Source organism: Triturus cristatus, chromosome 1_1 (genome assembly GCF_964204655.1).
Source record: "Triturus cristatus chromosome 1_1, aTriCri1.1, whole genome shotgun sequence".
Taxonomy (NCBI): domain Eukaryota; kingdom Metazoa; phylum Chordata; class Amphibia; order Caudata; family Salamandridae; genus Triturus; species Triturus cristatus.
This window is the reverse complement of record NC_140579.1, coordinates 739,633,101-739,698,940: the sequence shown is the minus strand read 5'-3', so window position 1 is coordinate 739,698,940 and position 65,840 is coordinate 739,633,101.

Genomic DNA, 65,840 nt, shown 5'->3' with positions numbered 1-65,840 from the left:
GGGGTAGTGTTTTAGGGTTTAGGGTAGTGCAGTGGTGGTTGTGTTGTTTAGGGAGATGTGCTGGGGGTACATTTAGGGTTTAGGGTAGTGCAGTGGCGTTTTGTTAATGTAGGGGGTTGTGCTGGGGTAGCTTTTAAGTGTTTAGGGAAGTGCAGTGGTGTTTGTGTAGCATAGGGGGTCATGCTGGGGGTAGTGTTTTAGGGTTTAGGGTAGTGCAGTAGTGTTTGTGTAATGTAGGGGGTAGTGTTTTAGGGTTTAGGGTAGTGCAGTGGTGTTTTTGTAGAGTATGTTGTCGTGCTGTGGGTAGTGTTTTAGGGTTTAGGGTAGTGCAGTGGTGTTTGGGTAGTGTAGGGGGTCATGCTGGAGGTAGTGTTTTTGGATTTAGGGTAGTGCAGTTGTGTTTTAGTTGTGAAGGGGGTCATGCTGGGGGTAGTGTTTTAGGGATTAGGGTAGTGCAGTGGTGTTTGGGTAGTGTGGGGGTCTTGCTTGGGATAAAGTTTTAAGGTAGCGCAGTGGTGTTTGTGTAGTGTAGGGGGTCATGCTGGGGGTTGATGTAGGGTTTAGGGTAGTGCAGTGCTGTTTGTAGTGTATGGGGTCGTGCTGGGGTAGTGTTTTAGGGTTTAAGGCAGTGCAGTGGTGTTTGTGTAGTGAAGGGGGTTGTGCTGGGGGTAGTGTTTTAGGGTTTAGGGTAGTGCAGTGGTGTTTGTGTAGTGTAAGGGGTTGTGCTGTTGGTAGATTTATGGTTTAGGGTAGTGCAGTGGTGTTTGGGTAGTGTAGGGAGTTTTGCTGGTGGTAGTGTTTTACAGTTTAGGGTAGTGATGTTATGTTTGGGTAGTGTAGGATGTCGTGCTGGGGTTAGTGTTTTAGGGTTTAGGGTAGTGCAGTGGTGTTTGTGTAGTATAGGGGGTAGTGCTGGAGATAGTGTTTTAGGGTTTAGGGTAGTGCAGTGGTGTTTGGGTAGTGTTGGGCGTAGTGCTGGGGGTAGTGTTTTAGGGTTTAGGGTAGTGCAGTGGTGGTTGTGTAGTGTAGGGGTTGTATTGGGGTAGTGTTTGAGGGTTTAGGGTAGTGCAGTGGTGTTTGTGAAGTGTAGGGGGTCATGCCGGGGGGTAGTGTTTTAGGGTTTAGGGTAGTGCAGTGGTGTTTGTGTAGTGTAGGGGTTGTATTGGGGTAGTGTTTGAGGGTTTAGGGTAGTGCAGTGGTGTTTGTGAAGTGTAGGGGGTCATGCCAGGGGTAGTGTTTTAGGGTTTAGTGTAGTGCAGTGGTGTTTGAGTAGTGTAGGGGGTAGTATTTTAGAGTTTAGGGTAGTACTGTGTTGTTTATGTAATGTAAGGGGTTGTGCTGGAGGTAGTGTTTTAGGATTTAGGGTAGTGCAGTGGTGTTTGTGTAGTGTAGGGGGTCGTGTTTTAGGGTTTATGGTAGTGAAGTGGTATTTGGGTAGTGTAGGGGGTCGTGCTGGGGGTAGTGTTTTGGGGTTTAGGGCCGTGCAGTTGTGTTTGGGTAGTGAAGGGGTTGTGCTGGTAGTGGATTTAGGGTTTAGGGTAGTGCAGTGGTGTTTGTGTAGTGTAGGGGGTTGTGCTGGGGATAGTGTTTTGGGTTTTAAGGCAGTGTAGTGGTGTTTGTGTAGTGAAGGTGTCGGGCTAGAGGTAGTGTTTTAGGGATTAGGGTAGTGCAGTGGTGTTTGTGTAGCATAGGGGGTCATGCTGGGGGTAGTGTTTTAGGGTTTAGGGTAGTGCAGTAGTGTTTGTGTAATGTAGGGGGTAGTGTTTTAGGGTTTAGGGTAGTGCAGTGGTGTTTTTGTAGAGTATGTTGTCGTGCTGTGGGTAGTGTTTTAGGGTTTAGGGTAGTGCAGTGGTGTTTGGGTAGTGTAGGGGGTCATGCTGGAGGTAGTGTTTTTGGATTTAGGGTAGTGCAGTTGTGTTTTAGTTGTGAAGGGGGTCATGCTGGGGGTAGTGTTTTAGGGATTAGGGTAGTGCAGTGGTGTTTGGGTAGTGTGGGGGTCTTGCTTGGGATAAAGTTTTAAGGTAGCGCAGTGGTGTTTGTGTAGTGTAGGGGGTCATGCTGGGGGTTGATGTAGGGTTTAGGGTAGTGCAGTGCTGTTTGTAGTGTATGGGGTCGTGCTGGGGTAGTGTTTTAGGGTTTAAGGCAGTGCAGTGGTGTTTGTGTAGTGAAGGGGGTTGTGCTGGGGGTAGTGTTTTAGGGTTTAGGGTAGTGCAGTGGTGTTTGTGTAGTGTAAGGGGTTGTGCTGTTGGTAGATTTATGGTTTAGGGTAGTGCAGTGGTGTTTGGGTAGTGTAGGGAGTTTTGCTGGTGGTAGTGTTTTACAGTTTAGGGTAGTGATGTTATGTTTGGGTAGTGTAGGATGTCGTGCTGGGGTTAGTGTTTTAGGGTTTAGGGTAGTGCAGTGGTGTTTGTGTAGTATAGGGGGTAGTGCTGGAGATAGTGTTTTAGGGTTTAGGGTAGTGCAGTGGTGTTTGGGTAGTGTTGGGCGTAGTGCTGGGGGTAGTGTTTTAGGGTTTAGGGTAGTGCAGTGGTGGTTGTGTAGTGTAGGGGTTGTATTGGGGTAGTGTTTGAGGGTTTAGGGTAGTGCAGTGGTGTTTGTGAAGTGTAGGGGGTCATGCCGGGGGGTAGTGTTTTAGGGTTTAGGGTAGTGCAGTGGTGTTTGTGTAGTGTAGGGGTTGTATTGGGGTAGTGTTTGAGGGTTTAGGGTAGTGCAGTGGTGTTTGTGAAGTGTAGGGGGTCATGCCAGGGGTAGTGTTTTAGGGTTTAGTGTAGTGCAGTGGTGTTTGAGTAGTGTAGGGGGTAGTATTTTAGAGTTTAGGGTAGTACTGTGTTGTTTATGTAATGTAAGGGGTTGTGCTGGAGGTAGTGTTTTAGGATTTAGGGTAGTGCAGTGGTGTTTGTGTAGTGTAGGGGGTCGTGTTTTAGGGTTTATGGTAGTGAAGTGGTATTTGGGTAGTGTAGGGGGTCGTGCTGGGGGTAGTGTTTTGGGGTTTAGGGCCGTGCAGTTGTGTTTGGGTAGTGAAGGGGTTGTGCTGGTAGTGGATTTAGGGTTTAGGGTAGTGCAGTGGTGTTTGTGTAGTGTAGGGGGTTGTGCTGGGGATAGTGTTTTGGGTTTTAAGGCAGTGTAGTGGTGTTTGTGTAGTGAAGGTGTCGGGCTAGAGGTAGTGTTTTAGGGATTAGGGTAGTGCAGTGGTGTTTGGGTAGTGTAGGGAGTCGTGCTGCTCGTAGTGTTTTAGGGTTTAGGATAGTGCAGTTATGTTTGGGTAGTATAGGATGTCGTGCTGGGGGTAGTGTTTTAGGGTTTAGGGTAGTTCAGTGGTGCTTGTGTAGTGTAGGGGGTCGTGCTGGGATTAGTGTTTTCAGGTTTAGGGTAGTGCAGTGGTGTTTGTGTAGTGTAGGGGGTTGTGCTGGGGATAGTGTTTTGGGGTTTAAGGCAGTGTAGTGGTGTTTGTGTAGTGAAGGTGTCGTGCTAGAGGTAGTGTTTTAGGGTTTAGGGTAGTGCAGTGGTGTTTGGGTAGTGAAGGGGTCATGCTGGTAGTGGATTTAGGGTTTAGGGTAGTGCAGTGGTGTTTGTGTGGTGTAGGGGGTTGTGCTGGGGATAGTGTTTTGGGGTTTAAGGCAGTGTAGTGGTGTTTGTGTAGTGAAGGTGTCGTGATAGAGGTAGTGTTTTAGGGTTTAGGGTAGTGCAGTGGTGTTTGTGTAGTGTAGGGAGTCGTGCTGCTGGTAGTGTTTTAGGGTTTAGGATAGTGCAGTTATGTTTGGGTAGTATAGGGTGTCGTGCTGGGGGTAGTGTTTTAGGGTTTAGGATAGTTCAGTGGTGCTTGTGTAGTGTAGGGGGTCGTGCTTGGGGTAGTGTTTTAGGGTTTAGGGTAGTGCAGTGTTGTTTGTGTAGTGTAGGGGGTCGTGCTGGGATTAGTGTTTTCGGGTTTAGGGTAGTGCAGTGGTGTTTGTGTAGTGTAGTGGGTAGGGTTTAGGGTAGTGCAGTGGTTTTTGTGTAGTGTAGGGGTCATGCTGGGGTTAGTGTTTTAGGGTAGTGCAGTGGTGTTTGGGTAGAGTAGGGGGTTTTGCTGGGAGAAGTGTTTGAGGGTTTAGGGTAGTGCAGTGGTGTTTGTGTAGTGTAGGGAGTCGCGCTTGGGGTAGAGTTATAGGGTGTAGGGTAGTGCAGTGGATTTTGTATAGTTTAGGGTGTCATGTTGGGGGTAGATTTAGGGTTTAGGGTAGTGCAGTTTTGTTTTGTAGTGTAGGGGGTCGTTCTGGTGGTTGTTTTTTCGGGTTTAGGGTAGTGCAGTGGTGTTTGATTAGTGTAGGGGTCTTACTTGGGGTAGTTTTTAAGTGTTTAGGGTAGTGCAGTGGTGTGTGTGTTGTGTAGGGGGTCATGCTGGTAGACCAGGTTTAGGGTTTAGGGTAGTGCAGTGGTGTTTGTGTAGTGATGGAGGGTTGTGCTGGGGATAGTGTTTTGGGGTTTATGGCAGTGTAGTGATGTTTGTGTAGTGAAGGGTACGTGCTGGGTGTAGTGTTTTAGGGTTTTGGGTAGTGCAGTGGTGTTCTTCTAGTGTAGGGTGTTGTGCCGGGGGCAGTTTGAGGGTTTAGGGTAGTGGAGTGGTGCTTGTGTAGTGTAGGGGGTCATGTTTTAGGGTTTAGGGTAGTGCAGTGGTGTTTGGGTAGTGTAGGGCGTAGTGCTGGGGGTAGTGTTTTAGTGTTGAGGGTAGTGCAGTGGTGTTTGTGTAGTGTAGGGGGTCGTGTTTTAGTAATTAGTGTAGTGCAGTGGTGTTTGGGTAGTGTAGGGGGTTGTGCTGGGGTTAGTGTTTTTGGGACTAGGGTAGTGCAGTTGTATTTGGGTAGTGAAGGGGGTTGTGCTGGGGGTAGTGTTTTAGGGTTTAGGGTAGTACAGTGGTGTTTGTGTAGTGTAGGGTGTCGTGCTTGGGGTAGAGTTTTAGTGTTTAGGGTAGTGCAGTGGAGTTTGTATAGTTTAGGGTGTCATATTGGGGGTAGATTTAGGGTTTAGGGTAGTGCAGTATTGTTTTGTAGTGTAGGGGGTCATGCTGGGGGTAGTGTTTTAGGGTTTAGGGTAGTGCAGTGGTGGTTGTGTTGTTTAGGGAGATGTGCTGGGGGTACATTTAGGGTTTAGGGTAGTGCAGTGGTGTTTGGTTAATGTAGGGGGTCGTGATGGGGTAGATTTTAAGTGTCAGAGAAGTGCAGTGGAGTTTGTGTAGTATAGGGGGTCATGCTGGGGGTGGTGTTTTAGGGTTTAGGGTAGTGCAGTAGTGTTTGTGTAATGTAGGGGGTAGTGTTTTAGGGTTTTGGGGTAGTGCAGTGGTGTTTGGGTAGTGTAGGGGGTCATGCTGGAGGTAGTGTTTTTGGGTTTAGGGTAGTGCAGTTGTGTTTGGGTTGTGAAGGGGGTCATGCTGGGGGTAGTGTATTAGGGTTTAGGGTAGTGCAGTGGTGTTTGGGTAGTGTGGGGGTAGTGTTTTAGCGTTTAGGGTAGTGCAGGGGTGTTTTGGGAGAGTAGGGGGTATACTGGGGGTAGTGTGTGAGGGTTTAGGGTAGTGCAGTGGTGTTTGTGTAGTATAGGGGGTAGTGCTGGGGATAGTGTTTTAGGGTTTAGGGTAGTGCCGTTGTGTTTGGGTAGTGTAGGGCGTAGTGCTGGGGGTAGTGGTTTAGGGAAGTACAGTGGTGGTTGTGTAGTGTAAAGGGTCATGCTGGGGTTGTGTTTTAGGGTTTAGGGTAGTGCAATGGTGTTTGGGTAGTGTAGGGGGTTGTGCTGGGGGTAGTGTTTGAGGGTTTAGGGTAGTGCAATGGTGTTTGTGAAGTGTAGGGGGTCATGCTGGGGGTAGTGTTTTAGGGTTTAGTGTAGTGCAGTGGTGTTTGAGTAGTGTAGGGGGCCGTGCTGGGGTTTGGTTTTAGGGTTTAGGGTAGTGCAGTGGTGTTTGTGTAGTGTAGGGGTAGTGTTTTAGGGTTTAGGGTAGTGAAGTGGTATTTGGGTAGTATAGGGAGTCGTGCTTCGGGTAGTGTTTTGGGGTTTAGGGTATTGCAGTTGTGTTTGGGTAGTGAATGGTGTCATGCTGGTAGTAGATTTAGGGTTTAGAGTAGTGCAGTGGTGTTTGTGTAGTGTAGGGGGTTGTGCTGTGGATAGTGTTGTGGGGTTTAAGGCAGTGTAGGGTTTTTTGTGTAGTGAAGGTGTCGTGCTTGATGTAGTGTTTTAGTGTTTATGGTAGTGCTGAGGTGTTTGGGTAGTGTAGGGAGTCGTGCTGGTGGTAGTGTTTTAGGGTTTAGGATAGTGCAGTTATGTTTGGGTAGTATAGGGTGTCGTGCTGGGGTAGTGTTTTAGGGTTTAGGGTAGTTCAGTGGCTCTTGTGTAGTGTAGGGAGCCGTGCTGGGGGTAGTGTTTTAGGGTTTAGGGAAGTGCAGTGTTGTTTGTGTAGTGTAGGGGGTCGTGCTGGGATTAGTGTTTTCGGGTTTAGGGTAGTGCAGTGGTGTTTGTGTAGTGTAGGGGTACTGTTTTAGGGTTTAGGGTAGTGCAGTGGTGTTTGGGTAGTGTAGGAGGTTATGCTGGGGGTAGTGTTTGAGTGTTTAGGGTAATACAGTGGTGTTTGGGTACTATAGTGCGTACTGCTGGGGGTAGTGTTTTAGGGTTTAGAGTAGTGCATTCGTTTTTGTGTAGTGTAGAGGTAGTGCTGGGGATAGTGTTTTAGGGTTTAAGGTACTGCAGTGGTGTTTGGGTAGTGTAGGGTGTAGTGCTGGGGGTAGTGTTTTAGGGTTGAGGGTAGTACAGTGGTGTTTGTGTAGTGTAGTGGGTAGTGTTTTAGGGTTTAGGGTAGTGCAGTGGTTTTTGTGTAGTGTAGGGGTGATGCTGGGGTTAGTGTTTAAGGGTTTAGGGTAGTGCAGTGGTGTTTGGGTAGTGTAGGGTTTTTGCTGGGAGAAGTGTTTGAGGGTTTAGGGTAGTGCAGTGGTGTTTGTGTAGTGTAGGGGGTTGTGCTGGGGATAGTGTTTTGGGGTTTAAGGCAGTGTAGTGGTGTTTGTGTAGTGAAGGTGTCGTGCTAGAGGTAGTGTTTTAGGGTTTAGGGTAGTGCAGTGGTGTTTGGGTAGTGAAGGGGTCATGCTGGTAGTGGATTTAGGGTTTAGGGTAGTGCAGTGGTGTTTGTGTAGTGTAGGGGGTTGTGTTGGGGATAGTGTTTTGGGGTTTAAGGCAGTGTAGTGGTGTTTGTGTAGTGAAGGTGTCGTGCTAGAGGTAGTGTTTTAGGGTTTAGGGTAGTGCAGTGGTGTTTGGGTAGTGTAGGGAGTCGTGCTGGTGATAGTGTTTTAGGGTTTAGGATAGTGCAGTTATGTTTGGGTAGTATAGGGTGTCGTGCTGGGGGTAGTGGTTTAGGGTACTTCAGTGATGCTTGTGTAGTGTATGGGGTCGTGCTGGGGATAGTGTTTTAGGGTTTAGGGTAGTGCAGTGTTGTTTGTGTAGTGTAGGGGGTCGTGCTGGGATTAGTGTTTTCGGGTTTAGGGTAGTGCAGTGGTGTTTGTGTAGTGTAGAGGTAGTGTTTTAGGGTTTAGGGTAGTGCAGTGGTGTTTGGGTAGTGTAGGAGGTCATGCTGGGGGTAGTGTTTGAGTGTTTAGGGTAGTGCAGTGCTGTTTGTGTATTGTAGGGGTCATGCTGGGGTTAGTGTTTTAGGGTAGTGCAGTGGTGTTTGGGTAGTGTAGGGGGTTTTGCTGGGAGAAGTGTTTGAGGGTTTAGGGTAGTGCAGTGGTGTTTGTGTAGTGTAGGGAGTCGCGCTTGGGGTAGAGTTTTAGGGTGTAGGGTAGTGCAGTGGAGTTTGTATAGTTTAGGGTGTCATGTTGGGTGTAGATTTAGGGTTTAGGGTAGTGCAGTTTTGTTTTGTAGTGTAGGGGGTCGTTCTGGGTGTAGTGTTTTAGGGTTTTGGGTAGTGCAGTGGTGGTTGTGTTGGTTAGGGGGTTGTGCTGGTGGTACATTTAGGGTTTAGGGTAGTGCAGTGGTGTTTGTGTAGTGTAGGGGGTCGTGTTTTAGTAATTAGTGTAGTGCAGTGGTGTTTGGGTAGTGTAGGGGCTTGTGCTGGGGTTAGTGTTTTTGGGACTAGGGTAGTGCAGTTGTATTTGGGTAGTGAAGGGGGTTGTGCTGGGGGTAGTGTTTTAGGGTTTAGGGTAGTACAGTGGTGTTTGTGTAGTGTAGGGTGTCGTGCTTGGGGTAGAGTTTTAGGGTTTAGGGTAGTGCAGTGGAGTTTGTATAGTTTAGGGTGTCATATTGGGGGTAGGTTTAGGGTTTAGGGTAGTGCAGTATTGTTTTGTAGTGTAGGGGGTCATGCTGGGGGTAGTGTTTTAGGGTTTAGGGTAGTGCAGTGGTGGTTGTGTTGTTTAGGGAGATGTGCTGGGGGTACATTTAGGGTTTAGGGTAGTGCAGTGGTGTTTGGTTAATGTAGGGGGTCGTGATGGGGTAGCTTTTAAGTTTCAGGGAAGTGCAGTGGTGTTTGTGTAGTATAGGGGGTCATGCTGGGGGTAGTGTTTTAGGGTTTAGGGTAGTGCAGTAGTGTTTGTGTAATGTAGGGGGTAGTGTTTTAGGGTTTTGGGGTAGTGCAGTGGTGTTTGGGTAGTGTAGGGGGTCATGCTGGAGGTAGTGTTTTTGGGTTTAGGGTAGTGCAGTTATGTTTGGGTTGTGAAGGGGGTCGTGCTGGGGGTAGTGTATTAGGGTTTAGGGTAGTGCAGTGGTGTTTGGGTAGTGTGGGGGTAGTGTTTTAGCGTTTAGGGTAGTGAAGGGGTGTTTTGGGAGAGTAGGGGGTATACTGGGGGTAGTGTGTGAGGGTTTAGGGTAGTGCAGTGGTGTTTGTGTAGTATAGGGGGTAGTGCTGGGGATAGTGTTTTAGGGTTTAGGGTAGTGCCGTTGTGTTTGGGTAGTGTAGGGCGTAGTGCTGGGGGTAGTGGTTTAGGGTAGTGCAGTGGTGGTTGTGTAGTGTAAAGGGTCATGCTGGGGTTGTGTTTTAGGGTTTAGGGTAGTGCAGTGGTGTTTGGGTAGTGTAGGGGGTTGTGCTGGGGGTAGTGTTTGAGGGTTAAGGGTAGTGCAATGGTGTTTGTGAAGTGTAGGGGGTCATGCTGGGGGTAGTGTTTTAGGGTTTAGTGTAGTGCAGTGGTGTTTGAGTAGTGTAGGGGGCCGTGCTGGGGTTTGGTTTTAGGGTTTAGGGTAGTGCAGTGGTGTTTGTGTAGTGTAGGGGTAGTGTTTTAGGGTTTAGGGTAGTGAAGTGGTATTTGGGTAGTATAGGGAGTCGTGCTTCGGGTAGTGTTTTGGGGTTTGGGGTATTGCAGTTGTGTTTGGGTAGTGAATGGTGTCATGCTGGTAGTAGATTTAGGGTTTAGAGTAGTGCAGTGGTGTTTGTGTAGTGTAGGGGGTTGTGCTGGGGATAGTGTTGTGGGGTTTAAGGCAGTGTAGGGGTTTTTGTGTATTGAAGGTGTCGTGCTTGAGGTAGTGTTTTAGTGTTTATGGTAGTGCTCTGGTGTTTGGGTAGTGTAGGGAGTCGTGCTGGTGGTAGTGTTTTAGGGTTTAGGATAGTGCAGTTATGTTTGGGTAGTATAGGGTGTCGTGCTGTGGTAGTGTTTTAGGGTTTAGGGTAGTTCAGTGGTGCTTGTGTAGTGTAGGGAGCCGTGCTGGGGGTAGTGTTTTAGGGTTTAGGGAAGTGCAGTGTTGTTTGTGTAGTGTAGGGGGTCGTGCTGGGATTAGTGTTTTCGGGTTTAGGGTAGTGCAGTGGTGTTTGTGTAGTGTAGGGATAGTGTTTTAGGGTTTAGTGTAGTGCAGTGGTGTTTGGGTAGTGTAGGAGGTTATGCTGGGGGTAGTGTTTGAGTGTTTAGGGTAGTACAGTGGTGTTTGCGTACTATAGTGCGTACTGCTGGGGGTAGTGTTTTAGGGTTTAGAGTAGTGCATTCGTTTTTGTGTAGTGTAGAGGTAGTGCTGGGGATAGTGTTTTAGGGTTTAAGGTACTGCAGTGGTGTTTGGGTAGTGTAGGGTATAGTGTTGGGAGTAGTGTTTTAGGGTTGAGGGTAGTACAGTGGTGTTTGTGAAGTGTAGTGGGTAGTGTTTTAGGGTTTAGGGTAGTGCAGTGGTTTTTGTGTAGTGTAGGGGTGATGCTGGGGTTAGTGTTTAAGGGTTTAGGGTAGTGCAGTGGTGTTTGGGTAGTGTAGGGTTTTTGCTGGGAGAAGTGTTTGAGGGTTTAGGGTAGTGCAGTGGTGTTTGTGTAGTGTAGGGGGTTGTGCTGGGGATAGTGTTTTGGGGTTTAAGGCAGTGTAGTGGTGTTTGTGTAGTGAAGGTGTCGTGCTAGAGGTAGTGTTTTAGGGTTTAGGGTAGTGCAGTGGTGTTTGGGTAGTGAAGGGGTCATGCTGGTAGTGGATTTAGGGTTTAGGGTAGTGCAGTGGTGTTTGTGTAGTGTAGGGGGTTGTGTTGGGGATAGTGTTTTGGGGTTTAAGGCAGTGTAGTGGTGTTTGTGTAGTGAAGGTGTCGTGCTAGAGGTAGTGTTTTAGGGTTTAGGGTAGTGCAGTGGTGTTTTGTTAGTGTAGGGAGTCGTGCTGGTGATAGTGTTTTAGGGTTTAGGATAGTGCAGTTATGTTTGGGTAGTATAGGGTGTCGTGCTGGGGGTAGTGTTTTAGGGTTTAGGGTACTTCAGTGATGCTTGTGTAGTGTAGGGGGTCGTGCTGGGGATAGTGTTTTAGGGTTTAGGGTAGTGCAGTGTTGTTTGTGTAGTGTAGTGGGTCGTGCTGGGATTAGTGTTTTCGGGTTTAGGGTAGTGCAGTGGTGTTTGTGTAGTGTAGAGGTAGTGTTTTAGGGTTTAGGGTAGTGCAGTGGTGTTTGGGTAGTGTAGGAGGTTATGCTGGGGGTAGTGTTTGAGTGTTTAGGATAGTGCAGTGCTGTTTGTGTATTGTAGGGGTCATGCTGGGGTTAGTGTTTTAGGGTAGTGCAGTGGTGTTTGGGTAGTGTAGGGGGTTTTGCTGGGAGAAGTGTTTGAGGGTTTAGGGTAGTGCAGTGGTGTTTGTGTAGTGTAGGGAGTCGCGCTTGGGGTAGAGTTTTAGGGTGTAGGGTAGTGCAGTGGAGTTTGTATAGTTTAGGGTGTCATGTTGGGTGTAGATTTAGGGTTTAGGGTAGTGCAGTTTTGTTTTGTAGTGTAGGGGGTCGTTCTGGGGGTAGTGTTTTAGGGTTTTGGGTAGTGCAGTGGTGGTTGTGTTGTTTAGGGGGTTGTGCTGGGGGTACATTTAGGGTTTAGGGTAGTGCAGTGGTGTTTGGTTAGTGTAGGGGGTCGTGCTGGGGGTAGTTTTTAAGTGTTTAGGGTAGTGCAGTGGTGTTTGAGTTGTGTAGGGGGTCATGCTGATAGTAGATTTAGGGTTTAGGGTAGTGCAGTGGTGTTTGTGTAGTGATGGAGGGTTGTGCTGGGGATAGGGTTTTGGGGTTTATGGCAGTGTAGTGGTGTTTGTGAAGTGAAGGATTCGTGCTGGGTGTAGTGTTTTACGGTTTAGGGTAGTGCAGTGGTGTTTTTGTAGTGTAGGGTGTTGTGCCGGGGGTAGTTTGAGGGTTTAGAGTAGTGGAGGGGTGCTTGTGTAGTGTAGGGGGTCATGTTTTACGGATTAGGGTAGTGCAGTGGTGTTTGGGTAGTGTAGGGGGTAGTGTTTTTGGGTTTAGGGTAGTGCAGTTGTGTTTGGGTTGTGAAGAGGGTCGTGCTGGGGGTAGTGTTTTATGGTAGTGCAGTGGTGTTTGTGTATTGTGGGGGTAGTGTTTTAGGGTTTAGGGTAGTGCAGTGGTGTTTGGGGAGTGTAGGGGGTGTGCTGGGGTTAGTGTGTGAGGGTTTAGGGTGGTGCAGTGGTGTTTGGGTAGTGTAGGAGGTTATGCTGGGGGTAGTGTTTGAGTGTTTAGGGTAGTACAGTGGTGTTTGCGTACTATAGTGCGTACTGCTGGGGGTAGTGTTTTAGGGTTTAGAGTAGTGCATTCGTTTTTGTGTAGTGTAGAGGTAGTGCTGGGGATAGTGTTTTAGGGTTTAAGGTACTGCAGTGGTGTTTGGGTAGTGTAGGGTATAGTGTTGGGGGTAGTGTTTTAGGGTTGAGGGTAGTACAGTGGTGTTTGTGAAGTGTAGTGGGTAGTGTTTTAGGGTTTAGGGTAGTGCAGTGGTTTTTGTGTAGTGTAGGGGTGATGCTGGGGTTAGTGTTTAAGGGTTTAGGGTAGTGCAGTGGTGTTTGGGTAGTGTAGGGTTTTTGCTGGGAGAAGTGTTTGAGGGTTTAGGGTAGTGCAGTGGTGTTTATGTAGTGTAGGGGGTTGTGCTGGGGATAGTGTTTTGGGGTTTAAGGCAGTGTAGTGGTGTTTGTGTAGTGAAGGTGTCGTGCTAGAGGTAGTGTTTTAGGGTTTAGGGTAGTGCAGTGGTGTTTGGGTAGTGAAGGGGTCATGCTGGTAGTGGATTTAGGGTTTAGGGTAGTGCAGTGGTGTTTGTGTAGTGTAGGGGGTTGTGTTGGGGATAGTGTTTTGGGGTTTAAGGCAGTGTAGTGGTGTTTGTGTAGTGAAGGTGTCGTGCTAGAGGTAGTGTTTTAGGGTTTAGGGTAGTGCAGTGGTGTTTGGGTAGTGTAGGGAGTCGTGCTGGTGATAGTGTTTTAGGGTTTAGGATAGTGCAGTTATGTTTGGGTAGTATAGGGTGTCGTGCTGGGGGTAGTGCTTTAGGGTTTAGGGTACTTCAGTGATGCTTGTGTAGTGTAGGGGGTCGTGCTGGGGATAGTGTTTTAGGGTTTAGGGTAGTGCAGTGTTGTTTGTGTAGTGTAGTGGGTCGTGCTGGGATTAGTGTTTTCGGGTTTAGGGTAGTGCAGTGGTGTTTGTGTAGTGTAGAGGTAGTGTTTTAGGGTTTAGGGTAGTGCAGTGGTGTTTGGGTAGTGTAGGAGGTCATGCTGGGGGTAGTGTTTGAGTGTTTAGGATAGTGCAGTGCTGTTTGTGTATTGTAGGGGTCATGCTGGGGTTAGTGTTTTAGGGTAGTGCAGTGGTGTTTGGGTAGTGTAGGGGGTTTTGCTGGGAGAAGTGTTTGAGGGTTTAGGGTAGTGCAGTGGTGTTTGTGTAGTGTAGGGAGTCGCGCTTGGGGTAGAGTTTTAGGGTGTAGGGTAGTGCAGTGGAGTTTGTATAGTTTAGGGTGTCATGTTGGGTGTAGATTTAGGGTTTAGGGTAGTGCAGTTTTGTTTTGTAGTGTAGGGGTCGTTCTGGGGGTAGTGTTTTAGGGTTTTGGGTAGTGCAGTGGTGGTTGTGTTGTTTAGGGGGTTGTGCTGGGGGTACATTTAGGGTTTAGGGTAGTGCAGTGGTGTTTGAGTTGTGTAGGGGGTCATGCTGATAGTAGATTTAGGGTTTAGGGTAGTGCAGTGGTGTTTGTGTAGTGATGGAGGGTTGTGCTGGGGATAGGGTTTTGGGGTTTATGGCAGTGTAGTGGTGTTTGTGTAGTGAAGGATTCGTGCTGGGTGTAGTGTTTTACGGTTTAGGGTAGTGCAGTGGTGTTTTTGTAGTGTAGGGTGTTGTGCCGGGGGTAGTTTGAGGGTTTAGAGTAGTGGAGTGGTGCTTGTGTAGTGTAGGGGGTCATGTTTTACGGATTAGGGTAGTGCAGTGGTGTTTGGGTAGTGTAGGGGGTAGTGTTTTTGGGTTTAGGGTAGTGCAGTTGTGTTTGGGTTGTGAAGAGGGTCGTGCTGGGGGTAGTGTTTTATGGTAGTGCAGTGGTGTTTGTGTATTGTGGGGGTAGTGTTTTAGGGTTTAGGGTAGTGCAGTGGTGTTTGGGGAGTGTAGGGGGTGTGCTGGGGTTAGTGTGTGAGGGTTTAGGGTGGTGCAGTGGTGTTTGTGTAGTATAGGGCGTAGTGCTGGGGATAGTGTTTTAGGGTTTAGGGTAGTGCAGTGGTGTTTGGGTAGTGTAAGGCGTAGTGCTGGGGGTATTGTTTTAGTGTTGAGGGTAGTTCAGTGGTGTTTGTGTAGTGTAGGGGGTCGTGTTTTACTAATTAGTGTAGTGCAGTGGTGTTTGGGTAGTGTAGGGGTCGTGCTGGGTTTAGTGTTTTTGGGACTAGGGTAGTGCAGTTGTATTTGGGTAGTGAAGGGGGTTGTGCTGGGGGTAGTGTTTTAGCGTTTAGGGTAGTACAGTGGTGTTTGTGTAGTGTAGGGGGTCATGCTTGGGGTAGAGTTTTAGGGTTTAGGGTAGTGCATTGGAGTTTGTATAGTTTAGGGTGTCATATTGGGGTAGATTTAGGGTTTAGGGTAGTGCAGTATTGTTTTGTAGTGTAGGGGGTCGTGCTGGGGGTAGTGTTTTAGGGTTTAGGGTAGTGCAGTGGTGGTTGTGTTGTTTAGGGAGATGTGCTGGGGGTACATTTAGGGTTTAGGGTAGTGCAGTGGCGTTTTGTTAATGTAGGGGGTTGTGCTGGGGTAGCTTTTAAGTGTTTAGAGAAGTGCAGTGGTGTTTGTGTAGTATAGGGGGTCATGCTGGGGGTAGTGTTTTAGGGTTTAGGGTAGTGCAGTAGTGTTTGTGTAATGTAGGGGGTAGTGTTTTAGGGTTTAGGGTAGTGCAGTGGTGTTTTTGTAGAGTATGTTGTCGTGCTGTGGGTAGTGTTTTAGGGTTTAGGGTAGTGCAGTGGTGTTTGGGTAGTGTGGGGGTAGTGTTTTAGGGTTTAGGGTAGTACAGGGATGTTTGGGGAGTGTAGGGGGTGTGCTGGGGTAGTGTGTGAGGGTTTAGGGTAGTGCAGTGGTGTTTGTGTAGTATAGGGGGTAGTGCTGGAGATAGTGTTTTAGGGTTTAGGGTAGTGCAGTGGTGTTTGGGTAGTGTTGGGCGTAGTGCTGGGGGCAGTGTTTTAGGGTTTAGGGTAGTGCAGTGGTGGTTGTGTAGTGTAGGGGGTCATGCTGGGGGTAGTGTTTTAGGGTTTAGGGTAGTGCAGTGGTGTTTGGGTAGTATAGGGGTTGTATTGGGGTAGTGTTTGAGGGTTTAGGGTAGTGCAGTGGTGTTTGTGAAGTGTAGGGGGTCATGCCGGGGGGTAGTGTTTTAGGGTTTAGTGTAGTGCAGTGGTGTTTGAGTAGTGTAGGGGGCCGTGCTGGGGTTTGGTTTTAGGGTTTAGGGTAGTGCAGTGGTGTTTGTGTAGTGTAGGGGGTAGTATTTTAGAGTTTAGGGTAGTACTGTGGTGTTTATGTAATGTAAGGGGTTGTGCTGGAGGTAGTGTTTTAGGATTTAGGGTAGTGCAGTGGTGTTTGTGTAGTGTAGGGGGTCGTGTTTTAGGGTTTATGGTAGTGAAGTGGTATTTGGGTAGTGTAGGGGGTCGTGCTGGGGGTAGTGTTTTGGGGTTTAGGGCCGTGCAGTTGTGTTTGGGTAGTGAAGGCGTTGTGCTGGTAGTAGATTTAGGGTTTAGGGTAGTGCAGTGGTGTTTGTGTAGTGTAGGGGGTTGTGCTGGGGATAGTGTTTTGGGGTTTAAGGCAGTGTAGTGGTGTTTGTGTAGTGAAGGTGTCGGGCTAGAGGTAGTGTTTTAGGGATTAGGGTAGTGCAGTGGTGTTTGGGTAGTGCAGGGAGTCGTGCTGCTCGTAGTGTTTTAGGGTTTAGGATAGTGCAGTTATGTTTGGGTAGTATAGGATGTCGTGCTGGGGGTAGTGTTTTAGGGTTTAGGGTAGTGCAGTAGTGTTTGTGTAATGTAGGGGGTAGTGTTTTAGGGTTTAGGGTAGAGCAGTGGTGTTTTTGTAGAGTATGTTGTCGTGCTGTGGTTAGTGTTTTAGGGTTTAGGGTAGTGCAGTGGTGTTTGGGTAGTGTGGGGGTAGTGTTTTAGGGTTTAGGGTAGTACAGGGATGTTTGGGGAGTGTAGGGGGTGTGCTGGGGTAGTGTGTGAGGGTTTAGGGTAGTGTAGGGGTGTTTGTGTAGTATAGGGGGTAGTGCTGGAGATAGTGTTTTAGGGTTTAGGGTAGTGCAGTGGTGTTTGGGTAGTGTTGGGCGTAGTGCTGGGGGCAGTGTTTTAGGGTTTAGGGTAGTGCAGTGGTGGTTGTGTAGTGTAGGGGGTCATGCTGGGGGTAGTGTTTTAGGGTTTAGGGTAGTGCAGTGGTGTTTGGGTAGTGTAGGGGTTGTATTGGGGTAGTGTTTGAGGGTTTAGGGTAGTGCAGTAGTGTTTGTGAAGTGTAGGGGGTCATGCCGGGGGGTAGTGTTTTAGGGTTTAGTGTAGTGCAGTGGTGTTTGAGTAGTGTAGGGGGCCGTGCTGGGGTTTGGTTTTAGGGTTTAGGGTAGTGCAGTGGTGTTTGTGTAGTGTAGGGGGTAGTATTTTAGAGTTTAGGGTAGTACTGTGGTGTTTATGTAATGTAAGGGGTTGTGCTGGAGGTAGTGTTTTAGGATTTAGGGTAGTGCAGTGGTGTTTGTGTAGTGTAGGGGGTCGTGTTTTAGGGTTTATGGTAGTGAAGTGGTATTTGGGTAGTGTAGGGGGTCGTGCTGGGGGTAGTGTTTTAGGGTTTAGGGCCGTGCAGTTGTGTTTGGGTAGTGAAGGCGTTGTGCTGGTAGTAGATTTAGGGTTTAGGGTAGTGCAATGGTGTTTGTGTAGTGTAGGGGGTTGTGCTGGGGTTAGTGTTTTGGGGTTTAAGGCAGTGTAGTGGTGTTTGTGTAGTGAAGGTGTCGGGCTAGAGGTAGTGTTTTAGGGATTAGGGTAGTGCAGTGGTGTTTGGGTAGTGTAGGGAGTCTTGCTGCTCGTAGTGTTTTAGGGTTTAGGATAGTGCAGTTATGTTTGGGTAGTATAGGATGTCGTGCTGGGGGTAGTGTTTTAGGGTTTAGGGTAGTTCAGTGGTGCTTGTGTAGTGTAGGGGGTCGTGCTGGGATTACTGTTCTCAGGTTTAGGGTAGTGCAGTGGTGTTTGTGTAGTGTAGGGGGTTGTGCTGGGGATAGTGTTTTGGGGTTTAAGGCAGTGTAGTGGTGTTTGTGTAGTGAAGGTGTTGTGCTAGAGGTAGTGGATTGAGGGTTTAGGGTAGTGCAGTGGTGTTTGTGTAGTGTAGGGGGTTGTGCTGGGGATAGTGTTTTGGGGTTTAAGGCAGTGTAGTGTTGTTTGTGTAGTGAAGGTGTCGTGCTAGGGGTTAGTGTTTTTGGGACTAGGGTAGTGCAGTTGTATTTGGGTATTGAAGGGGGTTGTGCTGGGGGTAGTGTTTTAGGGTTTAGGGTAGTACAGTGGTGTTCGTGTAGCGTAGGGTGTCGTGCTTGGGGTAGAGTTTTAGGGTTTAGGGTAGTGCAGTGGAGGTTGTATAGTTTAGGGTGTCATATTGGGGGTAGATTTAGGGTTTAGGGTAGTGCAGTATTGTTTCGTAGTGTAGGCGGTCGTGCTGGGGGTAGTGTTTTAGGGTTTAGGGTAGTGCAGTGGTGGTTGTGTTGTTTAGGGAGATGTGCTGGGGGTACATTTAGGGTTTAGGGTAGTGCAGTGGTGTTTGGTTAATGTAGGGGGTCATGATGGGGTAGCTTTTAAGTGTCAGGGAAGTGCAGTGGTGTTTGTGTAGTATAGGGGGTCATGCTGGGGGTCATGCTGGGGGTAGTGTTTTAGGGTTTAGGGTAGTGCAGTAGTGTTTGTGTAATGTAGGGGGTAGTGTTTTAGGGTTTTGGGGTAGTGCAGTGTTGTTTTTGTAGAGTATGTTGTCGTGCTGTGGGTAGTGTTTTAGGGTAGTGCAGTGGTGTTTGGGTAGTGTAGGGGGTCATGCTGGAGGTAGTGTTTTTGGGTTTAGGGTAGTGCAGTTGTGTTTGGGTTGTGAAGGGGGTCGTGCTGGGGGTAGTGTATTAAGGTTTAGGGTAGTGCAGTGGTGTTTGGGTAGAGTGGGGGTAGTGTTTTAGGGTTTAGGGTAGTGCAGGGGTGTTTTGGGAGAGTAGGGGGTATACTGGGGGTAGTGTGTGAGGGTTTAGGGTAGTGCAGTGGTGTTTGTGTAGTATAGGGGGTAGTGCTGGGGATAGTGTTTTAGGGTTTAGGGTAGTGCCGTTGTGTTTGGGTAGTGTAGGGCGTAGTGCTGGGGGTAGTGGTTTAGGGTAGTGCAGTGGTGGTTGTGTAGTGTAAGGGGTCATGCTGGGGGTATTGTTTTAGGGTTTAGGGTAGTGCAGTGGTGTTTGGGTAGTGTAGGGGGTTGTGCTGGGGGTAGTGTTTGAGGGTTTAGGGTAGTGCAATGGTGTTTGTGAAGTGTAGGGGGTCATGCTGGGGATAGTGTTTTAGGGTTTAGTGTAGTGCAGTGGTGTTTCAGTAGTGTAGGGGGCCGTGCTGGGGTTTGGTTTTAGGGTTTAGGGTAGTGCAGTGGTGTTTGTGTAGTGTAGGGGTAGTGTTTTAGGGTTTAGGGTAGTGAAGTGGTATTTGGGTAGTGTAGGGAGTCGTGCTTCGGGTAGTGTTTTGGGGTTTAGGGTATTGCAGTTGTGTTTGGGTAGTGAATGGTGTCATGCTGGTAGTAGATTTAGGGTTTAAAGTAGTGCAGTGGTGTTTGTGTAGTGTAGGGTGTCGTGCTTGGGGTAGAGTTTTAGGGTTTAGGGTAGTGCAGTGGAGGTTGTATAGTTTAGGGTGTCATATTGGGGGTAGATTTAGGGTTTAGGGTAGTGCAGTATTGTTTCGTAGTGTAGGCGGTCATGCTGGGGGTAGTGTTTTAGGGTTTAGGGTAGTGCAGTGGTGTTTGGTTAATGTAGGGGGTCGTGATGGGGTAGCTTTTAAGTGTCTGGGAAGTGCAGTGGTGTTTGTGTAGTATAGGGGGTCATGCTGGGGGTAGTGATTTAGGGTTCAGGGTAGTGCAGTAGTGTTTGTGTAATGTAGGGGGTAGTGTTTTAGGGTTTTGGGGTAGTGCAGTGTTGTTTTTGTAGAGTATGTTGTCGTGCTGTGGGTAGTGTTTTAGGGTAGTGCAGTGGTGTTTGGGTAGTGTAGGGGGTCATGCTGGAGGTAGTGTTTTTGGGTTTAGGGTAGTGCAGTTGTGTTTGGGTTGTGAAGGGGGTCGTGCTGGGGGTAGTGTATTAGGGTTTAGGGTAGTGCAGTGGTGTTTGGGTAGAGTGGGGGTAGTGTTTTAGGGTTTAGGGTAGTGCAGGGGTGTTTTGGGAGAGTAGGGGGTATACTGGGGGTAGTGTGTGAGGGTTTAGGGTAGTGCAGTGGTGTTTGTGTAGTATAGGGGGTAGTGCTGGGGATAGTGTTTTAGGGTTTAGGGTAGTGCCGTTGTGTTTGGGTAGTGTAGGGCGTAGTGCTGGGGGTAGTGGTTTAGGGTAGTGCAGTGGTGGTTGTGTAGTGTAAGGGGTTGTGCTGGGGGTAGTGTTTGAGGGTTTAGGGTAGTGCAATGGTGTTTGTGAAGTGTAGGGGGTCATGCTGGGGGTAGTGTTTTAGGGTTTAGTGTAGTGCAGTGGTGTTTCAGTAGTGTAGGGGGCCGTGCTGGGGTTTGGTTTTAGGGTTTAGGGTAGTGCAGTGGTGTTTGTGTAGTGTAGGGGTAGTGTTTTAGGGTTTAGGGTAGTGAAGTGGTATTTGGGTAGTGTAGGGAGTCGTGCTTCGGGTAGTGTTTTTTTGGGTTTAGGGTATTGCAGTTGTGTTTGGGTAGTGAATGGTGTCATGCTGGTAGTAGATTTAGGGTTTAGAGTAGTGCAGTTGTGTTTGTGTAGTGTAGGGGGTTGTGCTGGGGATAGTGTTTTGGGGTTTAAGGCAATGTAGGGGTTTTTGTGTAGTGAAGGTGTCGTGCTTGAGGTAGTGTTTTAGTGTTTATGGTAGTGCTGTGGTGTTTGGGTAGTGTAGGGAGTCGTGCTGGTGGTAGTGTTTTAGGGTTTAGGATAGTGCAGTTATGTTTGGGTAGTATAGGGTGTTGTGCTGGGGTAGTGTTTTAGGGTTTAGGGTAGTTCAGTGGTGCTTGTGTAGTGTAGGGAGCCGTGCTGAGGGTAGTGTTTTAGGGTATAGGGAAGTGCAGTGTTGTTTGTGTAGTGTAGGGGGTCGTGCTGGGATTAGTGTTTTCGGGTTTAGGGTAGTGCAGTGGTGTTTGTGTAGTGTAGGGGTAGTGTTTTAGGGTTTAGGGTAGTGCAGTGGTGTTTGGGTAGTGTAGGAGGTTATGCTGGGGGTAGTGTTTGAGTGTTTAGGGTAGTACAGTGGTGTTTGGGTACTATAGTGGGTACTGCTGGGGGTAGTGTTTTAGGGTTTAGAGTAGTGCATTCGTTTTTGTGTAGTGTAGAGGTAGTGCTGGGGATAGTGTTTTAGGGTTTAAGGTAGTGCAGTGGTGTTTAGGTAGTGTAGGTTGTAGTGCTGGGGTAGTGTTTTAGGGTTGAGGGTAGTACAGTGGTGTTTGTGTAGTTTAGTGGGCAGTGTTTTAGGTTTTAGGGTAGTGCAGTGGTTTTTGTGTAGTGTAGGGGTCATGCTGGCGTTAGTGTTTAAGGGTTTAGGGTAGTGCAGTGGTGTTTAGGTAGTGTAGGGTTTTTGCTGGGAGAAGTGTTTGAGGGTTTAGGGTAGTGCAGTGGTGTTTGTGTAGTGTAGGGAGTCATGTTGGGGGTAGATTTAGGGTTTAGGGTAGTGCAGTTTTGTTTTGTAGTGTAGGGGGTCGTTCTGGGGGTAGTGTTTTAGGGTTTTGGGTAGTGCAGTGGTGTTTGTGTAGTGTAGGGGTAGTGTTTTAGGGTTTAGGGTAGTGCCGTTGTGTTTGGGTAGTGTAGGGCGTAGTGCTGGGGGTAGTGGTTTAGGGTAGTGCAGTGGTGGTTGTGTAGTGTAAGGGGTCATGCTGGGGGTAGTGTTTTAGGGTTTAGGGTAGTGCAGTGGTGTTTGGGTAGTGTAGGGGGTTGTGCTGGGGGTAGTGTTTGAGGGTTTAGGGTAGTGCAATGGTGTTTGTGAAGTGTAGGGGGTCATGCTGGGGGTAGTGTTTTAGGGTTTAGTGTAGTGCAGTGGTGTTTCAGTAGTGTAGGGGGCCGTGCTGGGGTTTGGTTTTAGGGTTTAGGGTAGTGCAGTGGTGTTTGTGTAGTGTAGGGGTAGTGTTTTAGGGTTTAGGGTAGTGAAGTGGTATTTGGGTAGTGTAGGGAGTCGTGCTTCGGGTAGTGTTTTGGGGTTTAGGGTATTGCAGTTGTGTTTGGGTAGTGAATGGTGTCATGCTGGTAGTAGATTTAGGGTTTAGAGTAGTGCAGTTGTGTTTGTGTAGTGTAGGGGGTTCTGCTGGGGATAGTGTTTTGGGGTTTAAGGCAATGTAGGGGTTTTTGTGTAGTGAAGGTGTCGTGCTTGAGGTAGTGTTTTAGTGTTTATGGTAGTGCTGTGGTGTTTGGGTAGTGTAGGGAGTCGTGCTGGTGGTAGTGTTTTAGGGTTTAGGATAGTGCAGTTATGTTTGGGTAGTATAGGGTGTTGTGATGGGGTAGTGTTTTAGGGTTTAGGGTAGTTCAGTGGTGCTTGTGTAGTGTAGGGAGCCGTGCTGAGGGTAGTGTTTTAGGGTTTAGGGAAGTGCAGTTTTGTGTGTGTAGTGTAGGGGGTCGTGCTGGGATTAGTGTTTTCGGGTTTAGGGTAGTGCAGTGGTGTTTGTGTAGTGTAGGGGTAGTGTTTTAGGATTAAGGGTAGTGCAGTGGTGTTTGGGTAGTGTAGGAGGTTATGCTGGGGGTAGTGTTTGAGTGTTTAGGGTAGTGCAGTGGTGTTTGTGTAGTGTAGGGGTAGTGTTTTAGGGTTTAGGGTAGTGCAGTGGTGTTTGGGTAGTGTAGGAGGTTATGCTGGGGGTAGTGTTTGAGTGTTTAGGGTAGTACAGTGGTGTTTGGGTACTATAGTGGGTACTGCTGGGGGTAGTGTTTTAGGGTTTAGAGTAGTGCATTCGTTTTTGTGTAGTGTAGAGGTAGTGCTGGGGATAGTGTTTTAGGGTTTAAGGTAGTGCAGTGGTGTTTAGGTAGTGTAGGTTGTAGTGCTGGGGTAGTGTTTTAGGGTTGAGGGTAGTACAGTGGTGTTTGTGTAGTTTAGTGGGCAGTGTTTTAGGTTTTAGGGTAGTGCAGTGGTTTTTGTGTAGTGTAGGGGTCATGCTGGCGTTAGTGTTTAAGGGTTTAGGGTAGTGCAGTGGTGTTTAGGTAGTGTAGGGTTTTTGCTGGGAGAAGTGTTTGAGGGTTTAGGGTAGTGCAGTGGTTTTTGTGTAGTGTAGGGAGTCGTGCTTGGGGTAGAGTTTTAGGGTGTAGGGTAGTGCAGTGGAGTTTGTATAGTTTAGGGTGTCATGTTGGGGGTAGATTTAGGGTTTAGGGTAGTGCAGTTTTGTTTTGTAGTGTAGGGGGTCGTTCTGGGAGTAGTGTTTTAGGGTTTTGGGTAGTGCAGTGGTGTTTGTGTAGTGTAGGGGTAGTGTTTTAGGGTTTAGGGTAGTGAAGTGGTATTTGGGTAGTGTAGGGAGTCGTGCTTCGGGTAGTGTTTTGGGGTTTAGGGTATTGCAGTTGTGTTTGGGTAGTGAATGGTGTCATGCTGGTAGTAGATTTAGGGTTTAGAGTAGTGCAGTGGTGTTTGTGTAGTGTAGGGTGTCGTGCTTGGGGTAGTGTTTTAGGGTTTAGGGTAGTGCAGTGGAGGTTGTATAGTTTAGGGTGTCATATTGGGGGTAGATTTCGGGTTTAGGGTAGTGCAGTATTGTTTCGTAGTGTAGGCGGTCATGCTGGGGGTAGTGTTTTAGGGTTTAGGGTAGTGCAGTGGTGTTTGGTTAATGTAGGGGGTCGTGATGGGGTAGCTTTTAAGTGTCTGGGAAGTGCAGTGGTGTTTGTGTAGTATAGGGGGTCATGCTGGGGGTAGTGTTTTAGGGTTTAGGGTAGTGCAGTAGTGTTTGTGTAATGTAGGGGGTAGTGTTTTAGGGTTTTGGGGTAGTGCAGTGTTGTTTTTGTAGAGTATGTTGTCGTGCTGTGGGTAGTGTTTTAGGGTAGTGCAGTGGTGTTTGGGTAGTGTAGGGGGTCATGCTGGAGGTAGTGTTTTTGGGTTTAGGGTAGTGCAGTTGTGTTTGGGTTGTGAAGGGGGTCGTGCTGGGGGTAGTGTATTAGGGTTTAGGGTAGTGCAGTGGTGTTTGGGTAGAGTGGGGGTAGTGTTTTATGGTTTAGGGTAGTGCAGGGGTGTTTTGGGAGAGTAGGGGGTATACTGGGGGTAGTGTGTGAGGGTTTAGGGTAGTGCAGTGGTGTTTGTGTAGTATAGGGGGTAGTGCTGGGGATAGTGTTTTAGGGTTTAGGGTAGTGCCGTTGTGTTTGGGTAGTGTAGGGCGTAGTGCTGGGGGTAGTGGTTTAGGGTAGTGCAGTGGTGGTTGTGTAGTGTAAGGGGTCATGCTGGGGGTAGTGTTTTAGGGTTTAGGGTAGTGCAGGGGTGTTTGGGTAGTGTAGGGGGTTGTGCTGGGGGTAGTGTTTGAGGGTTTAGGGTAGTGCAATGGTGTTTGTGAAGTGTAGGGGGTCATGCTGGGGGTAGTGTTTTAGGGTTTAGTGTAGTGCAGTGGTGTTTCAGTAGTGTAGGGGGCCGTGCTGGGGTTTGGTTTTAGGGTTTAGGGTAGTGCAGTGGTGTTTGTGTAGTGTAGGGGTAGTGTTTTAGGGTTTAGGGTAGTGAAGTGGTATTTGGGTAGTGTAGGGAGTCGTGCTTCGGGTAGTGTTTTGGGGTTTAGGGTATTGCAGTTGTGTTTGGGTAGTGAATGGTGTCATGCTGGTAGTAGATTTAGGGTTTAGAGTAGTGCAGTTGTGTTTGTGTAGTGTAGGGGGTTGTGCTGGGGATAGTGTTTTGGGGTTTAAGGCAATGTAGGGGTTTTTGTGTAGTGAAGGTGTCGTGCTTGAGGTAGTGTTTTAGTGTTTATGGTAGTGCTGTGGTGTTTGGGTAGTGTAGGGAGTCGTGCTGGTGGTAGTGTTTTAGGGTTTAGGATAGTGCAGTTATGTTTGGGTAGTATAGGGTGTTGTGCTGGGGTAGTGTTTTAGGGTTTAGGGTAGTTCAGTGGTGCTTGTGTAGTGTAGGGAGCCGTGCTGAGGGTAGTGTTTTAGGGTTTAGGGAAGTGCAGTGTTGTTTGTGTAGTGTAGGGGTCGTGCTGGGATTAGTGTTTTCGGGTTTAGGGCAGTGGTGTTTGTGTAGTGTAGGGGTAGTGTTTTAGGGTTTAGGGTAGTGCAGTGGTGTTTGGGTAGTGTAGGAGGTTATGCTGGGGGTAGTGTTTGAGTGTTTAGGGTAGTACAGTGGTGTTTGGGTACTATAGTGAGTACTGCTGGGGGTAGTGTTTTAGGGTTTAGAGTAGTGCATTCGTTTTTGTGTAGTGTAGAGGTAGTGCTGGGGATAGTGTTTTAGGGTTTAAGGTAGTGCAGTGGTGTTTAGGTAGTGTAGGTTGTAGTGCTGGGGTAGTGTTTTAGGGTTGAGGGTAGTACAGTGGTGTTTGTGTAGTTTAGTGGGCAGTGTTTTAGGTTTTAGGGTAGTGCAGTGGTTTTTGTGTAGTGTAGGGGTCATGCTGGCGTTAGTGTTTAAGGGTTTAGGGTAGTGCAGTGGTGTTTAGGTAGTGTAGGGTTTTGCTGGGAGAAGTGTTTGAGGGTTTAGGGTAGTGCAGTGGTGTTTGTGTAGTGTAGGGAGTCATGCTTGGGGTAGAGTTATAGGGTGTAGGGTAGTGCAGTGGAGTTTGTATGGTTTAGGGTGTCATGTTGGGGGGTAGATTTAGGGTTTAGGGTAGTGCAGTTTTGTTTTGTAGTGTAGGGGGTCGTTCTGGGGGTAGTGTTTTAGGGTTTTGGGTAGTGCAGTGGTGGTTATGTTGTTTAGGGGGTTGTGCTGGGGGTACATTTAGGGTTTAGGGTAGTGCAGTAGTGTTTGTGTAATGTAGGGGGAAGTGTTTTAGGGTTTAGGGTAGTGCAGTGGTGTTTGGGTAATGTAGGGGGTCGTGATGGGGTAGCTTTTAAGTGTTCAGGGAAGTGCAGTGGTGTTTGTGTAGTATAGGGGGTCATGCTGGGGGTAGTGTTTTAGGGTTTAGGGTAGTGCAGTAGTGTTTGTGTAATGTAGGGGGGAGTGTTTTAGTGTTTTGGGGTAGTGCAGTGGTGTTTTTGTAGAGTATGTTGTCGCGCTGTGGGTAGTGTTTTAGGGTAGTGCAGTGGTGTTTGGGTAGTGTAGGGGGTCATGCTGGAGGTAGTGTTTTTGGGTTTAGGGTAGTGCAGTTTTGTTTCGGTTGTGAAGGGCGTAGTGCTGGCGGTAGTGTTTTAGGGTTTAGGGTAGTGCAGTGGTGTTTGTGTAGTATAGGGGTTAGTGCTGGGGATAGTGTGATAGGTTTTAGGGTAGTGCAGTGGTGTTTGGGTAGTGTAGGGCGTAGTGCTGGCGGTAGTGTTTTAGGGTTTAGGGTAGTGCAGTGGTGGTTGTGTAGTGTAGGGGGTCATGCTGGGGTTAGTGGTTTAGGGTTTAGGGTAGTGCAGTGGTGTTTGGGTAGTGTAGGGGTCATGCTGGGGGTAGTGTTTTAGCGTTTAGGGTAGTGCAGTGGTGTTTGTGTAGTGTAGGGGGTCGTGTTGGGGTAGGGTTTTAGGGTTTAGGGTAGTGCAGTGGTGTTTGTGTAGTGTAGGGGGTAGTGTTTTAGAGTTTAGGGTAGTACAGTGGTGCTTTTGTAGTGTAGGGGGTTGTGCTGGAGGTAGTGTTTTAGGATTTAGGGTAGCCCAGTGGTGTTTGTGTAGTGTAGGGGGTCGTGTTTTAAGGTTTATGGTAGTGCAGTGGTATTCGGGTAGTGTACGGTGTCATGCTGGGGGTAGTGTTTTGGGGTTTAGGGTAGTGCAGTTGTGTTTGGGTAGTGAAGGGGTCATGCTGGTAGTAGATTTAGGGTTTAGGGTAGTGCAGTGGTGTTTGTGTAGTGTAGGGGGTTTGTGCTGGGGAAAGTGTTTTGGGGTTTAAGGCAGGGTAGTGGTGTTTGTGTAGTGGAGGGGTCGTGCTATAGGTAGTGTTTTAGGGATTAGGGTAGTGCAGTGGTGTTTGGGTAGTGTAGGGAGTCGGGCTGGTGGTAGTGTTTTAGGGGTTAGGATAGTGCAGTTATGTTTGGGTAGTATAGGGTGTCGTGCTGGGGGTAGTGTTTTAGGGTTTAGGGTAGTTCAGTGGTGCTTGTGTAGTGTAGGGGGTCGTGCTGGGGGTTGTGTTTTAGAGTTTAGGGTAGTGCAGTGTTGTTTGTGTAGTGTAGGGCGTTGTGCTGGGATTAGTGTTTTAGGGTTTAGGGTGGTGCAGTGGTGTTTGTGTAGTGTAGGGTTATGTTTTAGGGTTTAGGGTAGTGCAGTGGTGTTTGGGTAGTGTAGGGGGTCGTGCTGGGGGCAGTGTTTGAGTGTTTAGGGTAGGGCAGTGCTGTTTGTGTAGTGTCGGGGTCGTGCTGGGGGTAGTGTTTTAGGGTTTAGGGTAGTACAGTGGTGTTTGAGTACTGGAGGGGGTACTGCTGGGGGTAGTGTTTTAGGGTTTAGAGTAGTGAAGTAGTTTTTGTGTAGTGTAGAGGTAGTGCTGGGGATAGTGTTTTAGGGTTTACGGTAGTGCAGTGGTAATTGGGTAGTGTAGGATGTAGTGCAGGGGGTAGTGTTTTAGGGTTGAGGGTAGTGCAGTGGTGTTTGTGTAGTGTAGTAGGTAGTGTTTGAGGGTTTAGGGTAGTGCAGTGGTTTTTGTGTAGTGTAGGGGGTCATGCTGGGGTTAGTGTTTTAGGGATTAGGGTAGTGCATTGGTGTTTGGGTAGTGTAGGGGGTTGTGCTGGGAGAAGTGTTTGAGGGTTTAGGGTAGTGCAGTGGTGTTTGTGTAGTGTAGGGGGTCGTGCTGGGGTAGGGTTTTAGGGTTTAGGGTAGTGCAGTGGTGTTTGTGTAGTGTAGGGGATAGTGTTTTAGAGTTTAGGGTAGTACAGTGGTGTTTGTGTAGTGTAGGGGGTTGTTCTGGAGGTAGTGTTTTAGGATTTAGGGTAGTGCAGTGGTGTTTGTGTAGTGTAGGGGGTCGTGTTTTAGGGTTTATGGTAGTGCAGTGGTATTTGGGTAGTGAAGGGGGTCGTGCTGGGGTAGTGTTTTAGGGTTTAGGGTAGTGCATTTGTGTTTGGGTAGTAAAGGGGGTCATGCTGGTAGTAGATTTTGGGTTTAGGGTACTGCAGTGGTGTTTGTGTAGTGTAGGGGTTGTGCTGGGGATAGTGGTTTGGGGTTTAAGGCAGTGTAGTGGTGTTATTGTAGTAAAGGGGTCATGCTAGGGGTAGTGTTTTAGGGTTTAGGGTAGTGCAGTGGTGTTTGGGTAGTGTAGGGCGTCGTGCTGGTGGTAGTGTTTTAGGGTTTAGGATGGTGCAGTTATGTTTGGGTAGTGTAGGGTGTCATGCTGGTGGTAGTGTTTTAGGGTTTAGGGTAGTTCAGTGGTGCTTGTGTAGTGTAGGGGGTCGTGCTGGGGGTAGTGTTTTAGGGTTTAGGGTCGTGCAGTGTTATTTGTGTAGTGTAGGGGGTCGTGCTGGGATTAGTGTTTTAGGGTTTAGGGTAGTGCAGTGGTGTTTGTCTAGTGTAGGGGTGGTGTTTTAGGGATTAGGGTAGTGCAGTGGAGTTTGGGTAGAGTTGGGCGTCGTGCTGGGGGTAGTGTTTTTGGGACTAGGGTAGTGCAGTTGTGTTTGGGTAGTGAAAGGGTTGTGCTGGGGGTAGTGTTTTAGGGTTTAGGGTAGTACAGTGGTGTTTGTGTAGTGTAGGGCGTCGTGCTTGGGTTAGTGTTTTAGGGTTTAGGGTAGTGCAGTGGTGTTTGTGTAGTTTAGGGTGTCGTGCTGCGGGTAGTGTTTTAGGGTTTAGAATTGTGCAGTGGTGGTTGTCTTGTTTAGGGGGTTGTGCTGGGGTACATTTAGGGTTTAGGGTAGTGCAGTGGTGTTTGGGTAGTGTAGGGAGTCATGCTGGTGGTGTTTTATTGTTTAGGGTAGTGCAGTGATGTTTGTGTAGTGTAGGAGATTGTGCTGGGGTAGTGTTTTAGGGTTTAGGCTAGTGCAGTAGTGTTTGTGTAATGTAGGGGGCAGTGTTTTAGGGTTTAGGGTAGTGCAGTGGTGTTTTGTAGTGTAGGTTGTCATGCTGGGGGTAGTGTTTTAGGGTTTAGGGTAGTGCAGTGGTGTTTGTGTAGTGTAGGGGGTCGTGTTTTAGGGTTTTGGGTAGTGCAGTGGTGTTTTTGTAGTGTAGGTTGTCATGCTGGGGGTAGTGTTTTAGGGTTTAGGGTAGTGCAGTGGTGTTTGTGTAGTGTAGAGGGTCGTGTTTTAGGGTTTTGGGTAGTGCAATGGTATTTGGGTAGTGTAGGGGGTCATGCTGGGGGTAGTGTTTTAGGGTTTAGGGTAGACTAGTGGTGTTTGTGTAGTGTAGGGGGTCATGCTGGGGGTAGTGTTTTAGGGTGTAGGGTAGTGCAGTGGTGTTTGTGTAGTGTAGGGGTCATGCTGGAGGTCGTGTTTTAAGGATTAGGGAAGTGCAGTGGTGTTTGTGTAGTGTAGGGGTCATGCTGAGGGTAGTGTTTTAGGGTTTAGGGTAGTGCAGTGGAGTTTGTGTAGTGTAGGGGGTCGTGCTGGGGGTAGTGTTTTAGGGTTTAGGGTAGTGCAGTTGTGTTTGTGTAGTGTGGGGGTAGTGTTTTAGGGTTTAGGGTAGTGCGGTGGTGTTTGGGTAGTGTAGAGGATGTGCTGGGGGTAGTGTGTGAGGGTTTAGGGTAGTGCAGTGGTGTTTGTGTAGTATAGGGGGTAGTGCTGGGGTAATGTTTTAGGGTTTAGGGTAGTGCAGTTGTGTTTGGGTAGTATAGGGTGTAGTGCTGGGGGTAGTATTTTAGGGTTTAGGGTAGTGAAGTGGTGGTTGTGTAGTGTAGGGGGTCATGCTGGGGGTAGTGTTTTAGGGTTTAGGGTAGTGCAGTGGTGTTTGGGTTGTGTAGGGGGTTGTGCTGGGGGTAGTGTTTGAGGGTTTAGGGTAGTGCAGTGGTGTTTGTGAAGTGTAGGGGGTCATGTTGGGGGTAGTGTTTTAGGGTTTAGTGTAGTGCAGTGGTGTTTGAGTAGTGTAGGGGGCCGTGCTGGGGTTTGGTTTTAGGGGTTAGGGTAGTTCAGTGGTGTTTGTGTAGTGTAGGGGGTAGTATTTTAGAGTTTAGGGTAGTACAGTGGAGTTTGTGTAATGTAGGGGGTTGTGCTGGAGGTAGTGTTTTAGGCTTTAGGGTAGTGCAGTTGTGTTGGTGTTGTGTAGGGGGTCGTGTTTTAGGGTAGTGTTTTGGGGTTTAGGGTAGTGCAGTTGTGTTTGGGTAGTGAAGGGGGTCATGCTGGTAGTAGATTTAGGGTTTAGGGTAGTGCAGTGGTGTTTGTGTAGTGTAGGGGGTTGTGCTGGGGATAGTGTTTTGGGGTTTAAGGCAGTGTAGGGGTGTTTGTGTAGTGAAGGTGTTGTGCTAGAGGTAGTGTTTTAGGGTTTAGGGTAGTGCAGTGGTGTTTGGGTAGTGTAGGGAGTCGTGCTGGTGGTAGTGTTTTAGGGTTTAGGATAGTGCAGTTATGTTTGGGTAGTATAGGGTGTCGTGCTGGGGGTAGTGTTTTAGGTTTAGGATAGTTCAGTGGTGCTTGTGTAGTGTAGGGGGTCGTGCTGGGGGTAGTGTTTTAGGGTTTAGGGAAGTGCAGTGTTTGTGTAGTGTAGGGGGTCGTGCTGGGATTCGTGTTTTCGGGTTTAGGGTAGTGCAGTGGTGTTTGTGTAGTGTAGGGGTAGTGTTTTAGGGTTTAGGGTAGTGCAGTGTTGTTTGGGTAGTGCAGGAGGTCATGCTGGGGGTAGTGTTTGAGTGTTTAGGGTAGTGTAGTGCTGTTTGTGTAGTGTCTGGATCGTGCTGGGGTAGTGTTTTAGGGTTTAGGGTAGTGCAGTGGTGTTTGGTTAGTGTAGGGGGTCGTGCTGGGGGTAGTTTTTAAGTGTTTAGGGTAGTGCAGTGGTGTTTGTGTTGTGTAGGGGGTCATGCTGGGGGTATTGTTTTAGGGTTTAGGGTAGTGCAGTAGTGTTTGTGTAATGTAGGGGGTAGTGTTTTAGGGTTTAGGGTAGTGCAGTGGTGTTTTTGTAGTGTAGGTTGTCGTGCTGTGGATAGTGTTTTAGAGTTTAGGGTAGTGCAGTGGTTTTTGGGTAGTGAAGGGGGTCATGTTGGAGGTAGTGTTTTTGGGTTTAGGGTAGTGCAGTTGTGTTTGGGTAGTATAGGGCGTAGTGCTGGCGGTAGTGTTTTAGGGTTTAGTGTAGTGCAGTGGTGGTTGTGTAGTGTAGGGGGTCTTGCTGGGGTTAGTGTTTTAGGGTTTAGGGTAGTGCAGTGGTGTTTGGGTAGTGTAGGGTGTCGTGCTGGTGGTAGTGTTTTAGGGTTTAGGATGGTGCAGTTATGTTTGGGTAGTGTAGGGTGTCATGCTGGGGGTAGTGTTTTAGGGTTTAGGGTAGTTCCGTGGTGCTTGTGTAGTGTAGGGGGTCGTGCTGGGGGCAGTGTTTTAGGGTTTAGGGTAGTGCAGTGTTGTTTGTGTAGTGTAGGGGGTCGTGCTGGGATTAGTGTTTTAGGGTTTAGGGTAGTGCAGTGGTGTTTGTCTAGTGTAGGGGTCGTGTTTTAGGGATTAGGATAGTGCAGTGGAGTTTGGGTAGAGTTGGAGGTCGTGCTGGGGGTAGTGTTTTTGGGACTAGGGTAGTGCAGTTGTTTTTGGGTAGTGAAAGGGTTGTGCTGGGGGTAGTGTTTTAGGTTTTAGGGTAGTACAGTGGTGTTTGTGTAGTGTAGGGCGTCGTGCTTGGATTAGTGTTTTAGGGTTTAGGGTAGTACAATGGTGTTTGTGTAGTGTAGGGGGTCATGCTGGGGGTAGATTTAGGGTTTAGGGTAGTGCAGTGGTGTTTGTGTAGTGTAGGGTGTCGTGCTGCGGGTAGTGTTTTAGGGTTTAGAATTGTGCAGTGGTGGTTGTCTTGTTTAGGGGGTTGTGCTGGGGGTACATTTAGGGTTTAGGGTAGTGCAGTGGTGTTTGGGTAGTGTAGGGAGTCATGCTGGTGGTGTTTTATTGTTTAGGGTAGTGCAGTGATGTTTGTGTAGTGTAGGAGATTGTGCTGGGGTAGTGTTTTAGGGTTTAGGCTAGTGCAGTAGTGTTTGTGTAATGTAGGGGACAGTGTTTTACGGTTTAGGGTAGTGCAGTGGTGTTTTTGTAGTGTAGGGGGTCGTGTTTTAGGGTTTTGGGTAGTGCAGTGGTGTTTTTGTAGTGTAGGTTGTCATGCTGGGGGTAGTGTTTTAGGGTTTAGGGTAGTGCAGTGGTGTTTGTGTACTGTAGGGGGTCGTGTTTTAGGGTTTTGGGTAGTGCAGTGGTGTTTGGGTAGTGTAGGGGGTCATGCTGGGGGTAGTGTTTTAGGGTTTAGGGTAGACTAGTGGTTTTTGTGTAGTGTAGGGGGTCGTGCTGGGGGTAGTGTTTTAGGGTGTAGCGTAGTGCAGTGGTGTTTGTGTATTGTAGGGGTCATGCTGGAGGTCGTGTTTTAGGGATTAGGGAAGTGCAGTGGTGTTTGTGTAGTGTAGGGGTCATGCTGGGGGTAGTGTTTTAGGGTTTAGGGTGGTGCAGTGTGTTTGTGTAGTGTAGGGGGTCGTGCTGGGGGTAGTGTTTTAGGGTTTAGGGTAGTGCAGTTGTGTTTGTGTAGTGTAGGGGTAGTGTTTTACGATTTAGGGTAGTGCGGTGGTGTTTGGGTAGTGTAGAGGATGTGCTGGGGGTAGTGTGTGAGGGTTTAGGGTAGTGCAGTGGTGTTTGTGTAGTATAGGGGGTAGTGCTGGGGGTAGTGTTTTAGGGTTTAGGGTAGTGCAGTGGTGTTTGTGAAGTGTAGGGGGTCATGTTGGGGGTAGTGTTTTAGGGTTTAGTGTAGTGCAGTGGTGTTTGAGTAGTGTAGGGGGCTGTGCTGGGGTTTGGTTTTAGGGGTTAGGGTAGTGCAGTGGTGTTTGTGTAGTGTAGGGGGTAGTATTTTAGAGTTTAGGGTAGTACAGTGGTGTTTGTGTAATGTAGGGGGTTGTGCTGGAGGTAGTGTTTTAGGCTTTAGGGTAGTGCAGTTGTGTTTGTGTTGTGTAGGGGGTCGTGTTTTAGGGTAGTGTGATTTGGGGTTTAGTGTAGTGCAGTTGTGTTTGGGTAGTGAAGGGGTTCATGCTGGTAGTGTTTTAGGGTTTAGGGTAGTGCAGTGGTGTTTGGGTAGTGTAGGGAGTCGTGCTGGTGGTAGTGTTTTAGGGTTTAGGATAGTGCAGTTATGTTTGGGTAGTATAGGGTGTCGTGCTGGGGGTAGTGTTTTAGGTTTAGGGTAGTTCAGTGGTGCTTGTGTAGTGTAGGGGGTCGTGCTGGGGGTAGTGTTTTCGGGTTTAGGGTAGTGCAGTGGTGTTTGTGTAGTGTAGGGGTAGTGTTTTAGGGTTTAGGGTAGTGCAGTGTTGTTTGGGTAGTGCAGGAGGTCATGCTGGGGGTAGTGTTTGAGTGTTTAGGGTAGTGCAGTGCTGTTTGTGTAGTGTCTGGATCGTGCTGGGGGTAGTGTTTTAGGGTTTAGGGTAGTGCAGTGGTGTTTGGTTAGTGTAGGGGGTCGTGCTGGGGATAGTTTTTAAGTGTTTAGGGTAGTGCAGTGGTGTTTGTGTTGTGTAGGGGGTCATGCTGGGGTATTGTTTTAGGGTTTAGGGTAGTGCAGTAGTGTTTGTGTAATGTAGGGGGTAGTGTTTTAGGGTTTAGGGTAGTGCAGTGGTGTTTTTGTAGTGTAGGTTGTCGTGCTGTGGATAGTGTTTTAGAGTTTAGGGTAGTGCAGTGGTTTTTGGGTAGTGTAGGGGGTCATGTTGGAGGTAGTGTTTTTGGGTTTAGGGTAGTGCAGTTGTGTTTGGGTAGTGTAGGGCGTAGTGCTGGCGGTAGTGTTTTAGGGTTTAGGGTAGTGCAGTGGTGGTTGTGTAGTGTAGGGGGTCTTGCTGGGGTTAGTGTTTTAGGGTTTAGAGTAGTGCAGTGGTGTTTGGGTAGTGTAAGGGGTCATGCTGGGGGTAGTGTTTTAGCGTTTAGTGTAGTGCAGTGGTATTTGAGTAGTGTAGGGGGTCGTGCTGGGGGTAGTGTTTTAGGGTTTAAGGTAGTGTAGTGGTGTTTGTGTAGTAAAGGGGTCATCCTGGGGGTAGTGTTTTAGGGTTTAGGGTAGTGCAGTGGTGTTTGGGTAGTGTAGGGAGTCATACTGGTGGTAGTGTTTTAGAGTTTAGGATAGTGCAGTTATGTTTGGGTAGTGTAGGGTGTCATGCTGGGGGTAGTGTTTTAGGGTTTAGGGTAGTTCAGTGGTGCTTGTGTAGTGTAGGGGGTCGTGCTGGGGATAGTGTTTTAAGGTTTAGGGTAGTGCAGTGTTGTTTGTGTAGTTTAGGGGGTCGTGCTGGGATTAGTGTTTTAGGGTTTAGGGTAGTGCAGTGGTGTTTGTGTAGCGTAGGGGTCGTGTTTTAGGGATTAGGGTAGTGCAGTGAAGTTTGGGTAGTGTAGGGGGTCGTGCTGTGGGTAGTGTTTTTGGGACTAGGGTAGTGCAGTTGTGTTTGGGTAGTGAAAGGGTTGTGCTGGGGGTAGTGTTTTAGGGTTTAGGGTAGTACAGTGGTGTTTGTGTAGTGTAGGGCGTCGTGCTTGGGTTAGTGTTTTAGGGTTTAGGGTAGTGCAGTGGTGTTTGTGTAGTGTAGGGTGTCGTGCTGCGGGTAGTGTTTTAGGGTTTAGAATTGTGCAGTGGTGGTTGTCTTGTTTAGGGGTTGTGCTGGGGGTACATTTAGGGTTTAGGGTAGTGCAGTGGTGTTTGGGTAGTGTAGGGAGTCATGCTGGTGGTGTTTTCTTGTTTAGGGTAGTGCAGTGATGTTTGTGTAGTGTAGGAGATTGTGCTGGGGTAGTGTTTTAGGGTTTAGGGTAGTGCAGTGGTGTTTTTGTAGTGTAGGTTGTCATGCTGGGGGTAGTGTTTTAGGGTTTAGGGTAGTGCAGTGGTGTTTGTGTAGTGTAGGGGGTCGTGTTTTAGGGTTTTGGGTAGTGCAGTGGTGTTTGGATAGTGTAGGGGGTCATGCTGGAGGTCGTGTTTTTGGGTTTAGGGTAGTGCAGTTGTGTTTGGGTTGTGAAGGGGGTCATGCTGGGGGTAGTGTTTTAGGGTTTAGGGTAGTGCAGTGGAGTTTGTGTAGTGTAGGGGGTCGTGCTGGGGGTAGTGTTTTAGGGTTTAGGGTAGTGCAGTGGTGTTTTTGTAGTGTGGGGGTAGTGTTTTAGGGGTTAGGGTAGTGCAGTGGTGTTTGGGTAGTGTAGAGGGTGTGCTGGGGATAGTGTGTGAGGGTTTAGGGTAGTGCAGTGGTGTTTGTGTAGTATAGGGGGTAGTGCTGGGGATAGTGTTTTAGGGTTTAGGGTAGTGCAGTGGTGTTTGGGTAGTGTAGGGAGTCGTGCTGGTGGTAATGTTTTAGGGATTAGGATAGTGCAGTTATGTTTGGGTAGTGTAGGGGGTCGTGCTGTGGTAGTGTTGTAGGGTTTAGGGTAGTTCAGTGGTTCTTGTGTAGTGTAGGGGGTCGTGCTGGGGGCAGTGTTTGAGTGTTTAGGGTAGTGCAGTGCTGTTTGAGTAGTGGCGGGTCGTGCTGGGGGTAGTGTTTTAGGGTTTAGGGTAGTGCAGTGGTGTTTGGGTAGTGTAGGGGGCTGTGCTGGGGGTAGTGTGTGAGGGTTTAGGGTAGTGCAGTGGTGTTTGTGTAGTATAGGGGGTAGTGCTGGGGATAGTGTTTTAGGGTTTAGGGTAGTGCAGTGGTGTTTGGATAGTGTAGGGGGTCTTGCTGGGGTTAGTGTTTTAGGGTTTAGGGTAGTGCAGTGGTGTTTGGGTAGTGTAGGGGGTCATGCTGGGGGTAGTGTTTTAGCGTTTAGTGTAGTGCAGTGGTGTTTGAGTAGTGTAGGGGGTCGTGCTGGGGGTAGTGTTTTAGGTTTAAGGTAGTGTAGTGGTGTTTGTGTAGTAAAGGGGTCATCCTGGGGGTATTGTTTTAGGGTTTAGGGTAGTGCAGTGGTGTTTGGGTAGTGTAGGGAGTCGTACTGGTGGTAGTGTTTTAGGGTTTAGGATAGTGCAGTTATGTTTGGGTAGTGTAGGGTGTCATGCTGGGGGTAGTGTTTTAGGGTTTAGGGTAGTTCAGTGGTGCTTGTGTAGTGTAGGGGGTCGTGCTGGGGATAGTGTTTTAAGGTTTAGGGTAGGGCAGTGTTGTTTGTGTAGTGTAGGGGGTCGTGCTGGGATTAGTGTTTTCGGGTTTAGGGTATTGCAGTGGTGTTTGTGTAGTGTAGGGGTCGTGTTTTAGGGTTTAGGGTAGTGCAGTGGAGTTTGTGTAGTGTAGGGGGTCGTGCTGGGGGTAGTGTTTTAGGGTTTAGGGTAGTGCAGTGGTGTTTGTGTAGTGTGGGGGTAGTGTTTTAGGGGTTATGGTTGTGCAGTGGTGTTTGGGTAGCGTAGAGGGTGTGCTGGGGATAATGTGTAAGGGTTTAGGGTAGTGCAGTGGTGTTTGTGTAGTATAGGGGGTAGTGCTGGGGATAGTGTTTTAGGGTTTAGGGTAGTGCAGTGGTGTTTGGGTAGTGTAGGGAGTCGTGCTGGTGGTAGTGCTTTAGGGTTTAGGATAGTGCAGTTATGTTTGGGTAGTGTAGGGGGTCGTGCTGTGGTAGTGTTGTAGGGTTTAGGGTAGTTCAGTGGTTCTTGTGTAGTGTAGGGGGTCGTGCTGGGGGCAGTGTTTGAGTGTTTAGGGTAGTGCAGTGCTGTTTGCGTAGTGTCGGGTCGTGCTGGGGTAGGGTTTTAGGGTTTAGGGTAGTGCAGTGGTGTTTGGGTAGTGTAGGGGGTCATGCTGGGAGTAGTGTTTCAGCGTTTAGTGTAGTGCAGTGGTATTTGAGTAGTGTAGGGGGTCGTGCTGGGGGTAGTGTTTTAGGGTTTAAGGTAGTGTAGTGGTGTTTGTGTAGTAAAGGGGTCATCCTGGGGGTAGTGTTTTAGGGTTTAGGGTAGTGCAGTGGTGTTTGGGTAGTGTAGGGAGTCGTACTGGTGGTAGTGTTTTAGGGTTTAGGATAGTGCAGTTATGTTTGGGTAGTGTAGGGTGTCATGCTGGGGGTAGTTTTTTAGGGTTTAGGGTAGTTCAGTGGTGCTTGTGTAGTGTAGGGGGTCGTGCTGGGGATAGTGTTTTAAGGTTTAGGGTAGTGCAGTGTTGTTTGTGTAGTGTAGGGGGTCGTGCTGGGATTAGTGTTTTAGGGTTTAGGGTAGTGCAGTGGTGTTGTGTAGTGTAGGGGTCGTGTTTTAGGGATTAGGGTAGTGCAGTGGAGTTTGGGTAGTGTAGGGGGTCGTGCTGTGGGTAGTGTTTTTGGGACTAGGGTAGTGCAGTTGTGTTTGGGTAGTGAAAGGGTTGTGCTGGGGGTAGTGTTTTAGGGTTTAGGGTAGTACAGTGGTGTTTGTGTAGTGTAGGGTGTCGTGCTTGGGTTAGTGTTTTAGGGTTTAGGGTAGTGCAGTGGTGTTTGTGTAGTGTAGGGTGTCGTGCTGCGGGTAGTGTTTTAGGGTTTAGAATTGTGCAGTGGTGGTTGTCTTGTTTAGGGGTTGTGCTGGGGGTACATTTAGGGTTTAGGGTAGTGCAGTGGTGTTTGGGTAGTGTAGGGAGTCATGCTGGTGGTGTTTTATTGTTTAGGGTTGTGCAGTGATGTTTGTGTAGTGTAGGAGATCGTGCTGGGGTAGTGTTTTAGGGTTTAGGGTAGTGCAGTAGTGTTTGTGTAATGTAAGGGGCAGTATTTTAGGGTTTAGGGTAGTGCAGTGGTGTTTTTGTAGTGTAGGTTGTCATGCTGGGGGTAGTGTTTTAGGGTTTTGGGTAGTGCAGTGGTGTTTGTGTAGTGTAGGGGGTCGTGTTTTAGGGTTTTGGGTAGTGCAGTGGTGTTTGGGCAGTGTAGGGGGTCATGCTGGAGGTCGTGTTTTTGGGTTTAGGGTAGTGCAGTTGTGTTTGGGTTGTGAAGGGGGTCATGCTGGGGGTAGTGTTTTAGGGTTTAGGGTAGTGCAGTGGAGTTTGTGTAGTGTAGGGGGTCGTGCTGGGGGTAGTGTTTTAGGGTTTAGGGTAGTGCAGTGGTGTTTTTGTAGTGTGGGGGTAGTGTTTTAGGGGTTAGGGTAGTGCAGTGATGTTTGCGTAGTGTAGAGGGTGTGCTGGGGATAGTGTGTGAGGGTTTAGGGTAGTGCAGTGGTGTTTGTGTAGTATAGGGGTAGTGCTGGGGATAGTGTTTTAGGGTTTAGGGTAGTGCAGTGGTGTTTGGGTAGTGTAGGGAGTCGTGCTGGTGGTAGTGTTTTAGGGTTTAGGATAGTGCAGTTATGTTTGGGTAGTGTAGGGGGTCGTGCTGTGGTAGTGTTGTAGGGTTTAGGGTAGTTCAGTGGTTCTTGTGTAGTGTAGGGGGTCGTGCTGGGGGCAGTGTTTGAGTGTTTAGGGTAGTGTAGTGCTGTTTGAGCAGTGGCGGGTCGTGCTGGGGGTAGTGTTTTAGGGTTTAGGGTAGTGCAGTGGTGTTTGGGTAGTGTAGGGGGCTGTTCTTTGGGGTAGTGTGTGAGGGTTTAGGGTAGTGCAGTGGTGTTTGTGTAGTATTGGGGGTAGTGCTGGGGATAGTGTTTTAGGGTTTAGGGTAGTGCAGTGGTGTTTGGATAGTGTAGGGGGTCTTGCTGGGGTTAGTGTTTTAGGGTTTAGGGTAGTGCAGTGGTGTTTGGGTAGTGTAGGGGGTCATGCTGGGGGTAGTGTTTTAGCGTTTAGTGTAGTGCAGTGGTGTTTGAGTAGTGTAGGGGGTCGTGCTGGGGGTAGTGTTTTAGGTTTAAGGTAGTGTAGTGGTGTTTGTGTAGTAAAGGGGTCATCCTGGGGGTAGTGTTTTAGGGTTTAGGGTAGTGCAGTGGTGTTTGGGTAGTGTAGGGAGTCGTACTGGTGGTAGTGTTTTAGGGTTTAGGATAGTGCAGTTATGTTTGGATAGTGTAGGGTGTCATGCTGGGGGTAGTGTTTTAGGGTAGTTCAGTGGTGCTTGTGTAGTGTAGGGGGTCGTGCTGGGATTAGTGTTTTAGGGTTTAGGGTATTGCAGTGGTGTTTGTGTAGTGTAGGGGTCGTGTTTTAGGGATTAGGGTAGTGCAGTGGAGTTTGGGTATTGTAGGAGGTCGTGCTGGGGGAAGTGTTTTTGGGACTAGGGTAGTGCAGTTGTTTTTGGGTAGTGAAAGGGTTGTGCTGGGGGTATTGTTTTAGGGTTTAGGGTATTACAGTGGTGTTTGTGTAGTGTAGGGCGTCGTGCTTGGGTTAGTGTTTTAGGGTTTAGGGTAGTGCAGTTGTGTTTGTGTAGTGTAGGGTGTCGTGCTGCGGGTAGTGTTTTAGGGTTTAGAATTGTGCAGTGGTGGTTGTCTTGTTTAGGGGGTTGTTCTGGGGGTACATTTAGGGTTTAGGGTAGTGCAGTGGTGTTTGGGTAGCGTAGGGAGTCATGCTGGGGGTAGTGTTTTAGGGTTTAGGGTAGTGCAGTGGTGTTTGTGTAATGTAGGGGCAGTGTTTTAGTGTTTAGGGTAGTGCAGTGGTGTTTTTGTAGTGTAGGTTGTCATGCTGGGGGTAGTGTTTTAGGGTTTAGGGTAGTGCAGTGGTGTTTGTGTAGTGTAGGGGGTCGTGTTTTAGGGTTTTGGGTAGTGCAGTGGTGTTTGGGTAGTGTAGGGGGTCATGCTGGAGGTCGTGTTTTTGGGTTTAGGGTAGTGCAGTTGTGTTTGGGTTGTGAAGGGGGTCATGCTGGGGGTAGTGTTTTAGGGTTTAGGGTAGTGCAGTTGAGTTTGTGTAGTGTAGGGGGTCGTGCTAGGGGTAGTGTTTTAGGGTTTAGGGTAGTGCAGTGGTGTTTGTGTAGTGTGGGGGTAGTGTTTTAGGGGTTATGGTTGTGCAGTGGTGTTTGGGTAGTGTAGAGGGTGTGCTGGGGATAGTGTGTAAGGGTTTAGGGTAGTGCAGTGGTGTTTGTGTAGTATAGGGGGTAGTTCTGGGGATAGTGTTTTAGGGTTTAGGGTAGTGCAGTGGTGTTTGGGTAGTGTAGGGAGTCGTGCTGGTGGTAGTGCTTTAGGGTTTAGGATAGTGCAGTTATGTTTGGGTAGTGTAGGGGGTCGTGCTGTGGTAGTGTTGTAGGGTTTAGGGTAGTTCAGTGGTTCTTGTGTAGTGTAGGGGGTCGTGCTGGGGGCAGTGTTTGAGTGTTTAGGGTAGTGCAGTGCTGTTTGCGTAGTGTCGGGTCGTGCTGGGGTAGTGTTTTAGGGTTTAGGGTAGTGCAGTGGTGTTTGGGTAGTGTAGGGCGCTGTGCTGGGGGTAGTGTGTGAGGGTTTAGGGTAGTGCAGTGGTGTTTGTGTAGTATAGGGGGTAGTGCTGGGGATAGTGTTTTAGGGTTAAGGGTAGTGCAGTGGTGTTTGTGTAGTGTAGGGGTCGTGTTTTAGGGTTTAGGGTAGTGCAGTAGAGTTTGGGTAGTGTAGGGGGTCGTTCTGGGGTAGTGTTTTTGGGACTAGGGTAGTGCAGTTGTGTTTGGGTAGTGAAGGGGGTTGTGCTGGGGGTAGTGATTTAGGGTTTAGGGTAGTACAGTGGTGTTTGTGTAGTGTAGGGTGTCGTGCTGTGGGTAGTATTTTAGGGTTTAGAATTGTGAAGTGGTGGTTGTCTTGTTTAGGGGGTTGTGCTGGGGGCACATTTAGGGTTTAGGGAAGTGCAGTGGTGTTTGGGAAGTGTAGGGAGTCATGCTGGTGGTGTTTTATTGTTAAGGGTAGTGCAGTGATGTTTGTGTAGTGTAGGAGATCGTGCTGGGGTAGTGTTTTAGGGTTTAGGGTAGTGCAGTGGTGGTTGTGTAGTGTAGGGGGTCTTGCTGGGGTTAGTGTTTTAGGGTTTAGAGTAGTGCAGTGGTGTTTGGGTAGTGTAGGGGGTCATGCTGGGGGTAGTGTTTTAGCGTTTAGTGTAGTGCAGTGGTATTTGAGTAGTGTAGGGGGTCGTGCTGGGGGTAGTGTTTTAGGGTTTAAGGTAGTGTAGTGGTGTTTGTGTAGTAAAGGGGTCATCCTGGGGGTAGTGTTTTAGGGTTTAGGGTAGTGCAGTGGTGTTTGGGTAGTGTAGGGAGTCGTACTGGTGGTAGTGTTTTAGGGTTTAGGATAGTGCAGTTATGTTTGGGTAGTGTAGGGTGTCATGCTGGGGGTAGTGTTTTAGGGTTTAGGGTAGTTCAGTGGTGCTTGTGTAGTGTAGGGGGTCGTGCTGGGGATAGTGTTTTAAGGTTTAGGGTAGTGCAGTGTTGATTGTGTAGTGTAGGGGGTCGTGCTGGGATTAGTGTTTTAGGGTTTAGGGTAGTGCAGTGGTGTTTGTGTAGTGTAGGGGTCGTGTTTTAGGGATTAGGGTAGTGCAGTGAAGTTTGGGTAGTGTAGGGGGTCGTGCTGTGGGTAGTGTTTTTGGGACTAGGGTAGTGCAGTTGTGTTTGGGTAGTGAAAGGGTTGTGCTGGAGGTAGTGTTTTAGGGTTTAGGGTAGTACAGTGGTGTTTGTGTAGTGTAGGGCGTCGTGCTTGGGTTAGTGTTTTAGGGTTTAGGGTAGTGCAGTGGTGTTTGTGTAGTGTAGGGTGTCGTGCTGCGGGTAGTGTTTTAGGGTTTAGAATTGTGCAGTGGTAGTTGTCTTTTTTAGGGGTTGTGCCGGGGGTACATTTAGGGTTTAGGGTAGTGCAGTGGTGTTTGGGTAGTGTAGGGAGTCATGCTGGTGGTGTTTTATTGTTTAGGGTAGTGCAGTGATGTTTGTGTAGTGTAGGAGATCGTGCTGGGGTAGTGTTTTAGGGTTTAGGGTAGTGCAGTAGTGTTTGTGTAATGTAGGGGGCAGTGTTTTAGGGTTTAGGGTAGTGCAGTGGTGTTTTTGTAGTGTAGGTTGTCATGCTGGGGGTAGTGTTTTAGGGTTTAGGGTAGTGCAGTGGTGTTTGTGTAGTGTAGGGGGTCGTGTTTTAGGGTTTTGGGTAGTGCAGTGGTGTTTGGGTAGTGTAGGGGGTCATGCTGGAGGTCGTGTTTTTGGGTTTAGGGTAGTGCAGTTGTGTTTGGGTTGTGAAGGGTGTCATGCTGGGGGTAGTGTTTTAGGGTTTAGGGTAGTGCAGTGGAGTTTGTGTAGTGTAGGGGGTCGTGCTGGGGGTAGTGTTTTAGGGTTTAGGGTAGTGCAGTGGTGTTTTTGTAGTGTGGGGGTAGTGTTTTAGGGGTTAGGGTAGTGCAGTGGTGTTTGGGTAGTGTAGAGGGTGTGCTGGGGATAGTGTGTGAGGGTTTAGGGTAGTGCAGTGGTGTTTGTGTAGTATAGGGGGTAGTGCTGGGGATAGTGTTTTAGGGTTCAGGGTAGTGCAGTGGTGTTTGGGTTGTGTAGGGAGTCGTGCTGGTGGTAGTGTTTTAGGGTTTAGGATAGTGCAGTTATGTTTGGGTAGTGTAGGGGGTCGTGCTGTGGTAGTGTTGTAGGGTTTAGGGTAGTTCAGTGGTTCTTGTGTAGTGTAGGGGGTCGTGCTGGGGGCAGTGTTTGAGTGTTTAGGGTAGTGTAGTGCTGTTTGAGTAGTGGCGGGTCGTGCTGGGGGTAGTGTTTTAGGGTTTAGGGTAGTGCAGTGGTGTTTGGGTAGTGTAGGGGGCTGTGCTGGGGGTAGTGTGTGAGGGTTTAGGGTAGTGCAGTGGTGTTTGTGTAGTATAGGGGGTAGTGCTGGGGATAGTGTTTTAGGGTTTAGGGAAGTGCAGTGGTGTTTGGATAGTGTAGGGGGTCTTGCTGGGGTTAGTGTTTTAGGGTTTAGGGTAGTGCAGTGGTGTTTGGGTAGTGAAGGGGGTCATGCTGGGGGTAGTGTTTTAGCGTTTAGTGTAGTGCAGTGGTGTTTGAGTAGTGTAGGGGGTCGTGCTGGGTGTAGTGTTTTTGGTTTAAGGTAGTGTAGTGGTGTTTGTGTAGTAAAGGGGTCATCCTGGGGGTAGTGTTTTAGGGTTTAGGGTAGTGCAGTGGTGTTTGGGTAGTGTAGGGAGTCGTACTGGTGGTAGTGTTTTAGGGTTTAGGATAGTGCAGTTATGTTTGGGTAGTGTAGGGTGTCATGCTGGGGGTAGTGTTTTAGGGTAGTTCAGTGGTGCTTGTGTAGTGTAGGGGGTCGTGCTGGGATTAGTGTTTTAGGGTTTAGGGTATTGCAGTGGTGTTTGTGTAGTGTAGGGGTCGTGTTTTAGGGATTAGGGTAGTGCAGTGGAGTTTGGGTATTGTAGGAGGTCGTGCTGGGGGAAGTGTTTTTGGGACTAGGGTAGTGCAGTTGTTTTTGGGTAGTGAAAGGGTTGTGCTGGGGGTAGTGTTTTAGGGTTTAGGGTAGTACAGTGGTGTTTGTGTAGTGTAGGGCGTCGTGCTTGGGTTAGTGTTTTAGGGTTTAGGGTAGTGCAGTGGAGTTTGTGTAGTGTAGGGGGTCGTGCTGGGGGTAGTGTTTGAGTGTTTAGGGTAGTGCAGTGCTGTTTGCGTAGTGTCGGGTCGTGCTGGGGTAGTGTTTTAGGGTTTAGGGTAGTGCAGTGGTGTTTGGGTAGTGTAGGGCGCTGTGCTGGGGGTAGTGTGTGAGGGTTTAGGGTAGTGCAGTGGTGTTTGTATAGTATAGGGGGTAGTGCTGGGGATAGTGTTTTAGGGTTTAGGGTAGTGAAGTGGTGTTTGTGTAGTGTAGGGGTCGTGTTTTAGGGTTTAGGGTAGTGCAGTAGAGTTTGGGTAGTGTAGGGGGTCGTTCTGGGGTAGTGTTTTTGGGACTAGGGTAGTGCAGTTGTGTTTGGGTAGTGAAGGGGGTTGTGCTGGGGGTAGTGATTTAGGGTTTAGGGTAGTACAGTGGTGTTTGTGTAGTGTAGGGTGTCGTGCTGCGGGTAGTATTTTAGGGTTTAGAATTGTGAAGTGGTGGTTGTCTTGTTTAGGGGGTTGTGCTGGGGGCACATTTAGGGTTTAGGGAAGTGCAGTGGTGTTTGGGAAGTGTAGGGAGTCATGCTGGTGGTATTTTATTGTTAAGGGTAGTGCAGTGATGTTTGTGTAGTGTAGGAGATCGTGCTGGGGTAGTGTTTTAGGGTTTAGGGTAGTGCAGTAGTGTTTGTGTAATGTAGGGGGCAGTGTTTTAGGGTTTAGGGTAGTGCAGTGGTGTTTTTGTAGTGTAGGTTGTCATGCTGGGGGTAGTGTTTTAGGGTTTAGGGTAGTGCAGTGGTGTTTGTGTAGTGTAGGGGGTCGTGTTTTAGGGTTTTGGGTAGTGCAGTGGTGTTTGGGTAGTGTAGGGGGTCATGCTGGAGGTCGTGTTTTTGGGTTTAGGGTAGTGCAGTTGTGTTTGGGTTGTGAAGGGGGTCATGCTGGGGGTAGTGTTTTAGGGTTTAGGGTAGTGCAGTGGAGTTTGTGTAGTGTAGGGGGTCGTGCTGGGGGTAGTGTTTTAGGGTTTAGGGTAGTGCAGTGGTGTTTTTGTAGTGTGGGGGTAGTGTTTTAGGGGTTAGGGTAGTGCAGTGGTGTTTGGGTAGTGTAAAGGGTGTGCTGGGGATAGTGTGTGAGGGTTTAGGGTAGTGCAGTGGTGTTTGTGTAGTATAGGGGGTAGTGCTGGGATAGTGTTTTAGGGTTTAGGGTAGTGCAGTGGTGTTTGGGTAGTGTAGGGAGTCGTGCTGGTGGTAGTGTTTTAGGGTTTAGGATAGTGCAGTTATGTTTCGGTAGTGTAGGGGGTCGTGCTGTGGTAGTGTTGTAGGGTTTAGGGTAGTTCAGTGGCTCTTGTGTAGTGTAGGGGGTCGTGCTGGGGGCAGTGTTTGAGTGTTTAGGGTAGTGCAGTGCTGTTTGAGTAGTGGCGGGTCGTGCTGGGGGTAGTGTTTTAGGGTTTAGGGTAGTGCAGTGGTGTTTGGGTAGTGTAGGGGGCTGTGCTGGGGGTAGTGTGTGAGGGTTTAGGGTAGTGCAGTGGTGTTTGTGTAGTATAGGGGGTAGTGCTGGGGATAGTGTTTTAGGGTTTAGGGTAGTGCAGTGGTGTTTGGATAGTGTAGGGGGTCTTGCTGGGGTTAGTGTTTTAGGGTTTAGGGTAGTGCAGTGGTGTTTGGGTAGTGTAGGGGGTCATGCTGGGGGTAGTGTTTTAGCGTTTAGTGTAGTGCAGTGGTGTTTGAGTAGTGTAGGGGGTCGTGCTGGGGGTAGTGTTTTAGGTTTAAGGTAGTGTAGTGGTGTTTGTGTAGTAAAGGGGTCATCCTGGGGGTAGTGTTTTAGGGTTTAGGGTAGTGCAGTGGTGTTTGGGTAGTGTAGGGAGTCGTACTGGTGGTAGTGTTTTAGGGTTTAGGATAGTGCAGGTATGTTTGGGTAGTGTAGGGTGTCATGCTGGGGGTAGTGTTTTAGGGTTTAGGGTAGTTCAGTGGTGCTTGTGTAGTGTAGGGGGTCGTGCTGGGGATAGTGTTTTAAGGTTTAGGGTAGTGCAGTGTTGTTTGTGTAGTGTAGGGGGTCGTGCTGGGATTAGTGTTTTAGGGTTTAGGGTATTGCAGTGGTGTTTGTGTAGTGTAGGGGTCGTGTTTTAGGGATTAGGGTAGTGCAGTGGAGTTTGGGTATTGTAGGGGGTCGTGCTGGGGTAGTGTTTTTGGGACTAGGGTAGTGCAGTTGTTTTTGGGTAGTGAAAGGGTTGTGCTGGGGGTAGTGTTTTAGGGTTTAGGGTAGTGCAGTGGTGTTTGTGTAGTGTAGGGCGTCGTGCTTGGGTTAGTGTTTTAGGGTTTAGGGTAGTGCAGTGGTGTTTGTGTAGTGTAGGGTGTCGTGCTGCGGGTAGTGTTTTAGGGTTTAGAATTGTGCAGTGGTGGTTGTCTTGTTTAGGGGGTTGTGAAGGGGGTACATTTAGGGTTTAGGGTAGTGCAGTGGTGTTTGGGTAGTGTAGGGAGTCATGCTGGTGGTGTTTTATTGTTTAGGGTAGTGCAGTGATGTTTGTGTAGTGTAGGAGATCGTGCTGGGGTAGTGTTTTAGGGTTTAGGGTAGTGCAGTAGTGTTTGTGTAATGTAGGGGCAGTGTTTTAGGGTTTAGGGTAGTGCAGTGGTGTTTTTGTAGTGTAGGTTGTCATGCTGGGGGTAGTGTTTTAGGGTTTAGGGTAGTGCAGTGGTGTTTGTGTAGTGTAGGGGGTCGTGTTTTAGGGTTTTGGGTAGTGCAGTGGTGTTTGGGTAGTGTAGGGGGTCATGCTGGAGGTCGTGTTTTTGGGTTTAGGGTAGTGCAGTTGTGTTTGGGTTGTGAAGGGGGTCATGCTGGGGGTAGTGTTTTAGGGTTTATGGTAGTGCAGTGGAGTTTGTGTAGTGTAGGGGTCGTGCTGGGGGTAGTGTTTTAGGGTTTAGGGTAGTGCAGTGGTGTTTGTGTAGTGTGGGGGTAGTGTTTTAGGGGTTATGGTTGTGCAGTGGTGTTTGGGTAGCGTAGAGGGTGTGCTGGGGATAGTGTGTAAGGGTTTAGGGTAGTGCAGTGGTGTTTGTGTAGTATAGGGGGTAGTGCTGGGGATAGTGTTTTAGGGTTTAGGGTAGTGCAGTGGTGTTTGGGTAGTGTAGGGAGTCGTGCTGGTGGTAGTGCTTTAGGGTTTAGGATAGTGCAGTTATGTTTGGGTAGTGTAGGGGGTCGTGCTGTGGTAGTGTTGTAGGGTTTAGGGTAGTTCAGTGGTTCTTGTGTAGTGTAGGGGGTCATGCTGGGGGCAGTGTTTGAGTGTTTAGGGTAGTGCAGTGCTGTTTGCGTAGTGTCGGGTCGTGCTGGGGTAGTGTTTTAGGGTTTAGGGTAGTGCAGTGGTGTTTGGGTAGTGTAGGGGGTCATGCTGGGAGTAGTGTTTCAGCGTTTAGTGTAGTGCAGTGGTATTTGAGTAGTGTAGGGGGTCGTGCTGGGGGTAGTGTTTTAGGGTTTAAGGTAGTGTAGTGGTGTTTGTGTAGTAAAGGGGTCATCCTGGGGGTAGTGTTTTAGGGTTTAGGGTAGTGCAGTGGTGTTTGGGTAGTGTAGGGAGTCGTACTGGTGGTAGTGTTTTAGGGTTTAGGATAGTGCAGTTATGTTTGGGTAGTGTAGGGTGTCATGCTGGGGGTAGTGTTTTAGGGTTTAGGGTAGTTCAGTGGTGCTTGTGTAGTGTAGGGGGTCGTGCTGGGGATAGTGTTTTAAGGTTTAGGGTAGTGTAGTGCTGTTTGAGTAGTGGCGGGTCGTGCTGGGGGTAGTGTTTTAGGGTTTAGGGTAGTGCAGTGGTGTTTGGGTAGTGTAGGGGGCTGTGCTGGGGGTAGTGTGTGAGGGTTTAGGGTAGTGCAGTGGTGTTTGTGTAGTATAGGGGGTAGTGCTGGGGATAGTGTTTTAGGGTTTAGGGAAGTGCAGTGGTGTTTGGATAGTGTAGGGGGTCTTGCTGGGGTTAGTGTTTTAGGGTTTAGGGTAGTGCAGTGGTGTTTGGGTAGTGAAGGGGGTCATGCTGGGGGTAGTGTTTTAGCGTTTAGTGTAGTGCAGTGGTGTTTGAGTAGTGTAGGGGGTCGTGCTGGGTGTAGTGTTTTTGGTTTAAGGTAGTGTAGTGGTGTTTGTGTAGTAAAGGGGTCATCCTGGGGGTAGTGTTTTAGGGTTTAGGGTAGTGCAGTGGTGTTTGGGTAGTGTAGGGAGTCGTACTGGTGGTAGTGTTTTAGGGTTTAGGATAGTGCAGTTATGTTTGGGTAGTGTAGGGTGTCATGCTGGGGGTAGTGTTTTAGGGTAGTTCAGTGGTGCTTGTGTAGTGTAGGGGGTCGTGCTGGGATTAGTGTTTTAGGGTTTAGGGTATTGCAGTGGTGTTTGTGTAGTGTAGGGGTCGTGTTTTAGGGATTAGGGTAGTGCAGTGGAGTTTGGGTATTGTAGGAGGTCGTGCTGGGGGAAGTGTTTTTGGGACTAGGGTATTGCAGTTGTTTTTGGGTAGTGAAAGGGTTGTGCTGGGGGTAGTGTTTTAGGGTTTAGGGTAGTACAGTGGTGTTTGTGTAGTGTAGGGCGTCGTGCTTGGGTTAGTGTTTTAGGGTTTAGGGTAGTGCAGTTGTGTTTGTGTAGTGTAGGGTGTCGTGCTGCGGGTAGTGTTTTAGGGTTTAGAATTGTGCAGTGGTGGTTGTCTTGTTTAGGGGGTTGTTCTGGGGGTACATTTAGGGTTTAGGGTAGTGCAGTGGTGTTTGGGTAGTGTAGGGAGTCATGCTGGTGGTGTTTTATTGTTTAGGGTAGTGCAGTGATGTTTGTGTAGTGTAGGAGATCGTGCTGGGGTAGTGTTTTAGGGTTTAGGGTAGTGCAGTAGTGTATGTGTAATGTAGGGGCAGTGTTTTAGTGTTTAGGGTAGTGCAGTGGTGTTTTTGTAGTGTAGGTTGTCATGCTGGGGGTAGTGTTTTAGGGTTTAGGGTAGTGCAGTGGTGTTTGTGTAGTGTAGGGGGTCGTGTTTTAGGGTTTTGGGTAGTGCAGTGGTGTTTGGGTAGTGTAGGGGGTCATGCTGGAGGTCGTGTTTTTGGGTTTAGGGTAGTGCAGTTGTGTTTGGGTTGTGAAGGGGGTCATGCTGGGGGTAGTGTTTTAGGGTTTAGGGTAGTGCAGTGGAGTTTGTGTAGTGTAGGGGGTCGTGCTGGGGGTAGTGTTTTAGGGTTTAGGGTAGGGCAGTGGTGTTTGTGTAGTGTGGGGGTAGTGTTTTAGGGGTTATGGTTGTGCAGTGGTGTTTGGGTAGTGTAGAGGGTGTGCTGGGGATAGTGTGTAAGGGTTTAGGGTAGTGCAGTGGTGTTTGTGTAGTATAGGGGGTAGTGCTGGGGATAGTGTTTTAGGGTTTAGGGTAGTGCAGTGGTGTTTGGGTAGTGTAGGGAGTCGTGCTGGTGGTAGTGCTTTAGGGTTTAGGATAGTGCAGTTATGTTTGGGTAGTGTAGGGGGTCGTGCTGTGGTAGTGTTGTAGGGTTTAGGGTAGTTCAGTGGTTCTTGTGTAGTGTAGGGGGTCGTGCTGGGGGCAGTGTTTGAGTGTTTAGGGTAGTGCAGTGCTGTTTGCGTAGTGTCGGGTCGTGCTGGGGTAGTGTTTTAGGGTTTAGGGTAGTGCAGTGGTGTTTGGGTAGTGTAGGGCGCTGTGCTGGGGGTAGTGTGTGAGGGTTTAGGGTAGTGCAGTGGTGTTTGTATAGTATAGGGGGTAGTGCTGGGGATAGTGTTTTTGGTTTAAGGTAGTGTAGTGGTGTTTGTGTAGTAAAGGGGTCATCCTGGGGGTAGTGTTTTAGGGTTTAGGGTAGTGCAGTGGTGTTTGGGTAGTGTAGGGAGTCGTACTGGTGGTAGTGTTTTAGGGTTTAGGATAGTGCAGTTATGTTTGGGTAGTGTAGGGTGTCATGCTGGGGGTAGTGTTTTAGGGTAGTTCAGTGGTGCTTGTGTAGTGTAGGGGGTCGTGCTGGGATTAGTGTTTTAGGGTTTAGGGTATTGCAGTGGTGTTTGTGTAGTGTAGGGGTCGTGTTTTAGGGATTAGGGTAGTGCAGTGGAGTTTGGGTATTGTAGGAGGTCGTGCTGGGGGAAGTGTTTTTGGGACTAGGGTAGTGCAGTTGTTTTTGGGTAGTGAAAGGGTTGTGCTGGGGGTAGTGTTTTAGGGTTTAGGGTAGTACAGTGGTGTTTGTGTAGTGTAGGGCATCGTGCTTGGGTTAGTGTTTTAGGGTTTAGGGTAGTGCAGTTGTGTTTGTGTAGTGTAGGGTGTCGTGCTGCGGGTAGTGTTTTAGGGTTTAGAATTGTGCAGTGGTGGTTGTCTTGTTTAGGGGGTTGTTCTGGGGGTACATTTAGGGTTTAGGGTAGTGCAGTGGTGTTTGGGTAGTGTAGGGAGTCATGCTGGTGGTGTTTTATTGTTTAGGGTAGTGCAGTGATGTTTGTGTAGTGTAGGAGATCGTGCTGGGGTAGTGTTTTAGGGTTTAGGGTAGTGCAGTAGTGTATGTGTAATGTAGGGGCAGTGTTTTAGTGTTTAGGGTAGTGCAGTGGTGTTTTTGTAGTGTAGGTTGTCATGCTGGTGGTAGTGTTTTAGGGTTTAGGGTAGTGCAGTGGTGTTTGTGTAGTGTAGGGGGTCGTGTTTTAGGGTTTTGGGTAGTGCAGTGGTGTTTGGGTAGTGTAGGGGGTCATGCTGGAGGTCGTGTTTTTGGGTTTAGGGTAGTGCAGTTGTGTTTGGGTTGTGAAGGGGGTCATGCTGGGGGTAGTGTTTTAGGGTTTAGGGTAGTGCAGTGGAGTTTGTGTAGTGTAGGGGGTCGTGCTGGGGGTAGTGTTTTAGGGTTTAGGGTAGGGCAGTGGTGTTTGTGTAGTGTGGGGGTAGTGTTTTAGGGGTTAGGGTTGTGCAGTGGTGTTTGGGTAGTGTAGAGGGTGTGCTGGGGATAGTGTGTAAGGGTTTAGGGTAGTGCAGTGGTGTTTGTGTAGTATAGGGGGTAGTGCTGGGGATAGTGTTTTAGGGTTTAGGGTAGTGCAGTGGTGTTTGGGTAGTGTAGGGAGTCGTGCTGGTGGTAGTGCTTTAGGGTTTAGGATAGTGCAGTTATGTTTGGGTAGTGTAGGGGGTCGTGCTGTGGTAGTGTTGTAGGGTTTAGGGTAGTTCAGTGGTTCTTGTGTAGTGTAGGGGGTCGTGCTGGGGGCAGTGTTTGAGTGTTTAGGGTAGTGCAGTGCTATTTGCGTAGTGTCAGGTCGTGCTGGGGTAGTGTTTTAGGGTTTAGGGTAGTGCAGTGGTGTTTGGGTAGTGTAGGGCGCTGTGCTGGGGGTAGTGTGTGAGGGTTTAGGGTAGTGCAGTGGTGTTTGTATAGTATAGGGGGTAGTGCTGGGGATAGTGTTTTAGGGTTTAGGGTAGTGAAGTGGTGTTTGTGTAGTGTAGGGGTCGTGTTTTAGGGTTTAGGGTAGTGCAGTAGAGTTTGGGTAGTGTAGGGGGTCGTTCTGGGGTAGTGTTTTTGGGACTAGGGTAGTGCAGTTGTGTTTGGGTAGTGAAGGGGGTTGTGCTGGGGGTAGTGATTTAGGGTTTAGGGTAGTACAGTGGTGTTTGTGTAGTGTAGGGTGTCGTGCTGCGGGTAGTATTTTAGGGTTTAGAATTGTGAAGTGGTGGTTGTCTTGTTTAGGGGGTTGTGCTGGGGGCACATTTAGGGTTTAGGGAAGTGCAGTGGTGTTTGGGAAGTGTAGGGAGTCATGCTGGTGGTATTTTATTGTTAAGGGTAGTGCAGTGATGTTTGTGTAGTGTAGGAGATCGTGCTGGGGTAGTGTTTTAGGGTTTAGGGTAGTGCAGTGGGTTTGTGTAGTGTAGGGGGTCGTGTTTTAGGGTTTTGGGTAGTGCAGTGGTGTTTGGGTAGTGTAGGGGGTCATGCTGGAGGTCGTGTTTTTGGGTTTAGGGTAGTGCAGTTGTGTTTGGGTTGTGAAGGGGGTCATGCTGGGGGTAGTGTTTTAGGGTTTAGGGTAGTGCAGTGGAGTTTGTGTAGTGTAGGGGGTCGTGCTGGCGGTAGTGTTTTAGGGTTTAGGGTAGTGCAGTGGTGTTTTTGTAGTGTGGGGGTAGTGTTTTAGGGGTTAGGGTAGTGCAGTGGTGTTTGGGTAGTGTAAAGGGTGTGCTGGGGATAGTGTGTGAGGGTTTAGGGTAGTGCAGTGGTGTTTGTGTAGTATAGGGGGTAGTGCTGGGGATAGTGTTTTAGGGTTTAGGGTAGTGCAGTGGTGTTTGGGTAGTGTAGGGAGTCGTGCTGGTGGTAGTGTTTTAGGGTTTAGGATAGTGCAGTTATGTTTCGGTAGTGTAGGGGGTCGTGCTGTGGTAGTGTTGTAGGGTTTAGGGTAGTTCAGTGGCTCTTGTGTAGTGTAGGGGGTCGTGCTGGGGGCAGTGTTTGAGTGTTTAGGGTAGTGCAGTGCTGTTTGAGTAGTGGCGGGTCGTGCTGGGGGTAGTGTTTTAGGGTTTAGGGTAGTGCAGTGGTGTTTGGGTAGTGTAGGGGGCTGTGCTGGGGGTAGTGTGTGAGGGTTTAGGGTAGTGCAGTGGTGTTTGTGTAGTATAGGGGGTAGTGCTGGGGATAGTGTTTTAGGGTTTAGGGTAGTGCAGTGGTGTTTGGATAGTGTAGGGGGTCTTGCTGGGGTTAGTGTTTTAGGGTTTAGGGTAGTGCAGTGGTGTTTGGGTAGTGTAGGGGGTCATGCTGGGGGTAGTGTTTTAGCGTTTAGTGTAGTGCAGTGGTGTTTGAGTAGTGTAGGGGGTCGTGCTGGGGGTAGTGTTTTAGGTTTAAGGTAGTGTAGTGGTGTTTGTGTAGTAAAGGGGTCATCCTGGGGGTAGTGTTTTAGGGTTTAGGGTAGTGCAGTGGTGTTTGGGTAGTGTAGGGAGTCGTACTGGTGGTAGTGTTTTAGGGTTTAGGATAGTGCAGGTATGTTTGGGTAGTGTAGGGTGTCATGCTGGGGGTAGTGTTTTAGGGTTTAGGGTAGTTCAGTGGTGCTTGTGTAGTGTAGGGGGTCGTGCTGGGGATAGTGTTTTAAGGTTTAGGGTAGTGCAGTGTTGTTTGTGTAGTGTAGGGGGTCGTGCTGGGATTAGTGTTTTAGGGTTTAGGGTATTGCAGTGGTGTTTGTGTAGTGTAGGGGTCGTGTTTTAGGGATTAGGGTAGTGCAGTGGAGTTTGGGTATTGTAGGGGGTCGTGCTGGGGGTAGTGTTTTTGGGACTAGGGTAGTGCAGTTGTTTTTGGGTAGTGAAAGGGTTGTGCTGGGGGTAGTGTTTTAGGGTTTAGGGTAGTGCAGTGGTGTTTGTGTAGTGTAGGGCGTCGTGCTTGGGTTAGTGTTTTAGGGTTTAGGGTAGTGCAGTGGTGTTTGTGTAGTGTAGGGTGTCGTGCTGCGGGTAGTGTTTTAGGGTTTAGAATTGTGCAGTGGTGGTTGTCTTGTTTAGGGGGTTGTGAAGGGGGTACATTTAGGGTTTAGGGTAGTGCAGTGGTGTTTGGGTAGTGTAGGGAGTCATGCTGGTGGTGTTTTATTGTTTAGGGTAGTGCAGTGATGTTTGTGTAGTGTAGGAGATCGTGCTGGGGTAGTGTTTTAGGGTTTAGGGTAGTGCAGTAGTGTTTGTGTAATGTAGGGGCAGTGTTTTAGGGTTTAGGGTAGTGCAGTGGTGTTTTTGTAGTGTAGGTTGTCATGCTGGGGGTAGTGTTTTAGGGTTTAGGGTAGTGCAGTGGTGTTTGTGTAGTGTAGGGGGTCGTGTTTTAGGGTTTTGGGTAGTGCAGTGGTGTTTGGGTAGTGTAGGGGGTCATGCTGGAGGTCGTGTTTTTGGGTTTAGGGTAGTGCAGTTGTGTTTGGGTTGTGAAGGGGGTCATGCTGGGGGTAGTGTTTTAGGGTTTATGGTAGTGCAGTGGTGTTTGTGTAGTATAGGGGGTAGTGCTGGGGATAGTGTTTTAGGGTTTAGGGTAGTGCAGTGGTGTTTGGGTAGTGTAGGGAGTCGTGCTGGTGGTAGTGCTTTAGGGTTTAGGATAGTGCAGTTATGTTTGGGTAGTGTAGGGGGTCGTGCTGTGGTAGTGTTGTAGGGTTTAGGGTAGTTCAGTGGTTCTTGTGTAGTGTAGGGGGTCATGCTGGGGGCAGTGTTTGAGTGTTTAGGGTAGTGCAGTGCTGTTTGCGTAGTGTCGGGTCGTGCTGGGGTAGTGTTTTAGGGTTTAGGGTAGTGCAGTGGTGTTTGGGTAGTGTAGGGGGTCATGCTGGGAGTAGTGTTTCAGCGTTTAGTGTAGTGCAGTGGTATTTGAGTAGTGTAGGGGGTCGTGCTGGGGGTAGTGTTTTAGGGTTTAAGGTAGTGTAGTGGTGTTTGTGTAGTAAAGGGGTCATCCTGGGGGTAGTGTTTTAGGGTTTAGGGTAGTGCAGTGGTGTTTGGGTAGTGTAGGGAGTCGTACTGGTGGTAGTGTTTTAGGGTTTAGGATAGTGCAGTTATGTTTGGGTAGTGTAGGGTGTCATGCTGGGGGTAGTGTTTTAGGGTTTAGGGTAGTTCAGTGGTGCTTGTGTAGTGTAGGGGGTCGTGCTGGGGATAGTGTTTTAAGGTTTAGGGTAGTGCAGTGTTGTTTGTATAGTGTAGGGGGTCGTGCTGGGATTAGTGTTTTAGGGTTTAGGGTAGTGCAGTGGTGTTTGTGTAGTGTAGGGGTCGTGTTTTAGGGATTAGGGTAGTGCAGTGGAGTTTGGGTATTGTAGGAGGTCGTGCTGGGGGAAGTGTTTTTGGGACTAGGGTAGTGCAGTTGTTTTTGGGTAGTGAAAGGGTTGTGCTGGGGGTAGTGTTTTAGGGTTTAGGGTAGTACAGTGGTGTTTGTGTAGTGTAGGGCGTTGTGCTTGGGTTAGTGTTTTAGGGTTTAGGGTAGTGCAGTTGTGGTTGTCTTGTTTAGGGGGTTGTGCTGGGGGTACATTTAGGGTTAAGGGTAGTGCAGTGGTGTTTGGGTAGTGTAGGGAGTCATGCTGGTGGTGTTTTATTGTTTAGGGTAGTGCAGTGATGTTTGTGTAGTGTAGGAGATCGTGCTGGGGTAGTGTTTTAGGGTTTAGGGTAGTGCAGTAGTGTTTGTGTAATGTAGGGGCAGTGTTTTAGGGTTTAGGGTAGTGCAGTGGTGTTTTTGTAGTGTAGGTTGTCATGCTGGGGGTAGTGTTTTAGGGTTTAGGGTAGTGCAGTGGTGTTTGTGTAGTGTAGTCGGTCGTGTTTTAGGGTTTTGGGTAGTGCAGTGGTGTTTGGGTAGTGTAGGGGGTCATGCTGGAGGTCGTGTTTTTGGGTTTAGGGTAGTGCAGTTGTGTTTGGGTTGTGAAGGGGGTCATGCTGGGGGTAGTGTTTTAGGGTTTATGGTAGTGCAGTGGAGTTTGTGTAGTGTAGGGGGTCGTGCTGGGGGTAGTGTTTTAGGGTTTAGGGTAGTGCAGGGGTGTTTGTGTAGTGTGGGGGTAGTGTTTTAGGGGTTATGGTTGTGCAGTGGTGTTTGGGTAGCGTAGAGGGTGTGCTGGGGATAGTGTGTAAGGGTTTAGGGTAGTGCAGTGGTGTTTGTGTAGTATAGGGGGTAGTGCTGGGGATAGTGTTTTAGGGTTTAGGGTAGTGCAGTGGTGTTTGGGTAGTGTAGGGAGTCGTGCTGGTGGTAGTGCTTTAGGGTTTAGGATAGTGCAGTTATGTTTGGGTAGTGTAGGGGGTCGTGCTGTGGTAGTGTTGTAGGGTTTAGGGTAGTTCAGTGGTTCTTGTGTAGTGTAGGGGGTCATGCTGGGGGCAGTGTTTGAGTGTTTAGGGTAGTGCAGTGCTGTTTGCGTAGTGTCGGGGCGTGCTGGGGTAGTGTTTTAGGGTTTAGGGTAGTGCAGTGGTGTTTGGGTAGTGTAGGGGGTCATGCTGGGAGTAGTGTTTCAGCGTTTAGTGTAGTGCAGTGGTGTTTGTATAGTATAGGGGGTAGTGCTGGGGATAGTGTTTTAGGGTTTAGGGTAGTGAAGTGGTGTTTGTGTAGTAAAGGGGTCATCCTGGGGGTAGTGTTTTAGGGTTTAGGGTAGTGCAGTGGTGTTTGGGTAGTGTAGGGAGTCGTACTGGTGGTAGTGTTTTAGGGTTTAGGATAGTGCAGTTATGTTTGGGTAGTGTAGGGTGTCATGCTGGGGGTAGTGTTTTAGGGTTTAGGGTAGTTCAGTGGTGCTTGTGTAGTGTAGGGGGTCGTGCTGGGGATAGTGTTTTAAGGTTTAGGGTAGTGCAGTGTTGATTGTGTAGTGTAGGGGGTCGTGCTGGGATTAGTGTTTTAGGGTTTAGGGTAGTGCAGTGGTGTTTGTGTAGTGTAGGGGTCGTGTTTTAGGGATTAGGGTAGTGCAGTGAAGTTTGGGTAGTGTAGGGGGTCGTGCTGTGGGTAGTGTTTTTGGGACTAGGGTAGTGCAGTTGTGTTTGGGTAGTGAAAGGGTTGTGCTGGAGGTAGTGTTTTAGGGTTTAGGGTAGTACAGTGGTGTTTGTGTAGTGTAGGGCGTCGTGCTTGGGTTAGTGTTTTAGGGTTTAGGGTAGTGCAGTGGTGTTTGTGTAGTGTAGGGTGTCGTGCTGCGGGTAGTGTTTTAGGGTTTAGAATTGTGCAGTGGTAGTTGTCTTTTTTAGGGGTTGTGCCGGGGGTACATTTAGGGTTTAGGGTAGTGCAGTGGTGTTTGGGTAGTGTAGGGAGTCATGCTGGTGGTGTTTTATTGTTTAGGGTAGTGCTGTGATGTTTGTGTAGTGTAGGAGATCGTGCTGGGGTAGTGTTTTAGGGTTTAGGGTAGTGCAGTAGTGTTTGTGTAATGTAGGGGGCAGTGTTTTAGGGTTTAGGGTAGTGCAGTGGTGTTTTTGTAGTGTAGGTTGTCATGCTGGGGGTAGTGTTTTAGGGTTTAGGGTAGTGCAGTGGTGTTTGTGTAGTGTAGGGGGTCGTGTTTTAGGGTTTTGGGTAGTGCAGTGGTGTTTGGGTAGTGTAGGGGGTCATGCTGGAGGTCGTGTTTTTGGGTTTAGGGTAGTGCAGTTGTGTTTGGGTTGTGAAGGGGGTCATGCTGGGGGTAGTGTTTTAGGGTTTAGGGTAGTGCAGTGGAGTTTGTGTAGTGTGGGGGTAGTGTTTTAGGGGTTATGGTTGTGCAGTGGTGTTTGGGTAGTGTAGAGGGTGTGCTGGGGATAGTGTGTAAGGGTTTAGGGTAGTGCAGTGGTGTTTGTGTAGTATAGGGGGTAGTGCTGGGGATAGTGTTTTAGGGTTTAGGGTAGTGCAGTGGTGTTTGGGTAGTGTAGGGAGTCGTGCTGGTGGTAGTGCTTTAGGGTTTAGGATAGTGCAGTTATGTTTGGGTAGTGTAGGGGGTCGTGCTGTGGTAGTGTTGTAGGGTTTAGGGTAGTTCAGTGGTTCTTGTGTAGTGTAGGGGGTCGTGCTGGGGGCAGTGTTTGAGTGTTTAGGGTAGTGCAGTGCTGTTTGCGTAGTGTCGGGTCGTGCTGGGGTAGTGTTTTAGGGTTTAGGGTAGTGAAGTGGTGTTTGGGTAGTGTAGGGCGCTGTGCTGGGGGTAGTGTGTGAGGGTTTAGGGTAGTGCAGTGGTGTTTTTTGTAGTATAGGGGGTAGTGCTGGGGATAGTGTTTTAGGGTTTAGGGTAGTGCAGTTATGTTTGGGTAGTGTAGGGTGTCGTGCTGGGGGTAGTGTTTTAGGGTTTAGGGTAGTGCAGTGGTGTTTGTGTAGTGTAGGGGTCGTGTTTTAGGGTTTAGGGTAGTGCAGTAGAGTTTGGGTAGTGTAGGGGGTCGTTCTGGGGTAGTATTTTTGGGACTAGGGTAGTGCAGTTGTGTTTGGGTAGTGAAGGGGGTTGTGCTGGGGGTAGTGATTTAGGGTTTAGGGTAGTACAGTGGTGTTTGTGTAGTGTAGGGTGTTGTGCTGCGGGTAGTATTTTAGGGTTTAGAATTGTGAAGTGGTGGTTGTCTTGTTTAGGGGGTTGTGCTGGGGGCACATTTAGGGTTTAGGGAAGTGCAGTGGTGTTTGGGAAGTGTAGGGAGTCATGCTGGTGGTGTTTTATTGTTAAGGGTAGTGCAGTGATGTTTGTGTAGTGTAGGAGATCGTGCTGGGGTAGTGTTTTAGGGTTTAGGGTATTGCAATAGTGTTTGTGTAATGTAGGGGGCAGTGTTTTAGGGTTTAGGGTAGTGCAGTGGTGTTTGGGTAGTGTAGGGGGTCATGCTGGAGGTCGTGTTTTTGGGTTTAGGGTAGTGCAGTTGTGTTTGGGTTTTGAATAGAGGTGGGCGGAATTTGCGAAATCCACTTTCGCAAATTATCGCGAAAATGTTAAAAATGATCGCAAACACGTGGAAATATCGCGAAGATGCGGAAGTTTTTTTCCCGCATGTTCGCGAGATTTTCTGCATGGTTGCGGCTCGCCAACTTACCCATGTGGTTGCTCGCGGGCGCGGCCATCTTGTTTTCAGTTGTCTCGCGGTGCATGATCGTGAGAAGAAAGACGTGATCGCGCGACGCATGACGTCACTGCAGGCGTGAACTGTCGCGAGACAGCGCAAATGGCTGAAAACAATACAACATCTCATGGAGAACGCGACCGGATCAAGAAAACTTGTCGGCGAACGCAGGGATTCAGGTAAGGCGATCGCGCGCGCGCAAGAATGTATTATTTTACAGCGCGAGCAAGAACAAATTATCGCCAAGCTACGGAATGCGGAAATTTTTACATTTTCGCTCTCTCCGCGGAACGTGAAAATGTCAAATTATCGCAATTTCCGCGAACGGAATGAAATTTTCGCCCAGGCCTGGTTGTGAAGGGGGTCATGCTGGGGGTAGTGTTTTAGGGTTTAGGGTAGAACAGTGGTGTTTGTGTAGTGTAGGGGGTTGTGCTGGGGGTAGTGTTTTAGGGTGTAGGGTAGTGCAGTGGTGTTTGTGTAGTGTAGGGGTCATGCTGGAGGTCGTGTTTCAGGGATTAGGGTAGTGCAGTGGTGTTTGTGTAGTGTAGGGGTCGTGCTGGGGGTAGTGTTTTAGGGTTTAGGGTAGTACAGTGGTGTTTGTGTAGTGTGGGGGTAGTGTTTTAGGGTTTAGGGTAGTGCAGTGGTGTTTGTGTAGTATAGGGGGTAGTGCTGGGGATAGTGTTTTAGGGTTTAGGGTAGTGCAGTGGTGTTTGGATAGTGTAGGGGGTCTTGCTGGGGTTAGTGTTTTAGGGTTTAGGGTAGTGCAGTGGTGTTTGGGTAGTGTAGGGGGTCATGCTGGGGGTAGTGTTTTAGCGTTTAGTGTAGTGCAGTGGTGTTTGAGTAGTGTAGAGGGTCGTGCTGGGGGTAGTGTTTTAGGTTTAAGGTAGTGTAGTGGTGTTTGTGTAGTAAAGGGGTCATCCTGGGGGTAGTGTTTTAGGGTTTAGGGTAGTGCAGTGGTGTTTGGGTAGTGTAGGGAGTCGTACTGGTGGTAGTGTTTTAGGGTTTAGGATAGTGCAGGTATGTTTGGGAAGTGTAGGGTGTCATGCTGGGGGTAGTGTTTTAGGGTTTAGGGTAGTTCAGTGGTGCTTGTGTAGTGTAGGGGGTCATGTTGGGGATAGTGTTTTAAGGTTTAGGGTAGTGCAGTGTTGTTTGTGTAGTGTAGGGGGTCGTGCTGGGGTTAGTGTTTTAGGGTTTAGGGTATTGCAGTGGTGTTTGTGTAGTGTAGGGGTCGTGTTTTAGGGATTAGGGTAGTGCAGTGGAGTTTGGGTATTGTAGGGGGTCGTGCTGGGGGTAGTGTTTTTGGGACTAGGGTAGTGCAGTTGTTTTTGGGTAGTGAAAGGGTTGTGCTGGGGGTAGTGTTTTAGGGTTTAGGGTAGTGCAGTGGTGTTTGTGTAGTGTAGGGCGTCGTGCTTGGGTTAGTGTTTTAGGGTTTAGGGTAGTGCAGTGGTGTTTGTGTAGTGTAGGGTGTCGTGCTGCGGGTAGTGTTTTAGGGTTTAGAATTGTGCAGTGGTGGTTGTCTTGTTTAGGGGGTTGTGAAGGGGGTACATTTAGGGTTTAGGGTAGTGCAGTGGTGTTTGGGTAGTGTAGGGAGTCATGCTGGTGGTGTTTTATTGTTTAGGGTAGTGCAGTGATGTTTGTGTAGTGTAGGAGATCGTGCTGGGGTAGTGTTTTAGGGTTTAGGGTAGTGCAGTAGTGTTTGTGTAATGTAGGGGCAGTGTTTTAGGGTTTAGGGTAGTGCAGTGGTGTTTTTGTAGTGTAGGTTGTCATGCTGGGGGTAGTGTTTTAGGGTTTAGGGTAGTGCAGTGGTGTTTGTGTAGTGTAGGGGGTCGTGTTTTAGGGTTTTGGGTAGTGCAGTGGTGTTTGGGTAGTGTAGGGGGTCATGCTGGAGGTCGTGTTTTTGGGTTTAGGGTAATGCAGTTGTGTTTGGGTTGTGAAGGGGGTCATGCTGGGGGTAGTGTTTTAGGGTTTATGGTAGTGCAGTGGAGTTTGTGTAGTGTAGGGGGTCGTGCTGGGGGTAGTGTTTTAGGGTTTAGGGTAGTGCAGTGGTGTTTGTGTAGTGTGGGGGTAGTGTTTTAGGGGTTATGGTTGTGCAGTGGTGTTTGGGTAGCGTAGAGGGTGTGCTGGGGATAGTGTGTAAGGGTTTAGGGTAGTGCAGTGGTGTTTGTGTAGTATAGGGGGTAGTGCTGGGGATAGTGTTTTAGGGTTTAGGGTAGTGCAGTGGTGTTTGGGTAGTGTAGGGAGTCGTGCTGGTGGTAGTGCTTTAGGGTTTAGGATAGTGCAGTTATGTTTGGGTAGTGTAGGGGGTCGTGCTGTGGTAGTGTTGTAGGGTTTAGGGTAGTTCAGTGGTTCTTGTGTAGTGTAGGGGGTCATGCTGGGGGCAGTGTTTGAGTGTTTAGGGTAGTGCAGTGCTGTTTGCGTAGTGTCGGGTCATGCTGGGGTAGTGTTTTAGGGTTTAGGGTAGTGCAGTGGTGTTTGGGTAGTGTAGGGGGTCATGCTGGGAGTAGTGTTTCAGCGTTTAGTGTAGTGCAGTGGTATTTGAGTAGTGTAGGGGGTCGTGCTGGGGGTAGTGTTTTAGGGTTTAAGGTAGTGTAGTGGTGTTTGTGTAGTAAAGGGGTCATCCTGGGGGTAGTGTTTTAGGGTTTAGGGTAGTGCAGTGGTGTTTGGGTAGTGTAGGGAGTCGTACTGGTGGTAGTGTTTTAGGGTTTAGGATAGTGCAGTTATGTTTGGGTAGTGTAGGGTGTCATGCTGGGGGTAGTGTTTTAGGGTTTAGGGTAGTTCAGTGGTGCTTGTGTAGTGTAGGGGGTCGTGCTGGGGATAGTGTTTTAAGGTTTAGGGTAGTGCAGTGTTGTTTGTATAGTGTAGGGGGTCGTGCTGGGATTAGTGTTTTAGGGTTTAGGGTAGTGCAGTGGTGTTTGTGTAGTGTAGGGGTCGTGTTTTAGGGATTAGGGTAGTGCAGTGGAGTTTGGGTATTGTAGGAGGTCGTGCTGGGGGAAGTGTTTTTGGGACTAGGGTAGTGCAGTTGTTTTTGGGTAGTGAAAGGGTTGTGCTGGGGGTAGTGTTTTAGGGTTTAGGGTAGTACAGTGGTGTTTGTGTAGTGTAGGGCGTCGTGCTTGGGTTAGTGTTTTAGGGTTTAGGGTAGTGCAGTTGTGTTTGTGTAGTGTAGGGTGTCGTGCTGCGGGTAGTGTTTTAGGGTTTAGAATTGTGCAGTTGTGGTTGTCTTGTTTAGGGGGTTGTGCTGGGGGTACATTTAGGGTTTAGGGTAGTGCAGTGGTGTTTGGGTAGTGTAGGGAGTCATGCTGGTGGTGTTTTATTGTTTAGGGTAGTGCAGTGATGTTTGTGTAGTGTAGGAGATCGTGCTGGGGTAGTGTTTTAGGGTTTAGGGTAGTGCAGTAGTGTTTGTGTAATGTAGGGGCAGTGTTTTAGGGTTTAGGGTAGTGCAGTGGTGTTTTTGTAGTGTAGGTTGTCATGCTGGGGGTAGTGTTTTAGGGTTTAGGGTAGTGCAGTGGTGTTTGTGTAGTGTAGGGGGTCGTGTTTTAGGGTTTTGGGTAGTGCAGTGGTGTTTGGGTAGTGTAGGGGGTCATGCTGGAGGTCGTGTTTTTGGGTTTAGGGTAGTGCAGTTGTGTTTGGGTTGTGAAGGGGTCATGCTGGGGGTAGTGTTTTAGGGTTTATGGTAGTGCAGTGGAGTTTGTGTAGTGTAGGGGGTCGTGCTGGGGGTAGTGTTTTAGGGTTTAGGGTAGTGCAGTGGTGTTTGTGTAGTGTGGGGGTAGTGTTTTAGGGGTTATGGTTGAGCAGTGGTGTTTGGGTAGCGTAGAGGGTGTGCTGGGGATAGTGTGTAAGGGTTTAGGGTAGTGCAGTGGTGTTTGTGTAGTATAGGGGGTAGTGCTGGGGATAGTGTTTTAGGGTTTAGGGTAGTGCAGTGGTGTTTGGGTAGTGTAGGGAGTCGTGCTGGTGGTAGTGCTTTAGGGTTTAGGATAGTGCAGTTATGTTTGGGTAGTGTAGGGGGTCGTGCTGTGGTAGTGTTGTAGGGTTTAGGGTAGTTCAGTGGTTCTTGTGTAGTGTAGGGGGTCATGCTGGGGGCAGTGTTTGAGTGTTTAGGGTAGTGCAGTGCTGTTTGCGTAGTGTCGGGTCGTGCTGGGGTAGTGTTTTAGGGTTTAGGGTAGTGCAGTGGTGTTTGGGTAGTGTAGGGGGTCATGCTGGGAGTAGTGTTTCAGCGTTTAGTGTAGTGCAGTGGTATTTGAGTAGTGTAGGGGGTCGTGCTGGGGGTAGTGTTTTAGGGTTTAAGGTAGTGTAGTGGTGTTTGTGTAGTAAAGGGGTCATCCTGGGGGTAGTGTTTTAGGGTTTAGGGTAGTGCAGTGGTGTTTGGGTAGTGTAGGGAGTCGTACTGGTGGTAGTGTTTTAGGGTTTAGGATAGTGCAGTTATGTTTGGGTAGTGTAGGGTGTCATGCTGGGGGTAGTGTTTTAGGGTTTAGGGTAGTTCAGTGGTGCTTGTGTAGTGTAGGAGGTCGTGCTGGGGATAGTGTTTTAAGGTTTAGGGTAGTGCAGTGTTGTTTATATAGTGTAGGGGGTCATGCTGGGATTAGTGTTTTAGGGTTTAGGGTAGTGCAGTGGTGTTTGTGTAGTGTAGGGGTCGTGTTTTAGGGATTAGGGTAGTGCAGTGGAGTTTGGGTATTGTAGGAGGTCGTGCTGGGGGAAGTGTTTTTGGGACTAGGGTAGTGCAGTTGTTTTTGGGTAGTGAAAGGGTTGTGCTGGGGGTAGTGTTTTAGGGTTTAGGGTAGTACAGTGGTGTTTGTGTAGTGTAGGGCGTCGTGCTTGGGTTAGTGTTTTAGGGTTTAGGGTAGTGCAGTGGTGTTTGTGTAGTGTAGGGTGTCGTGCTGCGGGTAGTGTTTTAGGGTTTAGAATTGTGCAGTTGTGGTTGTCTTGTTTAGGGGGTTGTGCTGGGGGTACATTTAGGGTTTAGGGTAGTGCAGTGGTGTTTGGGTAGTGTAGGGAGTCATGCTGGTGGTGTTTTATTGTTTAGGGTAGTGCAGTGATGTTTGTGTAGTGTAGGAGATCGTGCTGGGGTAGTGTTTTAGGGTTTAGGGTAGTGCAGTAGTGTTTGTGTAATGTAGGGGCAGTGTTTTAGTGTTTAGGGTAGTGCAGTGGTGTTTTTGTAGTGTAGGTTGTCATGCTGGGGGTAGTGTTTTAGGGTTTAGGGTAGTGCAGTGGTGTTTGTGTAGTGTAGGGGGTCGTGTTTTAGGGTTTTGGGTAGTGCAGTGGTGTTTGGGTAGTGTAGGGGGTCATGCTGGAGGTCGTGTTTTTGGGTTTAGGGTAGTGCAGTTGTGTTTGGGTTGTGAAGGGGGTCATGCTGGGGGTAGTGTTTTAGGGTTTAGGGTAGTGCAGTGGAGTTTGTGTAGTGTAGGGGGTCGTGCTGGGGGTAGTGTTTTAGGGTTTAGGGTAGTGCAGTGGTGTTTGTGTAGTGTGGGGGTAGTGTTTTAGGGGTTATGGTTGTGCAGTGGTGTTTGGGTAGTGTAGAGGGTGTGCTGGGGATAGTGTGTAAGGGTTTAGGGTAGTGCAGTGGTGTTTGTGTAGTATAGGGGGTAGTGCTGGGGATAGTGTTTTAGGGTTTAGGGTAGTGCAGTGGTGTTTGGGTAGTGTAGGGAGTCGTGCTGGTGGTAGTGCTTTAGGGTTTAGGATAGTGCAGTTATGTTTGGGTAGTGTAGGGGGTCGTGCTGTGGTAGTGTTGTAGGGTTTAGGGTAGTTCAGTGGTTCTTGTGTAGTGTAGGGGGTCGTGCTGGGGGCAGTGTTTGAGTGTTTAGGGTAGTGCAGTGCTGTTTGCGTAGTGTCGGGTCGTGCTGGGGTAGTGTTTTAGGGTTTAGGGTAGTGAAGTGGTGTTTGGGTAGTGTAGGGCGCTGTGCTGGGGGTAGTGTGTGAGGGTTTAGGGTAGTGCAGTGGTGTTTTTTGTAGTATAGGGGGTAGTGCTGGGGATAGTGTTTTAGGGTTTAGGGTAGTGCAGTGGTGTTTGGGTAGTGTAGGGAGTCGTGCTGGTGGTAGTGTTTTAGGGTTTAGGATAGTGCAGTTATGTTTGGGTAGTGTAGGGTGTCGTGCTGGGGGTAGTGTTTTAGGGTTTAGGGTAGTGCAGTGGTGTTTGTGTAGTGTAGGGGTCGTGTTTTAGGGTTTAGGGTAGTGCAGTAGAGTTTGGGTAGTGTAGGGGGTCGTTCTGGGGTAGTGTTTTTGGGACTAGGGTAGTGCAGTTGTGTTTGGGTAGTGAAGGGGGTTGTGCTGGGGGTAGTGATTTAGGGTTTAGGGTAGTACAGTGGTGTTTGTGTAGTGTAGGGTGTCGTGCTGCGGGTAGTATTTTAGGGTTTAGAATTGTGAAGTGGTGGTTGTCTTGTTTAGGGGGTTGTGCTGGGGGCACATTTAGGGTTTAGGGAAGTGCAGTGGTGTTTGGGAAGTGTAGGGAGTCATGCTGGTGGTGTTTTATTGTTAAGGGTAGTGCAGTGATGTTTGTGTAGTGTAGGAGATCGTGCTGGGGTAGTGTTTTAGGGTTTAGGGTAGTGCAGTAGTGTTTGTGTAATGTAGGGGGCAGTGTTTTAGGGTTTAGGGTAGTGCAGTGGTGTTTTTGTAGTGTAGGTTGTCATGCTGGGGGTAGTGTTTTAGGGTTTAGGGTAGTGCAGTGGTGTTTGTGTAGTGTAGGGGGTCGTGTTTAGGGTTTAGGGTAGTGCAGTGGTGTTTGGGTAGTGTAGGGGGTCATGCTGGAGGTCGTGTTTTTGGGTTTAGGGTAGTGCAGTTGTGTTTGGGTTTTGAATAGGGGTGGGCGGAATTTGCGAAATCCACTTTCGCAAATTATCGCGAAAATTTTAAAAATTATCGCAAACACGTGGAAATATCGCGAAGATGCGGAAGTTTTTTTCCCGCATGTTCGCGAGATTTTCTGCATGGTTGCGGCTCGCCAACTTACCCATGTGGTTGCTCGCGGGCGCGGCCATCTTGTTTTCAGTTGTCTCGCGGTGCATGATCGCGAGAAGAAAGACGTGATCGCGCGACGCATGACGTCACTGTAGGCGTGAACTGTCGCGAGACAGCGCAAATGGCTGAAAACAATACAACATCTCATGGAGAACGCGACCGGATCAAGAAAACTTGTCGGCGAACGCAGGGATTCAGGTAAGGCGATCGCGTGCGCGCAAGAATGTATTATTTTACAGCGCGAGCAAGAAACAAATTATCGCCAAGCTACGGAATGCGGAAATTTTGACATTTTCGCTCTCTCCGCGGAACGTGAAAATGTCAAATTATCGCAATTTCCGCGAACGGAATGAAATTTTCGCCCAGGCCTGGTTGTGAAGGGGGTCATGCTGGGGGTAGTGTTTTAGGGTTTAGGGTAGTGCAGTGGTGTTTGGGTAGTGTAGGGAGTCGTACTGGTGGTAGTGTTTTAGGGTTTAGGATAGTGCAGGTATGTTTGGGAAGTGTAGGGTGTCATGCTGGGGGTAGTGTTTTAGGGTTTAGGGTAGTTCAGTGGTGCTTGTGTAGTGTAGGGGGTCATGTTGGGGATAGTGTTTTAAGGTTTAGGGTAGTGCAGTGTTGTTTGTGTAGTGTAGGGGGTCGTGCTGGGATTAGTGTTTTAGGGTTTAGGGTATTGCAGTGGTGTTTGTGTAGTGTAGGGGTCGTGTTTTAGGGATTAGGGTAGTGCAGTGGAGTTTGGGTATTGTAGGGGGTCGTGCTGGGGGTAGTGTTTTTGGGACTAGGGTAGTGCAGTTGTTTTTGGGTAGTGAAAGGGTTGTGCTGGGGGTAGTGTTTTAGGGTTTAGGGTAGTGCAGTGGTGTTTGTGTAGTGTAGGGCGTCGTGCTTGGGTTAGTGTTTTAGGGTTTAGGGTAGTGCAGTGGTGTTTGTGTAGTGTAGGGTGTCGTGCTGCGGGTAGTATTTTAGGGTTTAGAATTGTGCAGTGGTGGTTGTCTTGTTTAGGGGGTTGTGAAGGGGGTACATTTAGGGTTTAGGGTAGTGCAGTGGTGTTTGGGTAGTGTAGGGAGTCATGCTGGTGGTGTTTTATTGTTTAGGGTAGTGCAGTGATGTTTGTGTAGTGTAGGAGATCGTGCTGGGGTAGTGTTTTAGGGTTTAGGGTAGTGCAGTAGTGTTTGTGTAATGTAGGGGCAGTGTTTTAGGGTTTAGGGTAGTGCAGTGGTGTTTTTGTAGTGTAGGTTGTCATGCTGGGGGTAGTGTTTTAGGGTTTAGGGTAGTGCAGTGGTGTTTGTGTAGTGTAGGGGGTCGTGTTTTAGGGTTTTGGGTAGTGCAGTGGTGTTTGGGTAGTGTAGGGGGTCATGCTGGAGGTCGTGTTTTTGGGTTTAGGGTAATGCAGTTGTGTTTGGGTTGTGAAGGGGGTCATGCTGGGGGTAGTGTTTTAGGGTTTATGGTAGTGCAGTGGAGTTTGTGTAGTGTAGGGGGTCGTGCTGGGGGTAGTGTTTTAGGGTTTAGGGTAGTTCAGTGGTGTTTGTGTAGTGTGGGGTAGTGTTTTAGGGGTTATGGTTGTGCAGTGGTGTTTGGGTAGCGTAGAGGGTGTGCTGGGGATAGTGTGTAAGGGTTTAGGGTAGTGCAGTGGTGTTTGTGTAGTATAGGGGGTAGTGCTGGGGATAGTGTTTTAGGGTTTAGGGTAGTGCAGTGGTGTTTGGGTAGTGTAGGGAGTCGTGCTGGTGGTAGTGCTTTAGGGTTTAGGATAGTGCAGTTATGTTTGGGTAGTGTAGGGGGTCGTGCTGTGGTAGTGTTGTAGGGTTAAGGGTAGTTCAGTGGTTCTTGTGTAGTGTAGGGGGTCATGCTGGGGGCAGTGTTTGAGTGTTTAAGGTAGTGCAGTGCTGTTTGCGTAGTGTCGGGTCATGCTGGGGTAGTGTTTTAGGGTTTAGGGTAGTGCAGTGGTGTTTGGGTAGTGTAGGGGGTCATGCTGGGAGTAGTGTTTCAGCGTTTAGTGTAGTGCAGTGGTATTTGAGTAGTGTAGGGGGTCGTGCTGGGGGTAGTGTTTTAGGGTTTAAGGTAGTGTAGTGGTGTTTGTGTAGTAAAGGGGTCATCCTGGGGGTAGTGTTTTAGGGTTTAGGGTAGTGCAGTGGTGTTTGGGTAGTGTAGGGAGTCGTACTGGTGGTAGTGTTTTAGGGTTTAGGATAGTGCAGTTATGTTTGGGTAGTGTAGGGTGTCATGCTGGGGGTAGTGTTTTAGGGTTTAGGGTAGTTCAGTGGTGCTTGTGTAGTGTAGGGGGTCGTGCTGGGGATAGTGTTTTAAGGTTTAGGGTAGTGCAGTGTTTGTATAGTGTAGGGGGTCGTGCTGGGATTAGTGTTTTAGGGTTTAGGGTAGTGCAGTGGTGTTTGTGTAGTGTAGGGGTCGTGTTTTAGGGATT